Source organism: Saccopteryx bilineata, chromosome 7, assembly GCF_036850765.1.
Source record: "Saccopteryx bilineata isolate mSacBil1 chromosome 7, mSacBil1_pri_phased_curated, whole genome shotgun sequence".
In the NCBI taxonomy this organism is placed as follows: Eukaryota; Metazoa; Chordata; class Mammalia; order Chiroptera; family Emballonuridae; genus Saccopteryx; species Saccopteryx bilineata.
In genome coordinates this window covers 83,132,957-83,205,045 of record NC_089496.1, presented here as the reverse complement: position 1 = coordinate 83,205,045, position 72,089 = coordinate 83,132,957, and the positions used below count along the sequence as shown (strand labels likewise).

Here is a 72,089-nt window from a genome sequence, read left to right as displayed (position 1 = left end):
TTTGAATATATTTGAACTAAAATGTTCTTCACAACCTTTGATACAGTGTTCAAAACATTTTGACCTTTTGATATTTTTATAAACGGTCTTTGTTCGTGGTTGGTTTCAAGGCTAAAAGAAGACTGTAAAACGTGGGGGTTTATAACTGATAGGGATGCCACAGGCATTTAAAGCATAGTGCTTCAAGAATCATGGGGTAAAATGTTATAAACTACTTGACAAATCTAATTCCTGGAATTCATAGATTTTTTTTTTGTTCCCACCAGCAACAGGCCCATGCCCCATCTTCATAAACCAAGATACCAAGTCTGTACTCTTTAGTATTGGTGTGTGAATACTCAACAAACAAAACTTCCAGCACATTTTGAAAATCATATCTAATTTCTTGGTGCTGTCTGACATTGTGCTTTGACAATCTGTCAGCACTCCCCACACATCTTATCAAAAGAGAAACACGGATTAAATTAACTCAGCTGAATTTGTACTTCTCTACCAGCAATAATAATCTCTGCTTGCTTACAGTTGTCCAGAGATGATAAGAACCCATGCAAGGGGTAGGAAATAGTGATGGGGTGAATCTGAAAGTGCTCTGAGAGTATTTAGAATGCAAATTGGTTCAGAAAATACCCTTTTCTTCTTTTAGGAGAAAAGTAAGAGAGACACTGTCTCTCAGAGCAAAACCACAGTTCTCCGGCTGGACATTATCACTTGGGATACTTAAAATATGTTACTGCCCATCACCACCTTTAGAGACTGGGATTTAATTTGGTCTAGGGTAGGCTCAGGCAAGATTTGTTTGTTTGTTTAAAGAAACCAAATGATTTTAATGTACTATCAGGACTTTAGAGTTAAGTATATCTAGGTTCAAATCTTTACTGTGTGATCTTAGGCAAGTTTGTGATTCTCTAAATCTCAGTTTATTTATCTGTAAAATAAAGAATAAATTTCACAGAATCATTGTAAGGGGTGGGGAGAGTGAATATGTGAGAACTGTCAATCGATGGTCATTGATGTCAATTCAATGCCAATAGGAATCTTTATTTGGGGGTACAGTAAAGAAGGACACTTCATTCAGTGCAAACAGCTCAGCTGAGACACGGCATGGCTGCAAAAGCAGCATGGCCATAAGGTGCCCAGGTCCCTCTGCAGTTAGACTGCTCTGCTCTGTGCCATTCTGCTCTGGCCTGCACCAGTCTTCTCTGCTCCCACAAGATACCTTCCGTGTTTCAGTGGCAGCTGGGAAAACGAGTCTCTAGTAGAAAGGGAACCGGCACTCCCAGAGCCAGAAGCGAGCTGACTTATGTAGACAGAAGTCCCTGCCCCTGGTACCTGATTGGTCTGTCCTCATTCAAAGTGAGGACTCCAACTCGTCACAATTTGATTGATCCAAAAAGTACTGTCCTGATTGGTCCAAATGGAGCTGCTCTGATTGGTCAGTGAAGAAGCTGATGAGGATATAACTGCACAGCTCGGATCGGATGGGGAAAGTCTTAGTCCTATTGGGTAAAATAGGATTCCAGGAACTCCTTTAATAAGGGCTGACTCAGATGGCAGAACCATAGTGCAGGTAGGCACATCAGTGCAGGCTTCTCCTTGAAGTGAAGTATGAGAGGCGCCTGTGTGGAAATGGTTGCTAGGCTCTGTTTTTCAGAAAAATTTGAACCCAGTTAGCCATCAGGAGTCCTTCTTAGTTGATACCCCATAGCTGGTACTCAACAAGTGTGAGCTCCTTTCCTCTTCACATATACAGGGTAAGGAAAAAGTAGGTGTATGACTGTTCTTATGGAAAATAACACAATAATTAATAAATAATAAAACAAGAATAAACTCTGTTTGCATACTCACAACTGTAAACCTACTTTTGCCCACTCTGCATGCTAGATCTGTGTTCAGATTAAACAATATAGAGGGTCCTTGTGTTACAACACAGTTCCGTTTCTATGACAGTGATATAACCTGAATTTTGGTGTAAGTCGAAACACACCCTAGCCTAAGTCATTTATTTGTTCTAACACAGTTGTAAAATCATAATCTAGAACATAGAACAGGGGTAGTCAACCTTTTTATACCTACCGCCCACTTTTGTGTCTCTGTTAGTAGTAACATTTTCTAACCGCCCACCAGTTCCACAGTAATGGTGATTTATAAAGTAGGGAAGTAACTTTACTTTATAAAATTTATAAAGCAGAGTTACAGCAAGTTAAAGCATATAATAATAATTACTTACCAAGTACTTTATGTTGGATTTTCGCTAAGTTTGGCAGAATAAATCTTTATAAAACAACTTACTATAGTTAAATCTATCTTTTTATTTATACTTTGGTTGTTCCACTACTGCCCACCATAAAAGCCAGAATGCCCACTAGTGGGCGGTAGGGACCAGGTTGACTACCACTGATCTAGAACATAAAAAACACAACTAAGGCCCTGGCCGGTTGGCTCAGTGGTAGAGCGTCGGCCTGGCGTGCAGAAGTCCTGGGTTCGATTCTCGGCCAGGGCACACAGGAGAAACGCTCATCTGCTTCTCCACCCCTCCCCCTCTCCTTCCTCTCTGTCTCTCTCTTCCCCTCCCGCAGTCGAGGCTCCATTGGAGCAAAGATGGCCCGGGCGCTGGGGATGGCTCCTTGGCCTCCGCCCCAGGCGCTAGAGTGCTGGTCGCAACAGAGCGACGCCCTGGAGGGGCAGAGCATCGCCTCCTGGTGGGCAGAGCGTTGCCCCCTGGTGGGCGTGCCGGGTGGATCCCTGTCGGGCGCATGCAGGAGTCTGTCTGACTGTCTCTCCCCATTTCCAGCTTCAGAGGGGTACAAAAAAAAAAACACAGACCCGGGTTCGATTCCCGGCCAGGGCACACAGGAGAAGCGCTCATTTGCTTCTCCACCCCTCCGCCGCGCTTTCCTCTCTGTCTCTCTCTTCCCCTCCCGCAGCCAAGGCTCCATTGGAGCAGAGATGGCCCGGGCGCTGGGCATGGCTCTGTGGCCTCTGCCTCAGGCGCTAGAGTGGCTCTGGTCGCAATATGGCGACGCCCAGGATGGGCAGAGCATCGCCCCCTGGGGGGCAGAGCACCGCCCCTGGTGGGCGGGCCGGGTGGATCCCGGTCGGGCGCATGCGGGAGTCTGTCTGACTGTCTCTCCCTGTTTCCAGCTTCAGAAAAATGAAAAAAAAAAAAAAACACACAACTAAGCCACAGAAAAAGGAAAAGGACATAAATATATTGTACTGTACACTGTACTGTAGTTACAGAAAAAAATGACAAAAAAATGAGTGTAAAAAAATTCCTTGCCTTTATTTCTGTGGTTGGCTCCCACACTGGAAGGGGCATTGCAAGGTAGAAGAGAGTGACCTATTGGGAGGAGGAAGCTGGGGAGGCAGGAGAACCTGCAGAAGGTGCTGGAGACACTGGGTCAGGTGAATCAGGATTGCCTAAGGAACATGCAGGAGACACTGGAGACGATTCTGCCTGTACTACAGGTGTTTCAGCTTGAGAAGCAGCTGATGTAGAGGGTACAGGATCTGTTGCAGGTCTCTCCACCTTCTTAAAGAATTGTTCCAGGCTAGTCTGGAAGGTTGATGACTTCTTCTCTTCCAAAATCTGCCTATAGCATTGCAAGGCATCCAGAAGAGCTCTGTAGACCTTACTGAACCTGTCATTGCTGGGGTCCTCAGCCTGAAATTTTGCCAAGCCATCCTCACCATAGAAAAACCTTCTGCCAAACCCCTGGTAGTAAATCTCTTGGGTTCTGGGGTTTCCGTCTCTTCCTCTTCAATCAGCTGCTTCTTCAGCTGAATGAGGTGCTCAGCAGACAGCTCCTCTAAGGGATGCCAGTAGTTCTGTGACGTCCATCATGATGGCTTTTCTCTTCTTCGAAGCACTACCATCTGAAGACTCTGACTTTCATTTAGGAGCTGTGATAAGGGCCAAAAAGACACCAAACAAAGCAACACAATAACGGAACACTTGCGCTTTTAACAGTCCAAAATGGCGTAGGTAAGAGCACTGAAGGGAAGACAACTCCCTCACTCGGATCCCGCGTTACTGCATATTCTCCCGCTGCATGCAACCAGAGTCGTTTGCCCTCGTGGTCCATAAGTACAACACTAACAGCATAAGCCGAAGCACTCACATCTCAACTTTTAAAGTTTTTATAAGAGTGAGCGTTATACTCCTCCCAAGAGGACGTACAATGGCCAGCATATATATGAAAAGATGCTCATCTTCACTAGCTATTCAAGAAATGCAAATCAAAACTACAATCAGATACCACCTCACTCCTGTTAGATTAGCTATTATCAACAAGTAATAACAAGTGTTGGAGAGGCTGTGGAGAAAAAGAAACCCTCATTCACTGCTGGTAGGAATGTAAATTGGTACAGCCATTATGGAAGAAGTATGGTAGTACCTCAAAAATTAAGAATAGAACTACCATATGACCCAGCAATCCCTTTACTGGGGAGCTACCCAAAAAACTCAAAAAACATTGGTACATAAAGACACATGCACCCTCATATTCATCGTAGCATCATTCTCAGTGGCCAAGACGTGGAAACCACCAAAGTATCCCGCAATAAAGGATCGGCTAAAGAAGATGTGGTGCATATATACAATGGAATACTACTCAGCCATAAGAAATGATGACATAGTGACATTTATGACAACATGGATGGACCTTGAGAACATTATACTAAGTGAAGTAAGTAAGTCAGAAAAAGCTAAGAACAGTATGATTTCACACAGAGGCGAAATGTAAACCTGAGATTCATGGACATAGATAAAAGTGAAGTGGTGATGGAGGGGGGGGATCTCAAGAAGGGGGAAGGGGAACATGGGTGGGGGGAAGGGTGTAAAGAGGGACAAATATCAGGTGATGGAAAATGATTTGACTTTAGGTGATGGGTATACAATATAATCAAAAGTTCAAATGCTATAAAAATGTTTACCTGAAACCTATGTACTCTTATTGATCAATGTCACCCTGTTACATTTAATTTTCTAAATAAAATTTAAACAAGAAGAGAGAGAGTGAGCGTCATAAACTTGAGACATCATATGTCAAGACTGCCATAACCTGAGGACGCCTGTACTTTGTCTTCTCTACTGTGTCTCTCTCTCTTTTTTTTTTTTTTTTCTCCCTCCAATATCTTTCATTTATTTTTCGGAAGTAACCCAGGGCACCAGAGGGAAATGAAAGCAGAAGTCCCTTCCCTCCTACAGCATAAGGACCTCTCCACCCCCTTCCCCAAATTTAAAGTGCTCTTATATTTTATATTAAAACAACAACTGCAGGACTGGAGCCGTGTTGAGAGAGGGGAAATGGGGAACAAAGAATGACTGGATCACCCATGTCTTTGTCTTTCCAGGATAAGTGAGTAGCCTTGGTAGTCAGAGAGGAATGGCCTGAACTCTGAGCCAGGGGAAGCCCTTAAATGTTGCAGAATGGCCCCCTCTTCCATGGGAGAATTATGTGACCAAACAGTGGCACAAGAAGAACGAAGGCCTAGAACAGGGGTCCCCAAACTTTTTACACAGGGGGCCAGTTCACTGTCCCTCAGACCATTGGAGGGCCGGTCTGCGCTCTGCACATATCTTATTTTAAAGTAAAAAAACAAAACGGGAACAAATACAATATTTAAAATAAAAAACAAGTAAATTTAAATCAACAAACTGACCAGTATTTCAATGGGAACTATGGGCCTGCTTTTGGCTAATGAGATGGTCAATGTGCTCCTTTCATTGACCACCAATGAAAGAAGTGCCCCTTCCAGAAGTGCAGCTGGGGCCGGATAAATGGCCTCAGGGGGCCGTATGTGGCCCGCGGGCCGTAGTTTGGGGACCCCTGGCCTAGAACATGTAGCTCAACAACTTTGAGGAATGCTGACACTTATAAAGAGTTTGCAGAATTGAAATAAAGGTCCTAAACTACAGGTAAATGTCTAACCTGATCCCAGTACTTAGTGAAGTCTCTGTTGTATATGTGTTATCTTAGTTTACATCAAGTATTTCACAATTTATACATAACCGCTATTATGTGAGGTATAACTACTCTCTCTCTCTTTCCCTGTGTGAGCTGAAAACATCCTCTTTACCTTCTCCATCCTACTACCCCTCCCTAAGTGCTCTAATTCCTCTAAGTGTCTCAAGGTCTGCAGGGATAATGAGTGAAATATCACTTGTATAAAGATGATAAAATTGTATTGTTACTTCTAGAGGTATGGTGCAAATCCATGAGTTACAGGTATGATAATTAACAACAGTTGTAATGTTTTTTATTATTATTATTATTGATTGAGATAGAGGAATGGAATGGGGGCAGGAGGGAGGGAAGCATTCATGTGTTGTTCCACTCAGTCATGCATTCGTTAGGTGTTTCCCATGCGTGCCCTGATCGGGGATCGAACCGATCCTGCAACCTTGTCATTTCGGACAACGCTCTTCACCAACTGAGCTAACTAGCTAGGGTGCTATAACTTCTTTAAAGTCAAAGACGTTCATTTCCAAAGAAACTACTCACCATCTATAAAAGCCCAATCGATTTAGGCCCTGGCCGGTTGGCTCAGCAGTAGAGCGTCGGCCTGGCGTGCGGGGGACCCGGGATCGATTCCCGGCCAGGGCACATAGGAGAAGCACCCATCTGCTTCTCCACCCCTCCCCCTCTCCTTTCTCTCTGTCTCTCTCTTCCCCTCCCGCAGCCAAGGCTCCATTGGAGCAAAGATGGCCCGGGCGCTGGGGATGGCTCCTTGGCCTCTGCCCCAGGCGCGAGAGTGGCTCTGGTCAGGGCAGAGCCACTCCCCGGAGGGGCAGAGCACCCCCCCCCCCCCGTGGGCAGAGGTCGCCCCTGGTGGGCGTGCCGGGTGGATCCCGGTCGGGCGCATGCGGGAGTCTGTCTGTCTCTCCCCGTTTCCAGCTTCAGAAAAAATAAAAAAATTAAATAAAAAAAAAGCCCAATCGATTTATAAAAGCTCCAAAAATTTTTAAATATCTTTTAATTTAAAAAAATTTTAAGCTAAATTTAAATAGAGACAGAAAACAAATCAGTGATTGCCAAAGATTCATCAGGGCAGACAAAGGGTTGAATAGGGGAAGCACAAAGGATTTTTAGGGTGGGACACTATTCAATGTGATACTGAATGGTGGATGCAAACTACATTTTTCAAATCTATAGAACTCTAGAGGACAAAGAATAAACTTGAATGAATACAGAATTTCAAAAAATCATTCAGGAGGTTAAGGGATCCCAGAATGGAATGAAGATTGTGCCAAAAAATCTAACTGTACTACAGATTTTTGAAACAACCACACTGAAGCTGGTAGGGGTTAAGTGCTGCACTACACAAAGTATGTAAGACTAAAGGCAAAAGGAATTGCATAAAACCACATTAGTCTACTTGGTAAAATAGTTTCACATAGGGGTACAGGGTCATAATTCTGAGAACACTATATATGTACACTGGAATCAAACAATTAAGTAAGTGGCTGACAATAGAAGTCAGGGTTCTCCCTATTGGAATAAAAGGTTTCAGAGAACTAAGGGGAGGTGGCTAGAATGATCCACGTGGTGATGGATTAGAGTTGTAGGCATCAGTGTGAACTCTAGTTTACTATGCGGATGGATAAATATGGCAATATTTAAAGTTGTGTCTATACAAGATTTAGAACATTTGTTTGTTTCCTTGCTCTAAGCATTAGAAACAATGATACTGAAGTAGCAATGAGCATACCTAGCCACCAGATCTTTGTGTTTTAAAGTCATTCTCCAATAAAAAGAATCAGATCTCCCTGGAGAAATGGTTGATCCTAGGACTGGGGCAGGAAATATACAGGGTGAACCTGGAGCATCTTGTAGTGCCAGAAAATGAGGAAGTAATCTCAAACTGCCACAGTGATGAGATAGTATATAAATAAACACAAGAGCCAACTGTACGAGCTCCCAAGAGCCAAATCTAGAACACTTTGAACAACAAGATAGTATTCAATTATAACCCAAAGTATAAAATAAATATCCTTGAACCTATGCTGATGTAAATTATTGACTAAATAAATAAATGAGAGAATAACTAAAGCTCCTGTTCAGAAGAATTGCAAATACATTATGTAGATAGGGTCTTCAAACTTTTTATAAAAACCGCCCACTTTTGCAATGCTGGTCAACCTGGTCCCTACCGCGCAACCAAACAGCACTGCGATTGGCCCACCATGAAAGCTGGACCGCCCACTAGTGGGCGGTAGGGACCAGGTTGACCAGCACTGCAAACGTGGGCGGTTTTTATAAAAAGTTTGACGACCCTTGCTGGGCTGCACATAATGGCTACCTTCCAAAGAGTATGGGGAGGGAGGAAAAGAGTGATTTCACAATGGAGAAACCCAACAAACACTATCTCAGCCAGGTAATCAAGAGCAGCATCAACAGTAATATCAATAAGTCCTGTTGACAGAACATATCCGTGGTATGATATAATGAAAACGGTATTTCACTTCTGTGGTCCTCCTCCAAAAAGATATGTAACTTCATTATAATCATGAGAAAAACATCAGCCAAATGCCAACTGAGGACCATTCTACAAATTCCTGACCGGCATTTCTCAAAACTATCCAAGTCATCAAAACCAAGGAAAGTCTGAGAAAATGTCACAGCCAAAAAGACATGAAGATTAAATATAATGCGGAATCCTAGATAGTATTCTGGAACAAAAAAAGGGACATTGGGTAAAAATTAGGGAAGTTAGAGTACGGTATGGACTTCAGTTAATAATGTATCAATATTGGTTCATTGATTAGAATAAATGTACCACTCTAAGTTGCTAATAATAAGGGAAAGGGGTATGGAGTATATGGGAACTTTCTGTACTACTTCACCACTTTTCTGTAAATCAAAATCTATTCTAAAATAAAAGGTTTATTTTAAAAAATGTGAAGTTAAACATTGTGTAGGTATTTAAACGCAGCTGCTGTACCAAAACCCGTAGCTGAAACATATCTATATTGAAGTCACCGCTAAATGGACATAGTTTTACAAAAGCGTTTGTTACACATGATTGCTTGTTCAAACAGAATTCATTGTATCTACATCCAGCAAAGCAAAGTTAGCTCAGGCTGTGTGCCAGGACACGGAAACAGCCTTGTTATATAGACTCAGTGTGATAATGGTAGTATTCAAATCTTTCCATCCATGACACATAATATTCCCGTTGGTCTAAAAGAAAAGAAAAGTCTCTCATTGGACTCTCCACTGGCTCAAAAAGTTTCCAAATAACTGTCTCTGGGGAGAAGTCAGAAACTCTGGGGCCAGGGTTGGACAGGAAGGAGTTAGCGACTGCTGGTTCCAAAACTTGAAAAAAAAAATAATAATAAAAGGAAGGAAAATGCCTATGCTTCTCCAGAGGGCCACCCTTACATGGGAACATTGCCAGAGAATTGAAGTAGCTCTGAGAAGTAGAAAAGTTGGAGTTAAGAAACATTTACCACACTTAACCAATCCTCAGTGTCCAGGATTATATATATATATTTGCTAAGCAATCGAAACTCCAAAGGGCATAAATGTCTGTCTTCCAATTCCAGACACTGCTGGTCCTTGGAAGCAGGGGGAAATGTTAAAGAACACATGGCCTCCAGAATCTTATGTTCAAAACCTTAACAGCATGACAGCACACAGCCAGTTTTTGAAGGTGATAATAGCGCACAATACCAGGTCAGTCTATAGCAGAAAGCTAGCACATTGCTGTTAATGCCTCTGCCTTGGCAGAGATCAACAAGAGTGACAAACCCTGGAGGTAATGCTAAAGTCAGGCACCCTGCTCTCCTTAACATAAGACCCTTCATCCACTGGGGTCAGCAGAGCCTGAAGAAATAGGAGACCAGGAGAAGATAAGAATGATTTTCAGACTTCTGAGATCATTACTTAGCCTAGGTGATTCTCCCAGCTCACCCTTCAAGGCCTATTTAAACCTTAAATTTTTAGTCTTCCCACTGACCCTCCCTCCTCCAATTCTTTTTTTTGTTGTTTTTTTGTTTTGTTTTTGTTTTTGTTTTGTATTTTTCTGAAACTGGAAACGGGGAGAGACAGACAGACTCGCGCATGCGCCCGACCGGAATCCACCCGGCACGCCCACCAGGGGCGACGCTCTGCCCACCAGGGGGCGATGCTCTGCCCCTCGGGGGCGTTGCTCTGCCGCAACCAGAGCCACTCTAGCGCCTGGGGCAGAGGCCAAGGAGCCATCCCCAGTGCCCAGGCCATCTTTGCTCCAATGGAGCCTTGGCTGCGGGAGGGGAAGAGAGAGACAGAGAGGAAGGAGGGGGTGGGGGTGGAGAAGCAAATGGGCGCTTCTCCTATGTGCTCTGGCCGGGAATCGAACCCGGGTCCCCCCGCACACCAGGCCGATGCTCTACCACTGAGCCAACCGGCCAGGGCCTACAATGTTTTCTAATACTATCCTGTGCCTGCCTGGATCTCTCAATTCTAAGGGCTCAGGTAAGAATACATACCATCCTTTCTTAAGGTGGAAAAAGTGTCAGATATGAACAATGTAGGAGTGTAGGCAAAGCCAAGGCAAGGGCAGGGGTGAGGGCTGGGGCTATGCATCCAGGGCTGGGTTCGCTTTGCTTGACCAGACCTCTAGACAGAATCACTGTCCAGAGGCTTAAGCACCATCACTTTCCTGTGCCCAAACTGGATGATGTGGTTAGTCAGCTAGGGACCAAGAAGTCCCGTATGACTAGTGTCATAAAAGGCAAATTTGGTCAGGGAAATGTATAACTCTGTTGGGGACAGGGAGAAAACCTATTCTCACCTCAAACCAACTCTTACCATAAGTAGACTGGACAATTATGATGGTCTCCTAGCTATGTTGAATGGCTAGCTAGAAGGGTAAAAGGTGAAAAGGAACTGATTTATATTTCATTTTTCTTATAAAAATTTGAGATTAGAATACCTAATCAAGATCAGCTATTTATTAAACACTTATGCAAAACACTGGCCTAGGTGCTCTGGGATATGAGAAGATGTGGACAGAAAGGAGGGACAAAGAATTTCTGGTCAGACTCAAGAATATGAAGTCAGGCCCTGGTTGGTAGCTCAGTGGATAGTGTTGGCCTGGCCTATGGACATCCCAGGTTCAATTCTTGGTCAAGGCACATGAGAGAAGCGTCCATCTGCTTCTCTCCTCCTTCCTTTCCCCATTGTCTCTCTCTTCCCCTCCTGCAGCCAGTGGCTTGGTTGGTCCCAGCGTTGATCTTAGGTGCTAAAAATAGCTTGATACTCAAGCATTGGCCCCAGACAGGGTTGTCAGGTAGATCCCGGTTGGGGCACATGCAGGAGTCTGTCTCACTATCTCCTCTCCTCTCACTTAAAATATGTATATACCTATATATACATATATGCATATATTTTTTAAAAAATATAAAGACAGACTGTAGACAGTATATATAAAATATTATATATACATAAAAAGAAGCAATGCATGGAATTAAGCAAGTGCCAAATTATTTGGCACTTATATGAGGAGAATCATTGCTTTTAGAATTGGAGGAGGGGCCCTGGCCGGTTGGCTCAGCGGTAGAGCGTCGCCCCTGGTGGGCGTGCCGGGTGGATCCCGGTCGGGCGCATGCGGGAGTCTGTCTGACTGTCTCTCCCCGTTTCCAGCTTCAGAAAAATACAAAAATATATATATATATAAAAAAAAGAAAAGAAAAGAAAACATTGTCATCATTAAACTGTCATGTTCACAAGAAGAGTCCAAGGTGTGATGCAAAATAATGCCTTGCTTTTTCTCATGAGGCTGCTGAAAAGTCTGTATACAATCAACCCCTGATGGGCATCATCCATAGATTCATTTACGCAAATATTTATTGAACACTTACCATGTGTCAGAGACTGTTCTGGGCATCAGGGTTCATCTGGTCTCTCTGTTCTTCTGAATTTTCACTCCCTCCCCTTTGACCCTATCCTGGAGGAAGTCCCAGTTGGGGTTTCTTCTCACAGAGTAGTAACAGTAGTAAGATTCAGACCCTCCAGATACCTCAGCAGGATACATTTATAAGACACACATTTTTTCCTGCTAATATGGCCGTCTCTCCTACTTATAGATCTCCTGGTGTTCTCTTACAAGGTCTTCGTCACTTTTCACCACCTCATTAAAGACTTCCTTCTAGCATCTTAACCTGATATGAGCCAGGAAAGAGGTGGAGCTGGAAAGTCAGCAAATGCCACTTTGCAAACATTATCACAATTTTTAAAAAGAGGTTGGAAAGGTTAAAATAGAGAAAGGGGTGTCTGAGGCAGTTAACAAAAAAAAAAATGCAGTCATTGCTACTTGGAGCAAAACTCAATTTCAAGTCTATTCAATTTTAATAAATACAAAATAAAATAAGGTATTTTAGCATGAATTTTAGGACTGTGTAAATTATTTAAATATTGGACATTTTTAAATTTTTTGTTTTCTAGTAACTGTCACTTCCCCAGAGAGGTTGTTCCTGATCTGCCATTCTAACTTAGCCCCCCAGTTATATTCTCGCAGATCACACTGAGTTTGTTTTTTTGTAGCACTTACCCAATTTGCAAATATTTACTTGTAAGATTATAGCATAGTCTTTCCTCCTCACTTGACAAGCTCTAGGAGGACAGGACCCATTCTGATTTGTTCTCTACTGAATATGTAGACCCTACACAGGACCTGCGCATAATAAGAGATCAATAAATATTTGTTTAAAAAAAGAAACAAAATTCTTTTGCCTAGTTCCCTCCCTTAGACTACTCTTAAGACTTCTAGAACTACCATTTTATTTCAATATCATAATGAGTAGCTTAGTTCAATCTCAGTAGACTCAAGTAGAGGATGCCTTTTACCCAGAACTCTGCTTCAGGTAAATACGTAGGATATTTATACAGATGCTCCTCAATTTACTATGCGACTACATCCTGATAAACCTATCATAAATCAATTGTATTGTAAGTCAAAATGCATTTAATATACCTAATCTACCAATAGCTTACTTAGCCTAGACTACCTTAAATGTGCTCAGAACACTTATATTAGCCTACAGTTGGGCAAAATTTTATTATTGCCATCTAGCTTGATGGAGAGAGTGTCCTATTGCATATTGCTAGCCCAGGAAAAGATCAAACTTCAAAATTTGAAGTACAGCCCTGGCCGGTTGGCTCAGTGGTAGAGCGTCGGCCTGGCGTGCAGGAGTCCGGGTTCGATTCCCAGCCAGGGCACACAAGAGAAGCGTCCATCTGCTTCTCCACCCCTCCCCCTCTCCTTCCTCTCTGTCTGTCTCTTCCCCTCCCGCAGCCAAGGCTCCATTGGAGCAAAGTTTGCCCAGGCGCTGAGGATGGCTCTATGGCCTCTGCCTCAGGCGCTAGAATGGCCCTGGTCGCAACAGAGCGATGCCCCAGATGGACAGAGTATCACCCCCTGGTGGGCATGCCGGGTGGATCCCGGTCGGGTGCATGTGGGAGTCTGTCTGACTGCCTCCCCGTTTCCAGCTTCAGAAAAATACAAAAAAAAAAAAATTAAAGTACATTTTTTATAATTTGTGTATTGCTTTTGCATCGTAAGTATGGGATCGTCTGTACAAAGCCATATATTATAGCATTGTTTTTAGTGTAAAAAACAAAACAAAGTCAAGAAGTTACCTGGAATGACTAAATTATATTGATGAAGGGGGCAAGAGAGCTACAATTTAGACTTTGCATTCATCAGTCACTGGCCCAGGATTGGAGGGTGGGGCAGAAATGCTCAGGTGTCTCTAGGCCCCCTTGAGCACCCACAACGCCTGTTGCAGCAACCCAGGGGCGGCTCACAGAGTTACAGGGACAGGATGCGGGAAGGGTAGCTATCCAGGGGCTGATGTGCACAGAAATACTGAAGAATTCTGCAGGCATGTGAGGGCAGCACTGACAAACCTGCTCTAGAAGGTCTCAGAAGGAACATAAATTATGGCAATGTTTAAACAAAAATCCACTTTATGCACCTCATTGCATAAGCATGAAAAAGACATGGAAAGACCCTCCTTTGCGTGAGGAACGAACGGAGGGTGGAATCGGATAGAGGGGAGGCAAAGGTGTTGATTGATTTTTTCTTTATACATTTTTATATTATTTCTACAAAATATTAAACATTTTCATAGAAATTTTAGGCAGAAAGCTTAGCTAGATAGAATCTTTTAATTAAATGGACCATTCCCAAGTAAAATTCTTTCTCAGAATGTGAATTGGTCACACAAATCTCTCCCAACTGAGATTTTCCTGACCTAGTTCAAAGTGTGTGATAACCCTTATTGTTTTGAAATTAATTGCTCTTCCTATAACCCACAACCTTGTAAAAAAAGAAAAGTTTAAGTTTGCTGAATTATAATATTTAAAAGGTTTTAAAAGCCAACTAAGACTCTAGAATTAAATTAAAATTCACCTGCATCAAGAACCCTTACAAATAATGACTCATCTGAGTTGGCCATCAGATAAAAAGATAATCTCCCACGCAACACTAAGCATGCTCGTGCACAATGACAAACGCAGCATAACTTACAGCTCTGCTTGGAAACAGACAGATTTCTTTTGACATTGACTGCAAGACACATTCTGAATTTCAAAACCTTAAAAATCTGTGTTTACCAAGTGTTGCAGAATGAAGGATATACAGACTATATATAGAAAACGTCTCTAAGCCTACCCACTCGCCTGTTCGCCATAATTTCTTCCAGGAAAAAAGAAATTGCACAGAGGTCTGTGCTCTGAAGCCTCTGGAGTGACAAAGAGAAGCTGACGGTGGAGACGGGGACTGCGGGAGGGAGAGCTGGGGAGCAGAGGGATCCGCACTGCGTGCCACCGTGCTTTGCAGACTACACATTGTTTTCTCTGCCTCCATCGCCCGGAGGATGAGCAACACGGACTTGACAGGGTGTGCTCAAGCGTGCCCTCCGACTAGGGGAAAGTAGAAGGAATTATCAGAAAATACTTCATAAATATTCGATTAATATATGTATTTACCACATGTACAATGATTTGTTACTGTGCTTTGTGTTATGAAATAGGAGCAAGCTGGAAGAGACTCAATGAGGAAGATAATTCTTTCCCCCTTTGCTCTTTAGCTGCCCTCTAGTCCCTTCCTCTGCTAAGATAGAAAAGGCTTTGTAGAAATAGAAATGGCAGTGCTCCCAAACAGCAAATAATATGCCATGATTTATTATAGATATGCTATATTACTTCACCTCTCAGTCATACCCTGCCTTTTTTTTTTCTAAAGTGAGAAGCGAGAAGGCAGAGACAGACTCTTGCATACCCCCGACCAGGATCCACCCTGCATGCCCACCAGGGGGAGATGCTCTGCCCATCTGAGGCGTTGCTCTGTTGCAACCAGAGCCATTCTAGTGCCTAAGGCAGAAGCCATGAAGCCATCCTCAGTGCCCAGGCCAACTTTGCTCCAGTGGAGCCGTGGCTGTGGGAGGTTAAGAGAGAGATAGAGAGGAAGGAGAGGGGGAGGAGTGGAGAAGCAAATGGACACTTCTCCTGTGTGCCCTGGCCAGGAATCTAACCCGGGACTTCCACACGCAGGGCTGACTGACGCTCTACCACTGAGCTAGCCAGCCAGGGCTATACTCTGCTTTTTGTCTCAGATATTTATGCGCAGAGCAGATTCATTTTTAAACCACTCTATTTAGGTGTTTAACTTTTGTTATCTTTATTTTCCTTAAATCAACTCAACTCTATCTCAACTCCTCTGAGACGGCAAGAAAGGCCATCACAATCATAACTGGAGTCCCCTTACCCCCTGGGTTACACCAGAATCTGGGAGAAGTGTGAGGGTCAGAAAATAGGGAGAGGACTTCCAAGCTCTCATCTACCTTGATCCCTTATGATGTTCTCACTGCCCAACCTTGCCAAGTAGAGATGGGCTAAGTACGATGCCAGGAGTGGAGCCTCCCTCCCTAAGGCACTACACCACCATCCTTTGTTGAGACATTCTCAACCAGGACAGGACCACAGAACAAGAGAAGGTCCCCACTGCCCATGGCCACCAACTCCCATTCCCTCCTCAGTGCTCCAGAATTTCCACTCTTTCTCCCTGCCCTTAAAGGTACCCCCTTTATTTCTTCCTTATTTCTGTATTGCTTTAGGGTGCCTCCTTTAATTTCAACAATAAACCGGGGAAGGATTGGGAACTCATAATAATTAACATCTTAACAAAGTATCCAGCCAATTACCCTGGTGTTATTCCTTCCCACCCAAATTTTCCTTCAATCCTTACCCCACCCTCCATCACTTCTAGATTTGAAGTTCTAAAAGGAAAAGACTGTTTATTACTCATTTTATAACCTCTAAAATACCTAATATGGGCCCTGGCCAGTTGGCTCCGTGGTAGAGCGTCGGCCTGGTATGCAGAAGTCCCGGGTTCGATTCCCGGCCAGGGCACACAGGAGAAGCGCCCATCTGTTTCTCCACCCCTCCCCCTCTCCTTCCTCTCTGTCTCTCTCTTCCCCTCCCACAGCCAAGGCTCCATTGCAGCAAAGATGGCCCGGGCGCTGGGAATGGCTCCATGGCCTCTGCCTCAGGCGCTAGACTGGCTCTGGTCACAACGGAGCGACGCTCCGGATGGGCAGAGTATCGCCCCCTGGTGGGCGTGTGGGGTGGATCCCGGTCGGGCGCATGCAGGAGTCTGTCTGATTGCCTCCCCGTTTCCAGCTTCAGAAAAATACAAAAAAAAAACAAACCCTAATATGGGGATTCTCAACCACTGCACTCATGAGATAAAATCCCTCCCAGCAGTCCCTCCAAATTTTTATTGACGTGTATAAAGAAAATTTACTTTTGCTACAAATGAGTATAAATACTGTCACAGAAATGCCTGAGATGTAAAACGAGGCACAGTGGACACTGGGTGTGGAGCAGCTTTGCTGTAACTAAGAAGTGTGAGGTTAGCGCGTCATCGGGTTGGCACTACAGAGGAACTGCAAGAACTCTGCCTCCAAGAGCACAGCTGGGCCAGAACCAGCTTTTCTCAAACAGCAGCCGTCCTGAAGAGCAACCAGATATGTAACCCTGAGGCTTTTATTGACATGATGGTGGCAATTGCCTTGTAATCAACTCTGGCCTGTTTATTGTTGCCTTCAGTCACTCAGTTATCTCACAGTATCTCTCCAAAAATTTCTAGAAAGTATCCCTCTGTGGCAGAGACTGTTAGATGTTCACTCTTATTCTCATTTTCTTCCTCACTAAAAGGATATCCATTGTTTAGCCACCCAGCATAAAAACTACATGACCGGATGGTGAATCACTCTGGGACCAACAACACCGGGTATCCAGGAATACACCCACCCTGAAGGGGCAACGGGAAGAAGGAAGTGGTTCCTGGGAACCACAGAGGAAGCCATGGCTCTGGGAGACAGCGCCTGACGAGGACTGTGGCTTCTATATTGGGTTGGGGTCCATCAGAAACAGACCTTAAAGCTAAGATTTCAGCACAAGTAGTTTATTTAAGGAAGCAATCCCAGGAGGCATTGGAAGAGGGTTGGTGAAAGAGACAGGGCAGGGAAGGAGGCCAGACCAGAGTGCATAGCAGATCATCACTGAGTGAAATCGGGCTCTGTCTTGATAGGGACCTCTGGGAGATGGTAAAGAACACAGCTCAGAATTGACCCAACCTAGGGGAGAAGAAGTGGGTTTGTTTATCCACCATTTTCCATATATCATTGGTGAAGGGCTACTCTCTGAGGATATCAACTATCCAGCATTTCTGGCCTGCCCTGTGCATGGGCTGGGAATGCTTTCATGACCAGAAAAATGTCTCAGGCAGAGAGTGGCAGGAGTTTACACAGGAAGCAACCACCACCATTTATGAAGAGCGGCGACCACTGAAGGTACATGGTGGGAGCCACAGAGTTCGTTACACCTCCAATTAAGGTGTATAGCTGCTGCAACCTCGCTCTTCGCCCACTCTCCAGTCTCCTGTTGAACCTAACCAGAAGCCCATTAATGCAGTTCACTCTGAACGACCTCCCAGGACACAGACCCGGGTGGAGGAGATAGACAGTGGATCTGGGACTAAACAAGCATGCCCAGAACATCTGCCTTCCACTGTTTCCAAATTTTTTTATTCAAAATCTCAGACAGCACTGTTTGACTATAAAATGTATTGTGGTAAATTCATATATTCACTGAAACCAAAAGGAAGACCTTGGAAAACTTATTGAGTCCAGCAGTAGAAAGAACACTACCTAAGTAAGAGGAGACTTAAGTTCTAGTTCTAAAAATTAAGAATGATGCCATTTCGGGCAAGTCACTTAGCAGTTCATGCTGTTTCTTCATGCTTATGATAGGACAAAGTCCTCCTCGCTTAACAAAACTTTTGTGAAAATGATCTGTAATTACCAAAATTTTTATCATTTCAAATGTGGGTGTTAGTATACCTTCACTGTTGCAGGCAGGTGAGAAGTAATACCACATTTAACCACATTAAGGAAAGAAATGTCACTATTTAGTTTCATTGTGTTTTTTCACTTAAGAAGACATTTACGTAAATATCTACCACCACAAGTTGTTTATTAAATGAGACCGAGTGTAAGTAAATAATATATATTTAAATACAATTATTTTCTTACCACTAATCGCATACCCAAAAAAGTCTACATTCAATTAATTATACATCAGTTTCCAATAAACATTCATTGTCTATTTTTTCTCTAGTGTCAACTGAGCACAAAGAGTCAGGAAGCTTGGAATAGAAATAAATGGCAAAGATTTATTCAGGGGTCTTAGGGTTTGCAAACCATAAACACAACTAGACAATACCCAGAGTGTTCTGAAAAGGAAAGAAAAACTAAGTTCTTCCAGTAAAAATACATTCTTGAGAAGATTCAGTCTTGCATTCTTAGCCTCTGGACTGGTCTGAGATAGTGATCTTCCAGATTTCCAGTGGTCTAGATGGATGTCAGATGGTCTGGACATGTGAACAGTCTTTCCTAAATTCTTCAGAGGGTTATCTTTACACATATATCTCTAGGCACTGATGCACAACCAGAAAGTTCAAAAGTTTAAGTCCCTGGGCTAGTTAAAATAAAATAAAATCTATTCCCCATGCTTCAGCAAATTTGTTCTGAACAGTTTTGTTAGCCTGACTATTCAGATTCCAATTAAATCAGCTTAGTGGTATTGACTCCGTCTGGTTTTCTTCACTCATTCGTCACTAGTTATTCCTTTTATTTTTGACAACGTGCTTTACTTTTTTAACCACTTCCTCTTTTATACTTACGTACAACAACATTTTTGATGATCCAGTAATTATGCCCAAGATCATAATTCGTTCTCTTTTGACTTTCCTTTTAATGTTGAAAATAAGCATGGGGGCACCATTAGATTATACTAAGATATACTGAGCAGAACATCTGTGTGCATTCACCAAATCCAAGAAAATAATACAATTATAATTGTTGTTCCTAAGTAGAGATTTTAGAGTTTCTGCCTTCTTATAAATCAGGACTAAGGATATCACTAACACAGAGAAATTTATGAAATAAAGGCAATACTTCTTTTAGGGCTATCAAACTGTGACTGCCTTAAGATCCCAACCAATTTACTCGTTCATTTGGCTGGTTAAAATTTTCAAAAGTAACTTTTGAGGAAGGGAGATTGTTTGGTTTTAAAGGCTAGGAAAACAAGCCTTTGTCATTTCTTACCCATACACAACAAGATAGAGGAAAATGAGACAAAGTCATTAAGGATACAAAATAAGGCATTTTGTAAGAGTAAATAAATATAAAGATGTCATTCTGATTGCTGACTCTATTGTTTCAAGTCTTCGGGGTGGGTGGGAGCAGGAAGATTCATAAGTGTAAGGAAGGAAAAGACTTTGCCCTTTTCCTTAAAGCAAATCTACTTTAATTAGCTTTTTGGCTGACATCAGGAAAGCAGCAACACTCCATTATCACACCATCTTGAGGAAACAGATATTGCCCTTCTGAACTTTGGTAAGAAGCATAAGAGATACAGCAGCTCAGGACTCACTACTCCAGGAAAGGAAATTTAGCATAGACTCTCCTCCCAATAAAGCTAAAGGGAACTACACTGCTCACAAAAATTAGGGGATATTACAAAATGAATAGGAAGCATTGAAATACCCCTTAATTTTTATGAGCAGTATATTTTTAAGAAAACCTCTGTGCAATGATGTCATTTTCCATGTAGGTTATTTTCGTTGTCTCTATTTGTTGTTTCTTTGATATTGGTGGAAATGCCATTTAAAATGCTAGAATATCTGATATGTATTGAGAGAGATTGAATAAATATTGGAGAAGAACTGAGAATTCAAGTAAAATAAAATATATTCAGTGGTTTGATTGCATTTATTTGTTTGTTTGTTTATTTATTTATTTATTTTTGTATTTTTCTGAAGCTAGAAACGGGGAGAGACAGTCAGACAGACTCCCGCATGTGCCCGACCAGGATCCACCCGGCACGCCCACCAGGGGACGAAGCTCTGCCCACCAGGGGGCAATGCTCTGCCCCTCCGGGGTGTTGCTCTGCCGTGACCAGAGCCACTCTAGCGCCTGGAGCAGAGGCCAAGGAGCCATCCCCAGCACCCGGGCCATCTTTGCTCCAATGGAGCCTCGGCTGCGGGAGGGGAAGAGAGAGACAGAAAGAAAGGAGAGGGGGAGGGGTGGAGAAGCAGATGGGCACTTCTCCTGTGTGCCCTGGCCGGGAATTGAACCCGGAACTTCTGCACGCCAAGCCGATGCTCTACCACTGAGCCAACCGGCCAGGGCCTGATTGCTTTTATTTTTATATTCCTAAACTTGCCAATGATTGTTTGAATTTGTAATACCTACATCCATAATAAACATATTAGGAATTTTAAAATGTTATTTAAATGATTTTTTGTTTTTTGATTGCAGTTGATATACAATATTATATTAGTTTCAAGTGTACACCCCAATGATTTGACATTATGTAAGTTACTAAGTAATCACCCTGATAAATCTCATACCCATCTGATACCATACATTAGAATATTATTGACTATATTCTTATGTCCCCATGACTGTTCTGTAACAACAAATTTGTACTTTCTAAATCCCTTCACCTTTTCACCCTCCTCCTAACCCCACCTGGCAACTGAAAATGTTCTATCTATGAATCTGTTTCTGTTCTGCTTGTTTATTTTTTTATATTTAATTGTTGATGGATATGTATTTATTGCCATTTTATGGTTCATATTTTTACATCTTTTTTTCTTCTTAAAGAAGACCCTTTAACATTTCATGTAATACTGGTTTAGTGGTGATGAACTCCTTCAGCTTTTTCTTGTCTGGGAAGTTCTTTATATATTCTTCGATTCTAAGTGATAGTTTTGCCAGATAGAGTAATCTGGGTTGTAGGTCCTTGCTTTTCATCATATTGAATATTTCTTGCCAATCCCTGTGGCATGCAAAGTTTCTGTTGAGAAATCTGCTGACAGTATTACAGGAGCTGCCTTGTAGGTAACTAACAGCTTTCCTCTTGTTACTTTTAAGTTCTCTCTTTGTTTTTAAACTTTCGCATGTTAATTATGATGGTCTTGGTGTGGGCCTCTTTGGATTCATCTTGTTAGGGATTTTCTGTGCTTCCTGGACTTGTATGTCTATTTCCTTCATCAGGTTAGGGAAATTTCCTGTCATTTTTTCAAATAGGTTTTCAATTTCTTTTTTTTTATTTAATTTCCCATTGATTTGAAAGAGAGAGAGAAAGAGATATGAAGGAAGACACTCAGAGAGAAAAGCATTAACTCATTGTTCCACTTAGTTGTTCCATCTAGTTGTGCACTCAGTTGCTTCTCATATGTGACAACCCTCAACTTCAGCATGCTGAGATGGTGCTCTTTCCACTGAGCAACCCAGCCATGGCAAGTTTTTAATTTCTTGCTCTCTCTCTTTCCTCCTTCTAGTACTCCCATGATGCTAATGTTGGTATACTTGAAGTTGTCCCAGAGGTTCCTAATACTATCCTCATTTTTTTTGGATTCCTTTTTCTTTTTCTGTTTCTTTTTTTTTTTTTAAGCGAGAGAAGGGGAAATAGAGAGACAGACTCCCGTATATGCCTCAGCCAGAATCTACCCATCAATCCCCATCTGGGGCTGGAGCTCGAATCAATCTAGCTATCCTCAGCATCTGAGGCTGACACTTGGACCAACCCAGCTATCCTCAGCACCTGGGGCTGATGCTCCAACCAATCAAGCCACTGGCCATGGGAGGGATAAAGAAAGAAAAGGGGGAGAGGGAAGGGAAGAGAATCAAATGGTCACTTCTCATGTGTGCCTTGACCTGGGATGGAACCCGAGATGTCTGCTACCCGAGAGGACACTATTCACTGAGCCAACCAGCCAGGACCCTGTTTTTGCTGTTTTGATTGGGTGTTTATTGCTTCTTTATATTCCAAATCACTGATTTGTTATCAGCTTCATTTACTCTACTGTTAATTCCTTGTAAATTATTCTTTTCTTTAACATTTAACAAATGTCATTTTTTCCAATTTTTTTAAAATTTTTATTTAGACAATTAATTGTAACAGGGTGACATTGATTAATTAAGAAAACATCTCCAGGTCATTTTGACATTTGATTATGTTGTATACCCACCCAAAGTCAAATTGTCTTCCATTACTTTCTATTTGGTTTTCTTCGTGGCCTTCCCCTTCCCCTATCCCCTCCCTCCCCTCCTTTCCCCTCCTCCTGGTAACTACCACACTCTTGTCCATGTCCACGAGTCTCATTTTTGTGTCCCACCTATGTATGGAATCATACAGTTCTTAGTTTTTTCTGATTTACTTATTTCACTAAGTATAATGTTTTCAAATTCCATCTATGTTGTCGTAAATGATCTTATGTCATCATTTCTTATGGCTGAGTAGTATTCCATAGTATATATGTACCACATCTTCTTTATCCAATCATCTATTGAAGGGCTTTTTGGTTGTTTTCATGTCTTGGCCACTGTGAACAATGCTGCAATGAACACGGGGCTGCATGTGTCTTTACGTACCAATGTTTTTGAGTTTGGGGGGTATATACCCAGTAGAGAGATTGCTGGGTCATAAGGTAGTTCTATTCTTAATTTTTTGAGGAAGCACCATACTTTCTTCCATAGTGGTTGTACTACTTTACATTCTTACCAACAGTGAAGTAGAGTTCCTTTTTCTCCACAGCCTCTCCAACACTTGTTATTACTTGTCTTGTTGATACAAGCTAATCTAACAGGTGTGAGGTGGTATCTCATTGTAGTTTTGATTTGTATTTTTCTAATAGCTAATGAAGATGAGCATCTTTTCATATATCTGTTGGCCATTTGTATTTCTTCCTGGGAGAAGTGAATGTTCATGTCCTCTTCCCATTTTTTTATTGGATTGTTTGCTTGTCATTGAGTTTTATGAATTCTTTGTATATTTTGGATATTAGGCCCTTATCTGTGCTGTTGTTTGAAAATATCATCTCCCATTTAGTTAGCTGTTTGTTTTGTTGTCATTTTCTTTTGCTGTGCAAGAGCTTCTTAGTCTGATGTAGTCCCATTCGTTTATCTTTGCCTTCACTTCCCTTGTCTTTGGAGTCAAATTCATAAAGTGCTCTTTATGGCCATGGTCCATGAGTTTAGTACCTATGTTTTCTTCTATGAAATTTATTGTTTTAGGTCTTATATTTAGGTCTTTGATCCATTTTGAATTAATTTTAGTACAAGGGGACAAGCTGTAGTCGAGTTTCATTCTTTTGCATGTGGCTTTCCAGTTTTCCCAGCACCATTTGTTGAAGAGGCTTTCTTTTCTCCTTGTGTGTTGTTGGCCCCTTTATCAAAGATTATTTGACCATATACATGTGGTTTTATTTCTGGGCTCTCTATTCTGTTCCATTGGTCTATTTTTCTGCCAATACCATGCTGTTTTCATTATTGTGGCTCTATGATATAATTTGAAGTCAAGTATTGTAATGCCCCCAGCTTTGTACTTTTTACTTAGGATTACTTTGGCTATTTGGGGTTTTTTTATAGTTCCATATAAACCTGATGATTTTTTGTTCCATTTCTTTAAAAAATAACATTGGAATTTTGATGGAAATTGCATTAAATTTGTATATTGCTTTGGGTAATATGGTCATTTTGACTATATTTATTCTTCCTATCCAAGAACAAGGAATATTTTTCCATTTCATTGTATCTTTTTTGATTTCCCTTAACAATGCTTGGTAGTTTTCATTATATAGGTCCTTTACATTCTTTGTTATGTTTATTCCTAGGGTTTTTTTGTTTGTTTTTTTTTGTATTTTTCTGAAGCTGGAAACGGAGAGAGACAGTCAGACAGACTCCCGCATGCGCCCGACCGGGATCCACCCGGCACGCCCACCAGGGGCGACGCTCTGCCCACCAGGGGGCTATGCTCTGCCCCTCCAGGCGTCGCTCTGCTGTGACCAGAGCCACTCTAGCACCTGGGGCAGAGGCCAAGGAGCCATCCCCAGCACCCGGGCCATCTTTGCTCCAATGGAGCCTTGGCTGCGGGAGGGGAAGAGAGAGACAGAGAGGAAAGGGGGGGGGTGGAGAAGCAAATGGGCGCTTCTCCTATATGCCCTGGCTGGGAATCGAACCCGGGTCCCCCGCACGCCAGGCTGACGCTCTACCGCTGAACCAACCGCCCAGGGCGGTATTTTATTTTTTTGTTGCAATCATGAAGGGGATTATTTTTTGAGTTCGTTTTCTGATGTTTCATTGTTGGCATATAGAAAGGCAATAGACTTCTGTATATTAATTTTGTATCCTGCAAACTTACTGTATTGGTTTATTGTTTCTACTAGTCTTTTTGTGGAGTCTTTGGGGGTTTTGAATTATAGGATCATATCATCTGCAAAAAGTGAAACCTTTTCGCCCTGGCCGGTTGGCTCAGCGGTAGAGCGTCGGCCTAGCGTGCGGAGGACCCGGGTTCGATTCCCGGCCAGGGCACACAGGAGAAGTGCCCATTTGCTTCTCCACCCCTCCGCCGCGCTTTCCTCTCTGTCTCTCTCTTCCCCTCCTGCAGCCAAGGCTCCATTGGAGCAAAGATGGCCCGGGCGCTGGGGATGGCTCTGTGGCCTCTGCCCCAGGCACTAGAGTGGCTCTGGTCGCAACATGGCGACGCCCAGGATGGGCAGAGCATCGCCCCCTGGTGGGCAGAGTGTCGCCCCTGGTGGGCGTGCCGGGTGGATCCCGGTCGGGCGCATGCGGGAGTCTGTCTGACTGTCTCTCCCTGTTTCCAGCTTCAGAAAAATGAAAAAGAAAAAAAAAATTTAAAAAAAAAAAAAAAAGTGAAACCTTTTCTTCTTCTTTCCCAATATAAATGCCTTTTATTTCTTTCTCTTGTCTGATTACTCTGGCTAGAACTTCCAGCACTACAGTAAATTATTCTTTATTTCAGTTAGTGTATCATTTATTTCTAACTGGTTCTTTTTTATGGCTTCCATGTCCTTTTTTATGCTGTTGAAGTTCTAAGTTCATTGAATATCCTTATAACCAGTATTTTGAACTCTGCAGCTAATAGATTGTCTCCATTTTGTTTAGTTCTTTCTCTGGAGTTTTGTTCTGTTGTTTTATTTAGGATATTTTTTTGTCTCCTTATTTTGATTGCCGCCCTGTGTTTGTTTCTATGTATTAGGTAGAGCTGCTAGTCTCCCAGACTTGGTAAAGTGGCCTTATATAGTAGGTGTTCTTTTAGGGTCCAGTGGCACAGCCTCCCTGATCACCAAGCTGGGCATTTCAGGAGCATCCTCTGACTCCTGTGTGGGCTGTGTACACCCTCTTGTTATAGTTGAACTTTTTTTACAGTTGGCAAGTCAATGGAAGGGATTTACCTACCCCCAGGCCAATCAGCTGCAAAAACTGCCGGTGACCACCATGGAGGATCAGCTGTGCAGGGGCTCATACCACAGAGCAGAGCTTACTTCAGTGGGGCTCTGATGTGTCCACCCTTTGAGTGTGTCGCTTGTGGAGGTGGTTGGGTGGTGCTTTGATGTGGTCTGAAGCTGCCCACCAGGTGCACTGGCTTTGGGACCTCCCGGGAGTTGCAGGCCAAGGTCAGCCACCATGTGTTCTTACAGGACCATCTAGCGTAAGCTACAAAGCAGTCTGCAGGTAGCTGCTACTAGTGTTGGGTTTGGAAGTGCCCAGGAGGGGTCAGGCTGTAAACCAAGGATGCCAGACCTGGGGCCACTTAGCTAAGAGGCATAGTGCAAGCTGAGGCCAGATGCTGCTTGATTGAGAGATTTTAGTAAAGTATGAAGCATGAGCCAAGACAGGCCATTTGTCTAGAAAAGCGACCGGAAATAGCTGTGTGAGCTTGCAAGTAGGGTGGGGCAGGTCTCAATTACCAGGGCGGAGCAAATGGTGTGAGCCAGGTTGATGAAGACTCAGATATGGCACCCATTTCCAGGCTCTGTGGGGTAGGGTCTCCAAAAAGAAACAATGGCTTCTGTCGGTACTGTTGTCTGGCACAAAGCTGCCCTCCCCCCAGTTCTCATCCTATGTCAGACAATTCAGTTCCTCTCTATATGTCCCTGGTGCCTTTCAAGCTGCTGCTCTAGCACTGGAGCTCAGAGGAAGTGAGTCCAAGTAAGTCAGTGTGCTGGCCCTTTAAGAGGAACTTCCTGGGACTTCTGCAGCCTTTTGTCTCACTCAACCACAATCTCTGTTGGTTTTTACAGCTAGAAGTTATGGGGACTTCTCTTCCTGGCACTGGAAGCCTACCTGGTGGGGGGTCTAATATGGGGTTGGGACCTCTTGCTTCTCGCTCCTGGGGAAAAACCTCTCTGCAGCTGAGATATCCCTCCCAAATATTATCTGCCACATGTGGGTGTGGGACCAGACCATTCTGCATATCTGCCCTTTCTACCAATTTCATTGTGGCTTCTTCATTAAATCCCCAGTTGTAGGACTTCGCACATTTACCTATACCAGCATCTGGACCAGAAGCCTAAAAAAATTTTTTTAATGAAAAGTATACGCAATTTAATTTTTACAGAATGCTTATGTGAACACTCTGATGTCTACACAACTGCCACTACAAATGCAAAAATTCTGGATTGGATTGGGATTTTGCTTCAGCTGGCTAGGAGTAATCAAATAGATAGATAATATTATTTTGGGTTATTTTTAAGGTGCTCAGAGAGCCACAATCAAAATTAAAATTCCTCTACCGGTCCTGGCCGGTTGGCTCAGTGGTAGAGCGTCGGCCTGGTGTGCAGAAGTCCTGGGTTCGATTCCCGGCCAGGGCACACAGGAGAAGCGCCCATCTACTTCTCCACCCCTCCCCCTCTCCTTCCTCTCTGTCTCTCTCTTCCCTTCCCGCAGCCAAGGCTCCATTGGAGCAAAGATGGCCTGGGCGCTGAGGATGGCTCCTTGGCCTCTGCTCCAGGCGCTAGAGTGGCTCTGGTCGCAACAGAGCAACTCCCCGGAGGGGCAGAGCATCGCCCCCTGGTGGGCAGAGCGTCGCCCCTGGTGGGCGTGCCGGGTGGATCCCAGTCGGGCGCATGCAGGAGTCTGTCTTGACTGTCTCTCCCCATTTCCAGCTTCAGAAAAATACAAAAAAATTTTTAATAAATAAATAAATAAAATTCCTCTACCACCTGCCTACTAATATCTTAAACTTCTTTAACTGTGGACTAATTATTTTATTTCACAATTAGGTGTAAATAGCCATGAGAAAATAAATATAATGGATAGCATTTCTAAGTTTAAAAAAGAAGAAAATGTCTGCACTTAAATGAATGATAAATATTGTTATAATTATAAATGTATTGATCTGATAATATATAGTGAAAAGTGGAGGGTAGAGAGATTGTTCTACTACAACCTATTTTGAGTTCTTATGGCTGATTGACTAGTGAGAGAACCTTTCCACAAAGAAATGAGTATTCATTAAAATAAACCTGTATGATTATGAAGTAGGAACTGCATACAAGTTATCTGGAGGAAATTCTTAGACAACTTGAAACAGGAGGTAGAGACATTGAGGACATCTTTAGACTGAATTCTGATCACCATTCTCAGATATGGAGAAGAGATTTCTAGAGAATAAACAAAAAATGAAGGCCTAATGTTTTGGATGTTGTCTAGGCTTGTTGATGCAAGAGTTTCTCTTAACTAAATGAGTCTGTTTTCCCCCTCAAACAAATTAAAATTTTCAGTGTACCAAAACCATGACTCAAATCTAAAGGTCAGGAAATATTGTGAGTACCAAGTGTGATCACATCTCCAGATGTTAGAACTCCATGTTTTGCACTAATAAACCCCCCCTACCACTTGACTGGACTCCTTGGACTAAGCTCTATATGGGACAATTGCCAGCCTATCAACTTCTGAACCTGAATTAGGGCATAATTTACTGTGGAACCACTGTTGAAGGAACTTCATGTTCTTGGAAGTGCCCTGGTTTATAAATTCTGAACCAGAGTTAGCAGTGAGTGTGACCAGACAGACAAAATTTGAAAGTTCATGCTCTCAAAGAAGTGGCACCACCTTCAAACCCATGCAAGGGGCCCCTGCCCTTGTCCTAGAGGGACCCATAAACCAGAAAACCATAAATGATGAATTCAATAACTATCACATGGCCGCTTCTGTCACTCAGGACCCAATGCTCAGCTACTGCACCGAGCAACCACATGTCTGCTATTGTGGTTCACACCTTCACACCATTCAAGCCCTAGAGAAATGCTCTGCCACATCTCTTGCCGTGTCTGTAACAGAAAAGATGACTGAGTCCAAATAAAGAATTGAGGACTGTGGCACTGCTGATAGCAGAAATGGACATTGCTTTAGAGTATGAGAAGGATTTGAGTTGGAGGAATAATTAGATAAGAAAAAAAAAAAAGCTCATCATACCTTTTCTCTCAAATACCATGACTGGAACAGATTTTGGAAGAGTGGAATATTTGCCAATAGAACACAGTGTTCACTTTCTTGAACTCTTTATATCCACTATTCATGATTTAGCACAGTTTTTACAATGCTGCACGTAGCAGCTAAGGGACAACTTGCAATATTAAACAATGCTATCCTAAATTTGCATGTGTGTAAGACTCAATAGAACATATATGAAATACAACACTTATTCTTCACATTGGCAACTACAATTATGCATAGTTTTAGGTGAATAGAAATATTTAATAAGACTGCATTAATTAAAAAAACAGAACTAGCCTGACCAGGCGGTGGCGCAGTGGATAGAGCATCGAACTGGGATGCAGAAGGACCCAGGTTCAAGACCCCAGGGTTGCCAGCTTGAGTGCGGGCTCATCTGGCTTGAGTAAAAAGCTTACTAGCATGGATCCAAGGTCACTGGCTCAAGCGGTGGGGTTACTCAGTCTGCTGAAGGCCCGTGGTCATGGCACATATGAGAAAGCAATCAATGAACAACTACGGTGTCGCAACGAAAAACTGATGATTGATGCTTCTCATCTCTCTCCGTTCCTGTCTGTCTGTCCCTATCTATCCCTCTATCTGACTCTCTCTCTCTGTCCCTGTAAAAAAAATTTTAAAGAAAGAAAAAAATTAAAATAAAACAGAACTAAAAGTTTCAACTATATTTAAATAGATTTAATTTACATTTTGATATTTGTTAATTATTTGTTTTATCTTTGAATTTAGCAGAGAATTTTATTATATTAGAAGAAAAATAATTTCTTGAAGACATTTACTTTTTTACACTTTCACTTTCACTGTAATTGATATATTTTGTATAAGATATTCAAATTCTGCATACCCTTGGGAAAGTTTAAACATTGACCGCAAATTTTTTGACATAGCTTTCATAGAGAGATGGGGGTTTCCATATACTCTCTTGGTGGGTTTATAATTGCTTCAACCAATAGAGTACAGTGGAGATGAAGCTATATAGCTTTTAAGGTTAGATTTTAAAAAGGCCATAAAGCTTCTTCCTTGTTCACTAGAACACTTATTCCTGAACCCCTGAGCCATCATTTAAAAAGTCCAACTATCCTGAGGCTGCTATACTGTGAGAAAGCCTAACACAGGAGGAGACCACATATAGACATTCCAGTTAATAGTCTCAACTAAGCCTAGCCTTCAAGTACTCCTAGCCCAGGTCCCAGACATACAACTGAAGAAACCTACAGATGAGTTGGACCAGTACAATGTCCTCCAGCTATCCAAGTCTTGCCAGATGAGACCCTGTACATCATGAGCCAGGGTTAATTCATCTTTGCTGTATCCTGTCCAGATTCCTAACCCAGAGAATCCATAATACAGGTTACAGCAAAGTTGTCATTTTATGCCATGAATTTTGGGGATGGTTTGTTACGTACCAGCAGATAACTAGAATGTTTTAAATAAAGTTACATTTTATTTTTTAACTCAGACCATGGAAAATGATTATTAGTTAAATTGGTGATAGAAAATATAAAAGCAGAGATAAAGGGAAAAAAATTAAGAGGCAAAAATGGAAAGAGACTTCTGGTTACAGTAGCATGAGGGAGTTGGTAATTGTGCTGTGTAGCAAAATGAGTATATAATATACTTCCACTTTAAGGAAGATGAGGTAGATATATTTTCCATATTCTTATCACTAGGTATAATTAAAAACCTTGGACATTATATAAATATGTTAAAAATAAGAGGAAAATAAAAAGTTGAGAGGAGGCAGACTGTCTAGTGACCTTGGGACCCTAGAAATGACACAGCAGTGTGTTCCCTGGGTTTTCTTTTTGCCTCATATACCCCAGACTTGGAGAAAGCTGGCTGCCACTACCTCCACCAGCAGCAACAAGCAGTGTCACTCCCTCTGGTGTTAATAAAAGCCAAGTAAGGAAATGGACTTCTATTGTCACCTGGAAGTGATGGGGCAGTGTCCCCCTTCCACTGCCAGAGCAGTATCTTTAATAAGATAGTCTCATAATACGAATAACACTCAAAACATACAGGGTTATGCCAATAACCAAGCAGATCACAAACTGAATGAAATAAATGACAGTAGATGCCAATACAGATTCTAGTTTAATTTCTAGAAAAGAAATTCCAGATTAAATATGTAAATATATTTAAAGTAATCATGTGAATTGGCTTTGAGAGTTCTAGTTATTAGGTAAGTATGGGTAAGCCACTAAAATATATTATGATTTAAATAGCTGGTGTCTGTTCTTTTTAATTAAGTGAGAACAGTGGGGGCAGGGAGACAGACTCCTGCATATGGCCTTGACAACCGGTATCCACCCAGCAAGCCCCCTATGGGGCTATATTACGCCCATCTGGAGGATTGCTCTGTTGCTTAGAAACAAAGCTAATTTTAATGCCTGAGGTGAAGCATGGGAGCCATCTTCAATGCCTGGGGGCAACTCACTGGAATCAATTGAGCCATGGCTGTGGGATGGGGAGGGAGAGAGAAAAGGAAATGAGAGAGAAGGGGGAAGGGGAGGAGTAGAGAAGCAGATGGTCACTTCTCCTGTGTTCCCTGACTGGGAATCAAACCAGGATATCCACACACTGTTCTACCACTAAGCCAATGGGCCATGGCCAGCTGATGTCTTTTATAAAATAATTTCTTTTCAATTATATGAAAGAAGTTGAAAGGTAGGAAGTCCTGGGCAGGCTTGAAGTTTCCATGGTTGTGAGGGATCCAGGTTTCTTCCATTTTGCTGCTTATCTTTGCTTAGTATGTCTTTTCCTGTTCAAAAATGACTTTTAAGGCTCCAGTCATTTCACTCAAAATTTAAGCAGCTGGATTGAGACTGAAGAAAGGAAGGGAACAGACTTAATTTCTCAAGAGCTTTCTCCAAAGCCCCATTAATTTTTTTTTAATTTTTAAATTTATTTCCTTTTTTATTTAATTTATTTGGGTGACACTGGTTAACAAAATTATGTATACAGGTTTCAGGTGCACAATTCTACAACTCATCAACTCTACACCGTATTGTGTGTTCACCACCCAAAGCCAAGTATCTGTCCATCACCCTTTATCGCCCCATACCCTCCTCAACCTCCCCTGCACCCTCTCCCAGCAATCACCACGCTGTGTACCCCATCAAGTCTTAATGTATATCTCATTGGTCAAAACTACATCGATAGGCTCTGGCCGGTTGGCTCAGCGGTAGAGCGTCGGCCTGGAGTGCGGGGGACCCGGGTTTGATTCCCGGCCAGGGCACACAGGAGAAGCGCCCATTTGCTTCTCCACTCCCACCCCCTCCTTCCTCTCTGTCTCCAAGGCTCCATTGGAGCAAAGATGGCCTGGGCGCTGGGGATGGCTCCTTGGCCTCTGCCCCAGGTGCTAGAGTGGCTCTGGTCGTGGCAGAGCGACGCCCCGGAGGGGCAAAGCATCGCCCCCTGGTGGGCAGAGCATCGCCCCTGGTGGGCGTGCCGGGTGGATCCCGGTCAGGCGCATGCGGGAGTCTGTCTGACTGTCTCTCCCAGTTTCCAGCTTCAGAAAAATACAAAAAAAAAAAACAAACAAAAAACAAAAAACAACTACATCAATAGCCCCAACGAGCTGCAAAGGAGGCTGGACAATGTCTTCCTTTGGCTGTATTGTGCTCAGTAAAAAATGGGGTTCTGTTTATTTGAGAGAGAAGGGAGGATGGGTATGTGGTCAGTAACAAGCAGTCTCTGCCAAAGAGTAAAATTGACACAGATTCTGACTGGAGATAAGTTGGAACTATAAACAGTTTTCAAAGGATGAAATGAAGAAAAGAAAAAAAAGTAGATACCCCCTCTTACATTGTGGAAAAAAACTAACATTATAAATGAGTTTCAATTCAAAAATGGTAAATGGTATTGTTAGTATGGTACTTGCTATTAATACAAATGGCTAAAAAAAACAAAACTAACGGTTAAAGAAAAAATTTTAAACAGATTTCTAAATGAAAGCATATTTTCCCTCTATAATGTATTATTAATCTCTTGATAGGCAAGGAAATTAATTCTTTCAGAGCTACTAGACTTTCATTTTCTGTTAAACATGTAGACACTATTTATTTGATTTACTTGAATAATTGCTTGTGACCCACTGTTGAAATTACATAGTTATTTTAATCATGATTATTACAAAAATTAATGATGGTTGAAAAATGCATCTTGGAGAGGGAGTAGGAGGAGGGAAGTGGAAATGGTTATGAAAAAACAGAGTGATCTTTGTGGTAATGGAACTTCTCTGCTTCTTTACTGGGGGGCGGATATATGAAACTACACGTGGTAAAATTGCACAGAACTAACCACACACACACACACACACACACGCATGCATGCATGCATGAATATTTAAGATTAAAACTAGGAAAATCAGAAGAAGATGGGTGGATTGTATCAATGCCAATATTCTACTTGTGTGTACCACAGTTTTTCAAAGTGTTACTTTTAAACTATATATAGGATCTCTTTGTAATATTTCCTACCATTTCATGTGAATCTATACTTATCACAAAATTTAAAATTTTATTTAAAAAGTTTTGGCCTTGGCTGGTTGGCTCAGCAGTAGAACGTAGACCTGTTGTGTGGACGTCCCGAGTTCAATTCCCAGTCAGGGAACACAAGAGAGGCAACCATCTGCTTTTTTCCTTTTCCCTTTCCTCTTCCCCTTCTCTTTCTCTTTTTCCCCTCTCTCTCTCCCTCTCTCTTCCCCTCCTGCAGCTGTGGCTCAACTGATTCGAGCACAGGGGTTGCTGAGTGGATCCTGGTCACAGTGCATGTGGGAGTCTGTCTCTGTATCTCCCTATTCTCACTTAAAAAAGTTTCAATTGATGAAAATGATTTGACATATATACATAGCATATTTTTAAAAAGTAAAAATAATATTGATAAGTTTGCCTTTTTTAGTTTCTTGATGGTGTCTTTCTTTTAAGAGAAGTTCTGGCCCTGGCCAGTTGGCTCAGCAGTAGAGCATCAGCCAGCGTGTGGCAGTGCTAGGTTCGATTCCCGGCCAGGGCACACAGGAGAAGTGCCCATCTGCTTCTCCACCCCTCCCCCTCTCCTTCCTTGCTATCTCTCTCTTCACCTTCCACAGCCAAGGCTCCATTGGAGCAAAGTTGGCCTGGGCACTGAGGATGGCTCTGTGGCCTCTGCCTCAGGTGCTAGAATGGCTCCAGCCTGCAAAGGAGCAACACCCTAGATGGGCAGAACATCGCCCCCTGGTGGGCATGCAGGGTGGATCCCAGTCGGGTGCATGCAGGAGTCTGACTACCTCCCCGCTTCTAACTTCGAAAAAATATTTAAAAAGAGAGAGAGAGAGAGAGAGAGAGAGAGAAGTTTTGAATTTTAACGATATAATTTATCAGTCTTTTTTTGTTATGATTAATGATTTTTCTTCCCAGTTTAAGAAATATTTGCTAACCCCAAGATCATGAGGATATTCTCTCATACTATTTTCCAGTAGCTTTCTTGTTTTACCCAAATCAAAAATCTATATGAAATTGATGTTTGGGTATATGTAGCTAGGAGTCAAGACACACTGCTGTCTGTGTGAATATCCAATTGACCCTGCACAATATATTGATGAGCTCATGCTTTCCTCACTGCAGGGCAATATCACTTCTGTCATATATCAAGAGAGTAAATATGTGTAAGTCTGTTTCTGGACTAGATTCTTTTCTATTGGTCTGTTTGTGTATCTTGAAGACAAACCCATCTCATCTTATCCTATTAATATAATTATTTTATCTTAATAATAAGAGGTGATAGGCCCTGGCTGGTTGGCTCAGCGGTAGAGCGTGGGCCTGGCGTGCAGGGGACCCGGGTTCGATTCCCGGCCAGGGCACATAGGAGAAGCGCCCATTTGCTTCTCCACCCCCACCCCTCCTTCCTCTCTGTCTCTCTATTCCCCTCCCGCAGCCAAGGCTCCATTGGAGCAAAGATGGCCCGGGAGCTGGGGATGGCTCCTTGGCCTCTGCCCCAGGCGCTAGAGTGGCTCTGGTCGCGGCACAGCGACGCCCCGGAGGGGCAGAGCATCGCCCCCTGGTGGGCAGAGCGTCGCCCCTGGTGGGCGTGCCGGGTGGGTCCTGGTCGAGCGCATGCAGGAGTCTGTCTGACTGTCTCTCCTTGTTTCCAGCTTCAGAAAAATACAAAAATTAAAATAAAAAAAAAAGAGGTGATAGCCTGACTGGTGGTTGCACAGTGGGTAGAGCATTGACCCGGGACCCTGAGGTGCCAGGTTCAAAACCCTGAGGTCGCAGGCTTGAGCGTAGGTTCACCAGCTTGAGCATGGGGTCATCAGCTTGAGTGTCGGATAATCAACATGATCCCATGGTTGCTGGCTTGAGCCCAAAGTCGCTAGCCTGAAGCCCAATGTTGCTGGCTTGCAGCCCAAGGTCACTGGCTTGAGCAAGGGGTCACTGGCTCAGCTGGAGCCCCCTGGTCAGGGCACATGTGAGAAGTAATCAATGAACAACTAAAGTGACACAAGTACAAATTGATGCTTCTCATCTCTCTCCCTTCCTGTCTCTCTTTCTCTCTAAAAAAAGAAATAGCAAGAGGTGATATATAGTAGATATAACCCTTCTAACTCTGTTCTTCTTCAAGATTCTGTTGGCTATTCTTGGCATTTTGCAATTACGTATAAATTTGAAAACAGCTTGTCAAGTTTTACCAAAAATTCTAGGCCTTTTTCTGGGACTGCACTGAATCTATATATCAATTTGGGAAGAACTGGCATGCTTTCATTAAGAAGTCTTCCTAGCCATGAATTTGGTGTAGCTGTCCATTTATTTAGGTTTCCTTTAATTCCTCATAAATAGTACATTATTTGATATGTAGAGAACTTGCACTATTTTAGACTTATTCCTAGGTACTTAATTTTTTATGTTATTTTAAATTTTATCACCTAAGAATTTTATTTTCTAACTTGTTATTGCTATAATATAGGGCTACAATTGAGTTCTACATATTGACACTGTATTTATCCTTTTCATTGCTCTTTACTTATTCCTGTATTTCTGTCCTTCCTTTGAGATCATTTTTCCTTTAGCCTGAATAACTTCCTTTAGCAATTTTTTGTGCGAATCTGTTGGTAGTGATTTTTTTCTCAGTTTTTATTTTCTATACATATCTTCATCTTCATTTTTGAAGAATATTTTTCTGGATATAGAATTCTAGGTTAGCTTCTTTTAAGACATTATTCCAGCCTGACCAGTGGTGGCTCAATGGATAGAGTATCAATCTGGGACACTGAGGTCACAGGCTTGAGCACAAGCTCATCTGGCTTGAGTGCAGGCTCACCAGCTTGAGCCTAGGGTTGCCAACTTGAGCATGGGATCATCCCCATGATTCCATGGTCACTGGCTTGAATCCAGAGGTTGCTGGCTTGAAGCCCAAGGTCACTAGCCTGAGCCCAAGGTTGCTGACTTGAGCAAGGGGTCACTAGCTCATCTGGATCCTCTTCCCACCCCCATCAAGGCACATATGAGAAGCAATCAATGAATAACTAAAGTACCACTTTTTACGGTTTTCCTTATTTCTCTTAAAAAGTTAGGAGTGAGGCCTGACCAGGCGGTGGCGCAGTGGATAGAGCGTCGGACTGGGATGCGGAAGGACCCAGGTTCGAGACCCCGAGGTCGCCAGCTTGAGTGCGGGCTCATCTGGCTTGAGCAAAGAGCTCACCAGCTTAGACCCAAGGTCCCTGGCTCCAGCAGGGGGTTACTCGGTCTGCTGAAGGCCCGCGGTCAAGGCACATGTGAGAAAGCAATCAATGAACAACTAAGAAGTCGCAATGCGCAACGAGAAACTGATGATTGATGCTTCTCATCTCTCTCCATTCCTGTCTGTCTGTCCCTGTCTATCTCTGCCTCTGTAAAAAAAAAAAAAAAAAAAAAAGTTAGGAGTGAGTTTTATTGTTGATCTTCTGAAAGCAGTGTCTTTTTTTAATAACTTTTTTGAAATTTAAAAATTATTTTTAATTGATTTGAGAGAGAGAGAGAGAGAGAGAGAGAGAGAGAGGAACATCAATTTGTACCTGTATGTGCCCTCCCCAGGATCAAACCAGCACCCATGCACTTTCAGATGATGTTCTAACCAACTGAGCTATCCAGTCAGGGTGAAAGCAATGTTTTTTTAACTTATATTTTGTGTAGCTTTTCTCTTTGCAGAATTTGTGGAGGAGGGAATGTTGGTTGTGTAGCTTGACAAGGTGAGCTAATAATACTCCTCAAGATGTGGAGACTCTCTTTTCCTCCCGATGTCAAAAGTCATCCTGGGCACTGTCATATCTTTCCATCAAAAATGCCTACATGTAAAGAACTAAAATCCCTTAAAAATCACATTTTTATTATCTGAACAACTACTTTCTAATTGCATCATTAAAATATATTTTATTAAATTAAATTGTTTTATGCTCCTTGGATAAAGACCCATATAACACATTCCTTTTGAAGCTTAATTCTAAAGAAATTGTCTCTAGAATAATTTCCTTCTGTAATCTACTAAGTGTTCCTTTTTCTTTGGCAATTAAGAAAGTCAGTGTTACATTTTAATTATGCTTACAGTAACTGTGATAGGCTATGTAGTAGGTGTTTTTACTATTGAACTTTCAATGATTTTAATTTCTGTTATAATTTAAACTTTTTTGTATGTGTCTCTTGTATTATAAACTGGTATTGTATCCTTCATGGAAACTTTTCTAATTTATATCTTACCTATTCTTGAACAACTGGTAAATATTTTAATACCTGACATGTCTCATGGATTTATTAAAACTTTTTTATACACTTGAAAAAATAAATGCCTACATGGACTGTCCCTGCTCCCTTTAGGAACAAATTATTTTGCTACCCACTGCATGCCCAAGTGGGAGTAAGGTTGAGAGGCTGGGCTATCTCTTCATATAGTGATACTTCAACCAATAAGTCATACAATTGTCCAAGGGCCCTACTGATACCAATAGCTTCTTACTGTGTGCTTAGAACATTACCAAGAACCACTTCCATATTTTTATTAAGCCTCTGTTATGCAACTTTCATTTGTCTACCTTCAATACAATCCCATCTGCCTTCTATATTTCAAGGAGTCTCATAATGTCTTGTCCACTGAGAGTACCCCTTCATGTTTTTCAATATCAAGGTATGTACATTGATATACATGAGTATGTGTATTCATCTAAATTTTTTGTAATTTTTAGAGATTTTGCAAAGAGGGGAGGTGTCAGGAGAGGATAGAACTTGTCCATCTGCCATGTTGGTCAACCTCTTGGCTAAATTTCTAAGCACACATTGAACTTTTCAATACCAAACACAAACAGCTGCTAGTGTCTTATGATCTAATTTGGAAACCTCTGCTTCTGAGTTGATGTCATATTAAGCTATTTCTATTGAAGATTTGGTCCCCCTGTTAAAACTGGCATCTGCATGACACATGTGAATAAATTTAATTCTTCTTCCTCAAAGTTACATTAGATCTCAAAAGAATGGTGAGTTCTGTATTACAAAGATTCCAACAAGCATACAATACAAATAATATTTTTGTTCAACTATAACAAAAAGAGAAAAAAGTAACTATTCTTAAATAAAATGCTAAAATTCAAAATCAGATCCTGATTTTGAACTCAGATCCTGAAATGTGATTTCCCTACACTCAACCTTGAAATTACTTCAATCAACAGATTTTTTGCTATGCTAATTAATTCAGGAATAATTTGTCATTGATTTACCATTGATTGAGAATTACAGTTTAAATTCCAAACTCTAAAATCTAAAATGGTCTCTGATTGGCCCTGGCTGGATAGCTCAGTTGGTTAGAGCACTGTCCCAATATTCCCAGGTTGTGAGCATATACAAGAATCAACCAATTAACGCATAAATAAGTGAAACAACAAACAGATGTTCTTTCTCTCTTTCTCTTCCTCCCTCACTCCCCTCTCTCTCTAAGATCAATACAAAAAATTAAATCGTCTCCAACTGATTGTACAATAGAAATTTTATATAAAGAAGTGCAGTTCTAAAGTAATATAAACTATAAATATCTGAGTTAAATCTGAAGAGTTCAACAAAATCTTTTTAAAAATATTTCTTTGTATTATACATCTTTGAGGCTAATTAACCCCATTTTTCTTGTCAGTATCACACATCCTTTCTTGCCCATACGTGCCCACCATCTGAATGGCCAGAGAGGAGAGAATGCAGGGCAGTGAGCCGAGCTTTAGAAAATGACTTCATCTTCCACTTACCCACTTCTTCTAAAGCAAGGAAGCAGCCAGATGGTCATCAATAACTGAGACAGCCAGTGCCTCCCTTAACAGACCTAATGTGTATTAGTTGAATCAGGAGGAAATTTCCCTCATAGCCCAACTGTACATTTTTATTTATTTACTTATTTTTATTTTTGTGGAACATACTAGCTTTAGCATTTTTAAGAATCCTACTGGTGGCCCTGGCCGGTTGGCTCAGCGGTAGAGCGTCGGCCTGGCGTGCGGGGGACCCGGGTTCGATTCCCAGCCAGGGCACATAGGAGAAGCGCCCATTTGCTTCTCCACCCCCCCCTCCTTCCTCTCTGTCTCTCTCTTCCCCTCCCGCAGCCAAGGCTCCATTGGAGCAAAGATGGCCCAGGCGCTGGAGATGGCTCCTTGGCCTCTGCCCCAGGCGCTAGAGTGGCTCTGGTCGCGGCAGAGCGACGCCCCGGAGGGGCAGAGCATCGCCCTCTGGTGGGCAGAGCGTCCCCCCTGGTGGGCGTGCCGGGTGGATCCCGGTCGGGCGCATGCAGGAGTCTGTCTGACTGTCTCTCCCAGTTTCCAGCTTCAGAAAAAACAAACAAACAAAAAAGAATCCTACTGGTTGGCTGGTCACACAAAGAAGAAAAAAGAGAGAAAATAAAAAAGAAAATAAAAGAAGAAAAAAAGGAGGGGAAGGAAATAAGAGAGAAAAGAAGAAAAAAAAGAAAAAAATTTAATGTACATATAACATGCCCTAGGCACTGTTTTAGGCATGTGATAACAACAGTGAACAAAATAGACAAAACCCTGTTCCGTGGAGCTCATATTCTAGTAAACATATATAATTCTAATAATCTGAACTTGGCCTTTTCCTACAGAAATCACTAGCAAGGTAGACAAATGTTTTATTCCCAAACACAAATACAGGTATCTCCTTAGCATCACACAATCATATGAAAATATGTTTGAGAATATTTATAACACAGATACTTTAGCTACTGACTTCAAAATATTGGAATATCAATATCTTGTCAGAGAATGTGAACAGGTCAGGTGTCCTAAAATCTATCTCCCTAAAGTGATTCACTTGGAAAAGGAGGTATTTGGCTAGATATTAGGTAAGTGTACTAGATTTAAGATAACTCTTACCAGATCTTAATCTATATCCCCAAACCAATGAAAATAATCTAGATGTAAGAACTGGACAAACTGAGGAAAATACTGGGTTTAGCTGGAGCAAACTTTTGATCCTAGTTGTACTGTCCAATATGACAGTTTGTCCAATGTGACTTCACTTCAGATTTTAAATTCAGCTCCTCAATCACCTTAGCCACATTTCCAGTGCACAGAACACACATATTCAAAGTGCAGATGGAGAACATTTTCAACAGTGCAGAAGGTTCTAGAGGACAGTACTGCTCTAGAGAATCAGAAGAGGCATGCCGCTCCTGGTAAAACCCAAAATTTTCTAAAGAGGGCTACAAAAAATGATGGTTTATAACAGCAAAAAATAAGTTTTCTTCTCCATTCGTTGCTTATTTCCGTTCCTGAATCTTACTGTCTTTTCATCTTAGAAAATATCTCTCCTTTCCAGTAACTCATCCTCTATGTCTCACATTTTCCCCTACTCCATTTTTTCAATCTCCTTCTCTATTTTTTGTAATAACAAATATGCGGTCCTCATTTATTTAATGATTTCATATATTTATTGAGGTTAAAATATTTTTGTAATTTCTTAATGATAAAATTTAAGGAGCTGAATCTTTCTAATATGTTTCTGCCCCCAAAGTACAATATTTAGATGAGATTTCTCTTAAGGTATATAAAATCTTTGGTGTATTTTCTTTCCTGGGGTTAACCTTGTTTCGAATACGGATAGAAAAAATATGCAATTCTGGTTCCAGATTCTAGGGCTCCCCCCACCCCCCATCAAAGGAAGGGCTCAGTCCTCGGGGCTCCGAATTCTGCCCGGTCTCTTAAGTACTGGTCCTTCCGCTGAACTTCTACTGTCGCCTAGCGGAGAGAAGGGGCAACGGCTCCTTCGCCAGTTTGGCGTTGCCAAGCGACGGAGGCAGTGCCCGGTCTGGTCTAAGTAGAAGGGCGCACACTAAATGATGCTGAAAGGGCTGTAACAACGCCGCTTTCTATTGGCTGAAGAGCTCTCAGCCATCGCCCTGAACCAATGAGCAGATGCAAATGGTGACGTCACATGCCATGCGCCTGCTCCCTGTGGCCCCTTTATTCTCTAGGGACGTGTCTGAACGACCGCCGAAACTCACTTTAAATTCTTGGGGGTCTCAACTGCCCCATGTGCACCTCGTCGCTCGTGTTACTGCAGATGTTCTTCCTGATGGTCCCCGAGGGCGTCCGTCCTCAGCCCTCTTCCTCCCCGTCAATAGCAGTGCCCACCTCTTCGGACTCGCGGGCAGGGTCGCAGGGCGGGACCCTTCAATCCTCTAACGAGGGCACTGAAACTCCCTGGACCGTGCCTGGAACGTCTAGGTTGGGCCCTACTGTCGTAACCCCTTCAGCGCCTGGAAATAGGACATTGGACCTCTTCCCAGGTGAGGGGAGGAGATGTGGAGCTGGAGACTACAGACTTAGATCAAAAAACCTGTGAACAAAGTAAATTGCTACAAAGTGAGGGTTGGGGCTGTCAGAGGGAATTCGCACTTAGAGGATTTAGGGATCCTTATCCCTTTGGCTCTGCTTTATGTTGTACCTTCACAGTCTTACCGATCTGTGTCTGTGACTTGACTCCTGGTACCTGCGATATAAATTGCTGCTGCGACAGAGACTGCTACCTTCTCCATCCAAGAACAGTGTTCTCCTTCTGCCTGCCAGGCAGCGTGAGGTGAGCTGTGTTCCGCAGGATAAGTCCAAAAGGGGATTAGGGCCCTAAAATAGGTAACGTTGGGAAGTTGGAAGATTACCCCTCCTGCCTACCTCCCCCATTTCTATAAAGTGGAATTGCCTTGGTTTTTCCCAGGAGTGATATTCCTCTTTGGATTCTTTAGAGCAGGGCTGTCCAATAGACTAGGGACCTTTGTGTTGTCCTGTAGCTGCCCAAGGAGTCCTCTCTTTGGCATTTCACTGACATCCATGGGGCAGTCTTCTTTGGACCTACCCTGTTTTTCTAAATATATCCATTCTTCATCCTGTTTCCTCCTAGGTCTTCAAGTTGGGTGTGTGTGGACAACTCCCTTATCTTCAAGAGTAATTCTCCATTTCCTTCAAGGGTTTTCATGGATTTAAATGGAATTAGGCAGTTTTGTGTCCATGTGAACAACTGTGAGTAGAAACATATTGGCTGTTCTTATTGTCCTAACAGTTATTGAAAGCTGGCTTTGTCTCTGTCCTTTTTTTTTTAATCCTTTGAATTTCTATCATCCTGCCCCCGCCCCCTCCCCTACTCTCTTTCTCTTATTAGTTAGCATTTGCAGTTTCTTATCCCCTATTGACTATGAGTCAGAAAACCCATACAGAACTTTAATTTCTATCATCCCTCATAGCCCAGATAATTACAGATAGATTCTGTTTCCCCCACTTGATACAATCTCCATGAAGACACTCATTGAATCTCCAGTAAGTGATATACAGAAGGCACCAAATAATACCTTAATGAATGTCTTTGAAAAATTAGTATAGGCCTGACCTGTGGCAGCACAGTGGATAAAGCATCGATCTGAAACACTGAGGTCGCTGGTTCAAAACCCCAGGCTTGCCTGGTCAAAGCACATATGGGAGTTGATGCTTCCTGCTCCTCCCCCCTTCTCTCTCTCTCTCTCTCTCTCTCTCTCCTCTCTAAAAATGAATAAAATCTTTAAAAAAAGAAAAAGAAAAATTAGTATATACCAACCTTTTTTTTATGAAGCAACAGTGTAAGGGAAAGAGCATTAAAGTAAGATCTCAGCCTTGCCATTTACTTACCAGCTGCACAGAGTTGGCAAATCTCTTAGCATTTCCAGTCTCATTCCTTCAACTGCAAAATGAGAAATAATGCTAGCCCGAGAAGTGAAAGTGCTCTATAACTTTAGATGCAATAGCAATGAGAGGTGGTTGTTATTATTAAGGTTTAAAATAAACTTAGAAACTTGCTAGTGATAGCTATAACATTTCTAAAGATAAGAAGCTATATGCCTCTTTTTTAATGTCTAAGAAGCAAAATAATCTTCTCATACAAAACAGGCTTAAGTGTCCCTTACACCCTGGAAGTTAACTAATCCTGATTTCAATTTGGAAAGAAATAGAAAAACTAGGTTTGTTTTAGAAAACAATCGATTTTTGGTTTGGGGAAACTTATAATAAAGTCTGCTGGCCTGACCTATGGTGGCGCAGTGGATAAAGCATTGACCTGGAAATGCTGAGGTCACCGGTTCAAAACCCTGGGCTTGCCTGGTTAAGGCACATATGGGAGTTGATGCTTCCACCTCCTCCCTCCTCTCTCTCTGTCTCTCCTCTCTCTCTCTCTCTCTCTCTCTGTCGCTTTCTCTCCCTCTCTCATCTCTAAAAATGAATAAATAAATAAATAATAATAAATAAATAAAAAGTCTGCTGTTGCCTCTCCAAATCTCCCACCGCCGCCTAGTTCCGGCCTGATGATTATGCTCCAGAGCTACTGCGGTAGCATCCAACTGGTCCTCCCTGCTTTTCATCTCCCCTCTTGCCTCCTGTCACTGTTTTGAGACCAGTACTTATGAACTTTTTTCCCCACAATCCCTGAGAGTCATTCCTTTGGAAACTAGGCTGCTTTGAATTGTTCACTTTATGTAAACATTGTGTCTGGCCCTGGCTCGGTTGCTTAGTGGATAAAGTGTCAGCCTGGTGCACCAGAGGTCATGGGTTCGACCCCCAGTCAGGGCACATACTAGAAGCAATCAATGAGTGCACAACTAAAAGGAACAATTAAGTGAAATGAGTTGATGCTTCTCTATCTCTTTCTCTCTCCTTTCTCCCTCCCTTTCCACCCTTCCCTTAATCTCACTCGCTAAAATCAAACAAACAAACATGGTGTCTCCCAAGGTAAATTATCAGCACCCAGAAAGGATGAACTAGATCTCTGTCCACTCAGAGGGCTTAGTTGCTGATAATGGTTGTCAGTAACATGTTCTTAGTCAAAGTCTGTACAGCATGGTGGAGTAGGAAAAAGGAGACCAGGAATCGGGAGATCTGTGATTCATTCCTACCTCTGCCAGATTCTTTGGCCTTTTGCAACTCATTTACCTCTTAGGATCCAAATTTCCTCATGGGATTGGGCCAGATGGCTTGTTTCTAGGCTTTCTTTCACAAGCGAAATTCAGTCTAAGTCTAAATACCTTTAAGGCCTGTTAGGTGGAATACATACCATGTATGATAGTAGAATTTTTTAGGCAGGAGTTTTAGACAAAAACTTTATTATCCTTAGCCTGTGTTCCTTATCTACATTGTCCCTGCTTAATGTGAGAGACAAAATGTTCACTTTTCCTTATTCGTTTAAGCCATAAAAAATAGCTAGATGGACATTTACCATCTCAGCTTATCTTCTTTCTTAGCTTAACTTTAACTTTTCTTTCATTTATAAGGGTAGAGATAACTTTTTTGTGTGTGTTTTTCTGAAGCTGGAAACCAGGAGGCAGTCAGACAGACTCCCGCATGCGCCCGACCAGGGGGCGATGCTCTGCCCATCTGGGGCATCGCTCTGTTGCAACCAGAGCCATTCTAGCGCCTGAGGCAGAAGCCATAGAGCCATCCTCAGCGCCAGGGCCAACCTTGCGCCAATGGAACCTTGGCTGCGGGAGGGGAAGAGAGAGACAGAGAGGAAGGAGAGGGGGAGGGGTGGAGAAGCAGATGGGCACTTCGCCTGTGTGCCCTGGCCGGGAATCGAACCCGGGACTCTACCACTGAGCCAACTGGCCAGGGCCGAGATAACTATTTTATATGAGGTATTTCTGGCATGTGGTTTTCAGGGTACAAGTTCTGAAGGAAATGTTATGTAGCTCCTGGAAATTTTAAGGTTTGAAGATTCAGATCAGAGGCAGAAGGAGGTGGCCTGGCAATCAGCAGCAGCAGCATCACCTATTACAGGGCAATGCTTTTAAAATTCTAAAATAAATAAATTAAAAAGTAAAACTCTAAAATCCTGCACATCACCTGGAGAGCTTGTTAATGTGCACATTCCGACTCACTATGTTTGGGTTAAGATTCTGCATTTCTACAAACTCTCAGGTCATGCTGGGGCTGCTAGTCTGTGCACCACTTTGAGTAGCAAGGATATAGGAGACAGGGAGGGAGTTGTCTGGAAGTCCCCACAATTAGGAATTGTATTCATTTAATGCTCTATCAGAAAGCTGAAAAGTCAGATAAAGAAGGCTGTGTTTGTAGAGAGTAAAGGTCAAGTTTTTGTTATGTGGAATTCTCATTAGCTTTCAGTGATGAAAATCTATTTTTTAGGTGAGAGGAGGGGAGACAGAGAGACTCCCACATGCATCCCCACCAGTGTCCACCTGGCAATCTGATCTAGGGCTGATGCTCGAGTAGTGAGCTATTTTTAGTGCCCAAAGCTGTCACATTTCGACAAACCTATCCTCAGCTCCTGGGGCCACACTGGAACTAACTGAGCCACTGGCTGTGGGGCACGGGGGAAGCAGATGGTGCTTCTTCTGTGTACCCTGACTGGGAATCAAACCCAGGATGTCCATATACTGGGCCTACACTATACACTGAACCACCAAGAATATCTCTTGATACCTTTTTAAATCTGTCCAATGACCATAATTATATGAATAATTAAAGGCATTAGTGTGGGGCATGTTTCTATTATCCTTTTTTTTTAAGTGGGAGGAAAGGAAATAGTGAGACAGAGTTCTGCATGTGCCCTGACCAGGATCCACCTAGCAACTCCCATCTAGGGCCAATGTTCAAATCAAATGAACTATTTTTAGTGTCTGAGGCTGACACATTCAGACCAACTAAGCTATCTTCAGCGTCCAGGCCAATGCTCAAACTGATTGAGCCACTGGCTGTGAGAGGGAAGTAGGGAGAAAGGAGAGAGAGAAAGGGAGAGAAGCACGTGGTCGCTTCTCTTGTGTGCCCTGACTGGGACTCTAACCTGGGATGTCCACATGCTGTTTTGTCCACTGAGCCAGCCAACCAGGGCCTATCCTGTTTTTTCAGGTTAGCAGAAGACCTGGGTAGTGAAGCAGAGTATTGTCCATCACTGACCACCAGCTGGGCAGGGGACAATGAGCCTTTTCCTACATCTCTTTCCTGGTTCTGGAGTGCCATAAGGAGATGGCTTCAGGAGCTGGGATAGATTTATACATTGCTGTATCATAAATTATAGAGTTGTTACAGGAAATATCCCTTTAGAGCAGGGGTCTCAAACTCGGGCCTGCGGGCCACATGCGGCCCGGCCCGCCCACCAATTTTGTGCGGCCCGCAGATTGGCCCGCAGACTAATCCACGAAGTTTGATTAGTCTGCGGGCTGCACAAAATTGGTGGGCGGGCCGCAAGTTTGAGACCCCTGCTTTAGAGTGTCTGAAGTTGTGAAAGTAGAAATCAGGTGAAAGGAATAAAACATGACAAACCCATATACTTGAGAGATGGAAATATTTGTATCACAAATTGCTGATCATACACATTCCTGTCATCAGAGACTTGGAACTGGAATTCATTGGCCATGTTCTTTTTTTTTTCTATTCTCAAATGTTTTAATTATGCAGATATGACATCTAGGTTATATATAATATTTACATCATTTAAATTTTTCATTTTTTTAATATTTATTGAGGTGTTACTGGTTAATAAAATTATATAGGTTTCAAGTGTTCAACTGGGTAATACATCATCTGTATATTGCATTGTATGCTTACCATCCAAAGTGTCAGTTTCCCTCTGTCACCGTATATTTGACCCCCTTTACCCTTTATTACCCCTCCGCCCCCATAGTGTTGTTTATGTTTATGAGTTTTTGGTTTTTTCTTTTTTTTTTTTTTTTTTTTTTGTATTTTTCTGAAGCTGGAAACGGGGAGGCAATCAGACAGACTCCCACATGCGCCCAACTGGGATGCACCCAGCACGCCCACCAGGGGGCAACGCTCTGCCCACCAGGGAGCGATGCTCTGCCCATCCAGGGCATTGCTCTTTTGCGACCAGAGCCACTCGAGCGCCTGAGGCAGAGGCCACGGACACCCCAGCGCCCGGGCCATTTCCGCTCCAATGGAGCCTTGGCTGCGGGAGGGGAAGAGAGAGACAGAGGAAGGAGAGGGGGAGGGGTGGAGAAGCAGATGGGCGCCTCTCCTGTGTGCCCTGGCTGGGAATCGAACCCGGGACTCCTGCACGCCAGGCCGACGCTCTACCACTGAGCCAACTGGCCAGGGCCTATGAGTTTTTGTTTTTTTGTCTTGTTTGTTCACTTCTTGCTTTCAGTTTTATATTCCACTAGTGAGTGAAATCATGTGCTTATGGATTTTTTCCATCTGACTTATTTTGCTTAGCATGATATTCTCAAGATTCATCTATGTTGTCACAAATGGCAATATTTCTTCTTTGCTTATGGCTGAGTAGTATTCCATTGTATATATGTTCATCTACCCAGTCATCTAAGGACACTTTGATTGTTTCCATATCTTGGCCACCATAAATAATTATGCAGTGAACATAGGTGTGTGTGTGTGTGTGTGTGTGTGTGTGTGTGTGTGTGTGTATCTTTACAACTAAATGTTTTCAATTTTTTTAGCTAGATACTCAGAAGAGGGGTTGCTGGGTCATGTGGTAACTCTATTCTAACTTTTCTGAAGAACCTCCATACAGTACTGGCCGTATTCTTATCTCAAATCTTAATACTAAAACAATATAGTTCATTTAACGGATTACAAATAGAAGGTGATAAAAATCAGAATTACTATCATCTCTGAAGATGGAATATTAATCTGGAACCTTCTGGGGAAATGTTCTATAACTTAATCTGAGCAGTAGTAATAAAAGTACATAAATTTGTAAAAATTCTTTTGACTTTATGCTTAAGATTAGTGCATTTGTATGCTTAATCTTACTGTGTATGAATGTATTGTGCTTCAGTAAAAATGTTTTTACAAATTAGTTACTTGGCATGCAAGATATTTAAAAATAAACGTTTTCCTTTTATCTAAACTTCTTTTTAAAAACATTTTAGCAAAATTAAACTATTTCGAGGAGCTCCAAAAGGTCAATGCATCCAACTTCCAGGCCCTGGCTGCAGAGTTTGGAGGCACATCATTCTTCTCCACATCCCACGCCCAGTCGCCGCCACCTTTTTACAGGGTGAGCCGGGGAAGAGGATGGGATTGTTGGCTGTGACTTTTCCTTCATAACCGACAATCGGCGGGGTGTGTTCGGGGTACCCTGCTGCAGTTAGGTAAATCATGGTCAGTTCTTTTGGAAGGTGGTGTTGTCCACACTGACAAGCTGTTCAGTTAATTTTTTTTTTTTTTTTTGTATTTTTCTGAAGCTGGAAACGGGGAGAGACAGTCAGACAGACTCCCGCATGCGCCCGACCGGGATCCACCTGGCACGCCCACGCTCTGCCCACCAGGGGGCGACGCTCTGCCCACCAGGGGGCGATGCTCTGCCCCTCCGGGGCGTCGCTCTGCCCCGACCAGAGCCACTCTAGCGCCTGGAGCAGAGGCCAAGGAGCCATCCCCAGTGCCCGGGCCATCTTTGCTCCAATGGAGCCTTGGCTGCGGGAGGGGAAGAGAGAGACAGAGAGGAAAGAGGGGAGGGGGTGGAGAAGCAAATGGGCGCTTCTCCTATGTGCCCTGGCCGGGAATCGAACCCGGGTCCCCCACACGCCAGGCCGACGCTCTACCACTGAGCCAACTGGCCAGGGCACAGTTAATTTTTGTTTCTACTTTTTGTTTTTTCTGGTAGACTTCAATCTCATGAATAAATTTCTGCTATACTTTGTTCAGGCTGGGGACCCCATTTTGACTTACTTCTCCGAGTGGTCTGTAATAAGCTTGCTGAGACAGCCTGCAGGAGTTGGAGCTGGGGGGCTCTGTACCGAGAGCAATCCTGCAGGTGAGCTCAGAGCAGAAGTGCCAGCCTTTTTGTTCAAGTTAAAATAGGTGTTCTCATTTAGCACCTCTTCATTCTCTGTGTCCTAAGGTTTCCTGGAGAGCAGAAGGACAACCTGTGCTCGTTTCTTCAAGAACCTGGCAGAAAGCTGTACCTTGGATCCAACCCTCAATGCTGCCTCTTACCACAACTTCACAGTCCTGAAGGTTGCTCTCCCTTCTCTTCCTACTGTCAGCGCTGTGGAGTTAAAGTGAACATGTACCCTCTGTTGGGTGGTGGGAAAAGCACTAACCCATAAGTCGGAATGCCCGAGTGCTACATAAAAGTCAGAGGAAAGCCTGTTAGCTGAAGAAAGGTGAAAGAGGTAGAGGTAGATAGCCATCATAAGAGATTTCAACCTCCTAGCTAAAGGGATTGGCTTGGGAGGGTGGGAGGGGTAACATCTCACTATTTCACCAGAACTACTTGCTTCTGCCATTCAGTAGGGCTCTCAGAGTAGGTAGGCATCGCAGACCATCCACCCCCCTCAGCTTTATTCCTCCTTTCATCTTAGTGTAAAGAGTCAGGTAGCAGAGAGGAAGCAAATGATTCTGACATGTTCATTTGCACCTCCCACCCCCAAATGAGAAACCGTATGCTCCTAGAGACTTTCTGTAAGGTATACGTGTACTTATTTTCTTGCTTTTCTCTCATTCTAGGTTCCAAAAGGTATGACTGATCCGCAGAATATGAAGGTACGATGCTGCTCATCATGAAAAAGAGAATATTTGGTCCCTTTGCATCTAAGGCAATTTTAGTCTAGGTTGTAATGGTGAAAGGAAATGTATTTGTGACATATCAAAATGTTAAGTGTGAATCTAAACCCGTTTTCCATGTGTGTTCGATATGATTAATAAGCATCATGAATTAAGAACTCAAAAGGTGTTAGATGAGTGTGGGAAACATTGGTTTCAGTAAAGGTAAACACTATAATTAGGGTGAACTTGGAGTTTTTAATGTGCTCAAGGGCCTTGTTAATGTGTAAGAGGCAGGTATCGAATAAGTATTTCTAAAACTTATTTGACCGTGGATCCTTTATTTTATATCTACTAGAATTAACATTCTGAGAAATATGTTTTGAGATGAGCTGACTTAGAATGACTTGAATTGAAGTTGTAGGCTGGCATGGAAAGAGAAAGAAAGTTGGTCAAAATGAAAAATAGTAATACTTGCGCATGATACATAGCTAGAAGAGAAAATGCTGCTTTCAATTTGAGTTGATTTGCTTCTTCCCTTGTTAGTTCCAGGTTCCTGTAACGCCTGTCTCACGGGCTGGCTCTCCTCTGTGGGCTGGAAACACCTGTCACAATGTTGTTTCTCAGGTAGGGGAGCTGACGGCAGGTTCTGGATTGATGTGTGTTGACCACCATTCCCAGAGGCGCCTCATCTTCTATTAAGTACCACACCAGCCCCACATGAATTTCTGTGTAATACCTGAACATTAATGTGTCAAGAGTTCAGCCCGCCCCTTCCTCCCGGCCATGTTTCAGTCGTCTCCATTGCTACCGTCCTCCAGGGTTGCCTGTTGAGGGTTTCGGACTCCTTTCTCTTTGTTCCTGTGCAGTCTGTTATGGTTCTTACTGACCACATTTTCTTCTGTTGACAAAGTCAGTATCATCTGAAAATCTGAAATAGACTAATCAACTTTTCCTCTATTCTCTCTCTTCTAAACAACTTACAGAAGTAAGAATTATCTTAAAGTATAATTAAAGACTGTCCTCAGAAATCTGAGGATACCTTCAGTTGATTATAGCTTCCATCTCCAGCTCCTCTCTTTACTCATCTTCAGACATGGAGAGAGCCAAGTAACCAGGTTCATTTCCATGCTCACCTGCCTGTGCTTCTCACCCTCGTCTGCACCCAGTCAGAACTTACTTTCCTTCCCTCTCAAGTCTTACTACAAACTCACCTCTCCCGTGAATCTTTTCTTTTTTTTTTTTTTTTCATTTTTCTGAAGCTGGAAACAGGGAGAGACAGTCAGACAGACTCCCGCATGCGCCCGACCAGGATCCACCCGGCACGCCCACCAGGGGCGACGCTCTGCCCACCAGGGGGCGATGCTCTGCCCATCCTGGGCGTCGCCATGTTGCGACCAGAGCCACTCTAGTGCCTGGGGCAGAGGCCAAGGAGCCATCCCCAGCGCCCGGGCCATCTTTGCTCCAATGAAGCCTCAGCTGCGGGAGGGGAAGAGAGAGACAGAGAGGAAAGCGCGGCGGAGGGGTGGAGAAGCAAATGGGCGCTTCTCCTGTGCGCCCTAGCCGGGAATCGAAACCCGGTCCTCCGCACACTAGGCTGACGCTCTACCGCTGAGCCAACCAGCCAGGGCCCTGTGAATCTTTTCAAAAGCTTATTCAGGCTTCTTTTTTTATGTGTAGGTATAAGATGAGATCAACTTTATCTTTTCATGGCATTTGTGTTTTTTTTAAGACTTCCTATTTATTATTCTCCTTCACTTGGCTGTATTTTTAATTGAGACATAATTGATTATATAACATTGAATTAGTTTTAGATGTACAGTATGATTTGATATACAGTGTGTCCGTAAAGTCATGGTGCACTTTTTTTTTTTGTATTTTTTTGAAGTTGGAAACAGGGAGGCAGTCAGACAGACTCCCGCATGCGCCCAACCGGGATCCACCCGGCATGCTCTGCCCATCTGGGGCGTTGCTCTGTTGCAACCAGGGCCATTCTAGCGCCTGAGGCAGAGGCCATGGAGCCATCCTCAGTGCCTGGGCCAACTTTGCTCCAGTGGAGCCTTGGCTGTGGGAGGGGAAGAGAGAGAGAGGAAGGAGAGGGGAGGGGTGGAGAAGCAGATGGGTGCTTCTCCTGTTTGCCCTGGCCAGGAATCGAACCCGGGACTCCTGCACACCAGGCCGATGCTCTACCACTGAGCCAACCAGCCAAGGCCCATGGTGCACTTTTGACCTGTCACAGGAAAGCAACAAAAGATGATAGAAATGTGAAATCTGCACCAAATAAAAGGAAAACTCCCAGTTTCATACCTATGCGGTGCAGTTCCATGTGGGCTCACGCACAGATTTTTTAGGGCTCCTTAGGTAGCTATCCCGTATAGCCTCTACAGACTCATCACTGACTGATGGCCTACCAGAACGGGGTTTCTCCACCAAACCGCCAGTTTCCTTCAACTGCTTATCCCACCAACTAATGTTATTCCTATGTGGTGGCACTTTGTTATAAATGCGCCGATATTCATTTTGCACTTTGGTCACGGATTCAAATTTAGCGAGCCACAGAACACACTGAACTTTCCTCTGTACCGTCCACATCTCGACTGGCATGGCCGTTGGCTGCTCTGCTGTATACACGGTGTTACGTCATCATCTGCGCATGCGCACATGCTGCCACATCATCCTACAGAAACTGGGAGGGTTTCCTTTTATTTGGTGCAGATTTCACATTTCTGTCTTTTGTTGCTTTCCTGTGACCAGTCAAAAGTGCACCATGACTTTATGGACACACTGTATATGCAATAGTAGGCAAAAGTAGGTTTATAGTTGTAATACAAATAAATAATAGAATAGTTAATAATAATACAAGAGTAAACTTTTGCATACTCACAACTGTAAACCTGCTTTTGTCCACCCCTGTATATTTTGCAAAATTAATACCACAATAGTTAACAACCATCACCACACCATTACAGACTTTTTCTTGCAATGAGACTTTTCAAGGTCTACTCTTTCATCAACTTACAAATATAAAATATCGTTAACTGTAGTCACCCTTATCCATTTATAAAAAGCACTTAAAGATAGAACATTTAAATTAAACATAATTGGGCCCTGGCCAGTTGGCTCAGCGGTAGAACGTCGGCCTGGCGTGCGGGGGACCCGGGTTTGATTCCCAGCCAGGGCACATAGGAGAAGCGCCCATTTGCTTCTCCACCCCCCCCTCCTTCCTCTCTGTCTCTCTCTTCCCCTCCCGCAGCCAAGGCTCCATTGGAGCAAAGATGGCCCGGGCGCTGGGGATGGCTCCTTGGCCTCTGCCCCAGGCGCTAGAGTGGCTCTGGTCGCGGCAGAGCGACGCCCCGGAGGGGCAGAGCATCGCCCCTGGTGGGCGTGCCGGGTGGATCCCGGTCGGGCGCATGCGGGAGTCTGTCTGACTGTCTCCCTGTTTCCAGCTTCAGAAAAATACAAAAAAAAATAAATAAATAAACATAATTGACCCACTAAATACTTATTAATTGATTCTGCTTTTGTATTTCAGGTCATCTATGAGATAGAGACCAACGGGACTTTTGGAATCCAGAAAGTGTCTGTCGGTTTTAGACAAACCAACCTGACTGCTGAGGCGGGCGCTTCCTTACAACAACACTTCATCATTCACTTCCGGGTCAGGGCCCTTCTCCTATAGGGGACAGAGCAGGGGAGAAACAAGGGTTAGAAATAGTTCCTCTGCATCTGTAACACTCTCAAAATAGAAGGAGAATATGAAGTCCTAGCTCAGTCTGTCAGTTGAGGTATCAACATTTAATATTCCATAACTTAACTACAAATGATAGGGATTCAACAATGTTTATTCATTAACATTTTCTCTGATTTTCTATCTGGCCCCCAGCAAATCAGGACTTCAATCTCAAATCCAAACTCTTATTTTAATTTTATTTTTTTTTATGGAAAAAGAGAGATGAGAAACATCAACTCCTAGTTGTGTCACTTTAGTTATTCATTGATTGCTTCTCATACATTCCTTGACCAGGGGCTCAGCCAAGCCATTAACACCCTGCTCAAGCCAGCAACCTTGGGCTTCCAGATCATGTTGATCCTACACTTTAGCTGGCAACCCCGTGCTCAAGCCAAATGAGCTTACGCTGAAGCTAGCAACCTCAGGTTTTTGAACCTGGAACCTCAGCATCCCAGGTCAACGTTCTCTCCACTGCGCCACCACCTGTCATGCACCAAACTTTTTTCAAATAGTCACTTTGAATCATAAACTCAGCCTTCATCCCACAGAAGTTCTTCATCTAGCTTTTCTCATATGTGCTTATAATGAGAAAGAATTTTTGCCTGTGAGTATTTATGAATATTATAAAAAATACATGATAGCATTCAGTGTTTTATTCATTCCCCACTTAACCTAAGTTCCCAATCTTTTTTTTTCCTTTTTTAAATGAGAGGTGGGTATATAATGAGACAGACTCCCTCATGCACCCCGATCAGGATCCACTATGCTACACCTGTCTGGGGCCAGTGCTTAAATCAGCCTATTTTTAGCACCTGAGGCTGATGCACCCAGACCAACCCAACTATCCTCAGGGCCCGGGGCCAATGCTTGAACCAATCGAGCCATTGGCTGGGGGAGGGGAAATGGGAGAGAAGTAGATGGTCACTTTTCCTGTGTGCCCTGACCAGGAATGGAACCCAGGATGTCCATATACACCAGGCTGATGCTCTATGCACTGAGTCAGCTGGCCAGGGCCCTAAGTTTTTAGTCTTGTTCACCACCTTTGACTTTCTTTTACATTCTTCGTTTTGAACCTAGCCAAGTTTAGTTTCCTCTCAACTCTGCCTTTAGTGATCAGCCTAATCTCATGATTCTCAGAGTTCATCTCTGGAACATCTATAGTTAATTAAAATATATTTATAAATTAAAGTTTCTCTCATTTCAGCCTGGCTGAACATAGCCCTAAATTGATAGTAATTTGTGAGAAACAGGGTTGAAAGATCATTGTTTGTAACCCTTGGTAGAAGTAGCATATAGTAAATTTCAACATTCAGATCACTTAGGATTTACTTTGGGGGTGGGGGGAAGAAAGGAAAAGACATTGGAATGGAAATTTTGCCAGTTCCTACACTGTGGAAGGAAGCCAGATTGTCCAGTGCAGCTAACTGCATTGCCTTAAAGGGTGTGAGGCTAGGCAGCGGAAGGTGTAGAGCATGCTTTTCTCCGGAAGTGACTGTCTTTTACTCTTTCTGCAGGCTTTTCAACAGAGCACAGCTGCTTCTCTGCCTGGTCCTAGAAGTGGGAATCCTGGCTATATTGTTGGGAAGCCACTCTTGTCTCTAACTGGTGACCTAAGTCACTCAGTATCCTTTTTCGAGCTGAGTGGCCTGTTGCAGCCTAATGAGAAAAGCTGATCTTTTCTGGATTTTCCAATTCTGTAGTCCCTTGTTAGGTATCCAGGATTTCCTTTGCCTTATGTCCACAAATGTTGATGCGACCAGAGGCTTTAAAACTTCTGTTAGATAGGCAGAAGGTGATGGCTGTGACTGATTTTCATTTTAATGAGGTGTTTATATGCCGGTGGTGTGTGGTTAACCATTTTTGGAAAAACACTTTCTCTGTGTGTTTTTTAGTTACGTGAAGAAGAAAACAAATTATGACTTGAACAATACCGTGATATTAATAAAATATAGTGTGAAGGAAACAATAAGAGCATACGTTTTCCGATCTGCCTTCTTATTTTTCTGTTATAACCTCCTTGATCATCACTGCCCACCTCAGCTGACCCTCTTGAAGAGCCAGGGTGATGGAACTTGCTCTGCTCAGAGACACGAAGTACAATTCGGACTGAGTGCAATATCTGGGTGCAAGCTCAGGTAATCCAGTGCTTTCACGTCACTTCCCAAAACTTTGTCTCTATCCAACGATCATGCTGCTATGGCAACTTGTACATTTCGAATGAGAGTTCAGAGCTTGCTAGTTAGGAATAGTTTTTTTTTTGTTTTGTTTTGTTTTTTTCATTTTTTCATTTTTCTGAAGCTGGAAACGGGGAGAGACAGTCAGACAGACTTCCGCATGCGCCCGACCGGGATCCACCCGGCACGCCCACCAGGGGCGACGCTCTGCCCACCAGGGGGCGATGCTCTGCCCATCCTGGGCGTCGCCATATTGCGACCAGAGCCACTCTAGCGCCTGAGGCAGAGGCCACAGAGCCATCCCTAGCGCCCGGGCCATCTCTGCTCCAATGGAGCCCCGGCTGCGGGAGGGGAAGAGAGAGACAGAGAGGAAAGCGCGGCGGAGGGGTGGAGAAGCAAATGGGCGCTTCTCCTGTGTGCCCTGGCCGGAAATCGAACCCGGGTCCTCCGCACGCTAGGCCGACGCTCTACCGCTGAGCCAACCGGCCAGGGCCAGGAATAGTCTTATAATCTAAATAATACTAATATTGCTAAGAGCTTTCTGACAGTCCTCTATACCTACTGAGAATTTTTGCTCTCCAATTTATTTTATACTATTATTTCTAATGTTTAGATTAATATACTAATGTGGTTATATTATTATGTTAGCATTGGATTCCAGCCTCCATGATGTTTAATTTCAGGCTGAAAAAGGTGGACTGCAGCCGCTTGCAGCAAGAGATGTATCGGACTCTCCACGGAGGGCCCAGACCAGAGCACGTTGCCATCTTTGGTAACGCTGACCCAGCACAGAAGGGAGAGTGGACCCGGCTCCTCAGCAGAAACTGCAGTGTTTCAGTAAGGAGAGGAACACCGTTCTGACCCAGGCTCGCTTGCCCCTTTTGTTGTGAATATTGACATTAAAACCAGGCCTATTTCCATAGATAATGTGGTTATTACAGAAGGAAGGTACCATGTTTCCCCAGGTATAAGACGCTCCCATGTATAAGATGCACCTTAATTTTGGGGCCTGAAATTTGAAAAAATGTATTACATAAAGTTATTGAACTCAAGTTTTATTCCTCATAAAATTCATACAACTCATCACTGTCAAAACTCCTATTCATTAGCTTGTCCTCATCTGTGTCTGATGATGAATCACTGTCTTTTTTTTTTTTTTTTTTTTTTGACAGAGACAGAGACAGACAGATAGGGACAGACAGACCAGAAGGGAGAGATGAGAAGCATCAATTGTTGTGGGACTTTATTCATTGATTGCTTTCTCATATGTGCCTTGACTGGGGGGTTACAGCAGACCAAGTGACCCCTTGCTCAAGCCAGCAACCTTGGGCTCAAGCTGGTGAGCCTTGCTCAAACCAGCACTCAAGCTGGTGACTTCAGGGTCTCAAACCTTGGTCATCTGCGTCCTAGTCTGACACTCTATCCACTGCGCCACTGCCTGGTCAGATGACTAATCACTCTTCATATACAGTGTGTCCTTAAAGTCATGGTGCACTTTTGACCAGTCACAGGAAAGCAACAAAAGATGACAGAAATGTGAAATCTGCACCAAATAAAAGGAAACCCTCCCAGTTTCTGTAGGATGATGTGGCAGTATGTACGCATGCGCAGATGATGATGTAACATCGTGTATACAGCGGAGCAGCCCACGGTCACGCCAGTCAAGATGTGGGCGGTACAGAGGATCTGTGGCTCCCTAAATTTGAATCTGTGACCAAAGTGCAAGGTGAATATCGGCGCATTTTAAACGAAGCGCCACCACATAGGAATAACATTACTCGGTGGGATAAGCAGTTGAAGGAAACCGGCAGTTTGGTGGAGAAACCTCGTTCTGGTAGGCCATCAGTCAGTGACGAGTCTGTAGAGGCTATACGGGATAGCTACCTAAGGAGCCCTAAAAAATCTGTGCGTGAGCCCACATTGAACTGCACTGAATAGGTATGAAAACTGGGAGAGTTTTCCTTCTATTTGGTACAGATTTCACATTTCTATCGTCTTTTGTTGCTTTCCTGTGACTGGTCAAAAGTGCACCATGACTTTACGAACACACTATATTGCCTCATCCTCAGTTCCATCTATGGCAGGGGTAGTCAACCTTTTTATACCTACCGCCCACTTTTGTATCTCTGTTAGTAGTAAAAATTTCTAACCACCCACCGGTTCCACAGTAATGGTGATTTATAAAGTAGGGAAGTAACTTTACTTTAATAAAATATGTATTTCCAATGGCTTTAGGCGACCCCTGTGTTTTGATCGTTCGACCCCCGCCGGGGTCGCGACCCACAGGTTGAGAACCGCTGCTTTATAAAATTTATAAAGCAGGCCCTGGCCGGTTGGCTCAGCGGTAGAGCGTCAACCTGGCGTGCGGGGGACCCGGGTTCGATTCCCGGCCAGGGCACACAGGGGAAGCGCCCATTTGCTTCTCCACCCCCGCCCCCTCCTTCCTCTCTGTCTCTCTCTTCCCCTCCCGCAGCCAAGGCTCCATTGGAGCAAAGATGGCCCGGGCGCTGGGGATGGCTCCTTGGCCTCTGTCCCAGGCGCTAGAGTGGCTCTGGTCGCGGCAGAGCGACACCCCCTGGTGGGCAGAGCGTCACCCCGGTGGGCGTGCCGGGTGGATCCCGGTCGGGCGCATGCGGGAGTCTGTCTGACTGTCTCTCCCCGTTTCCAGCTTCCGAAAAATACAAAAAAATAAATAAATAAAATAAAATTTATAAAGCAGAGTTACAGCAAGTTAAAGCATATAATAATAATTATTTACCAAGTACTTTATGTCAGATTTTTGCTAAGTTTGGCAGAATAAATCTTTATAAAACAACTTACTGTAGTTAAATCTATCTTTTTATTTATACTTTGGTTGCTCCGCTATTGCCCACCATGAAAGCTGGAACGCCCACTAGTGGGCAGTAGGGACCAGGTTTACTACCACTGATCTATGACATTTGAAATGCCACAACCACTGTATAAGATGCACCCAGTTTTTAGAACCCAAATTTTTTCCAAAAAAGGTGCATCTTATACATGGGGAATATGGCAATTCATTTATTGAAAGAACATAAGAAATAATAGCCATTTGATGTCCTCATTTTAGGTCAGATTTATACCTAACATTTTCCTTATGAGAAGAAATATTTGAAGGTAGAAAAATCTAGAGCTCACTCTGGTTCAAAGCAACCTTATTCATTGTAAGAGAAAACTAAATATATTTCATATATATTTCATATATATTTTTTTGTTTTGAATATTTGGTCAGCACAGATTCTTTGATATTGATATTGTGTTCTTTCTGTTACAAAAATTTATATTTACATTTAATAAAAATATACTACCAGGTTTAAAATTCTAATCATGTAGAATGGTATTAAATCCTCAACACCCCCTGTCCCAGAAGTAACCTCATCCAGTTGTTGTTTGCATCTCCTGGTAGCCTTCTAGGTCAGTGCACAGCAGACGTGTCTCCTGACTCCAGCTTTACTAACATAGGAAATCTGCTGAGCTATTCTGTCTTCTTCCTCTTCTGCCTGCCTCCCACCTCCTCACTTTAAACAGCTGTACCTTTAATTTTATTTTTTTATTTAAAAATTTAAATTACTGATTTTTTTTTTATAAGTAACATAGCCTGACCAGGCAGTGGCACAGTAGATACAGCATTGGCCTGGGATGCAGAAGACCCAGGTTTGAAACCCTAAGGTCGTGGGCTTGAGTGCAGGCTCACCAACTTGAGCGTAGGGTCACTGGCTGAATTTAGCATGGGGTCACTGGGTTGGCTGTAGCCCCCCACCCCCTGGTCAAGGCACATACGAAAAAGCAGTCAATGAACAACTAAGGTGCCACAATGAAGAACTGATGCTTCTCATCTCTCTCCCTTCCTGTCTGTCTCTCTATTTGTCCCTCTCTCTGTCTCTCTAAAATAATAATAATAATAATAATAATAATAAATACAGTTGGCTTGAAATTCAGGAAGTGCAAATAAAAATATCTCTCCCAGGCAGCTCTTCCCTTCCACATGGGCAACCAAGTCACTAGTTTCTTTCCGTCCATAAATGAGGCATGCACACACAAGTGAATAAAATACTCTTAATTCTTTCTTTTTCCAAATGATACAATATCATACACACTGCTCTGCACCTCACTTTTTTCACAACATAAAATCTTAGTGTTTGTTCCTTGGCCGTACATAAGCCTCCACATTCTTTGCCTAGTATAGTTGCACAGCGTTCCATTATATGGATGAACCATAACTTTTTTTACCAGTTTTATTGGTGGACATTCAGCTTGTTTCCATCTTTTGGGTTGTACACAATGCTTCATTTTTTAACCTCATTTGTACCATTTCATACATGTGAGATAAACATATGATAAATCATAGAAATAGAGTTTCTAGATCAAAGGTATATGCGTTTAAAATTTTAATAAATATTGCCAATTCATTGTCTATACATGATGTACCAACTTGCAGTCCTACTGTCCATCTGTGCGATGGCTTGTTACCCTGGACTTTCATCCATGCTGTTTTCATACTTTTTCATCTTTATTCATCTCATAAGTGAGAAATAGCGTTCCAGTGTAGTTTTATTTTTCTCCTTGAATAAGGTCGAATATCTTGATATATGGTTGAACAATTTGTATTTTCTTCACTGTGATCTTTTTATATCCCTTGCCCATTTTTATTGAATTGCTAGTCTTGTGACTTATAGGGAATCTTTGTGTTTTTGAGAATCAGCTCGTTTCTGTTATGATTTGTAGATATTTTTTCCGGTTTGTCACTTGTCTTTTGACTTTGTTTATGGTGTTTGTTTGCCATACAGAAGTTGATTTCCATGTTGTAAAATTTATCATTTTTGTTTACTTTGGAGTTTTAGCTCAGACTTTGAAAGACGTTTCCCCTTAAGAGATTATTTTTTAAATGCCGTTTTTCCTTTCTCAGCACTATTATGACTGTATTCCTCATATACTTTTCTTTTAAGGAGATTTGGATGATAAGTAAACATGTATACTTGATTCAGCCTTTAGACAACTGAAGTCAAATTTATTTCTCTTGAACTTCAAAGCCATACAGAGGGAATGTTTTTTGTTTGCTACATAGCTGAATACAGGAAGGGGTTGGATTGAGATTATAGTGGAACTAGTCTTTATTATTCTTTTTTTTTTTAACTATTTTATTTTTATTTTTTTAAGCAAGAGAGGGACAGGGAGAGGAACAGATAGGGACAGACAGACAGAAAGGGAGAGAGATGAGAAGCATCAATTCTTAGTTGTTGCACCTTGGTTGCTCGTTGATTGCTTTCTCATATGGGCCTTGACAGTGGGGGGGGGAGGGCTACAGCCGAGTCAGTGACCCCTTAGGCTTCAAGCTAGCAACCTTTGAGCTCAAGCCAGTGACCATGGGGTCTTGTCTATGAGCCTACACTCAAGCTAGTGACCCCATGCTCAAGCCGAATGAGCCTGCGCTCAAGCCAGCAACCTCAGTGTTTCGAACCTGGGTCTTCTGCATCCCAGGCCAGCGCTCTATGCTCTGCTCCATCGCCTGGTCAGGCTAGTGTTTATTATTCTTAAATTTACATTTTAAATCACATTTTCAAAGAACATTTGGCACCATGGGAAAATGTTCCTAATGTAGAATAAATAAAAAGAAAAAGGTTTAAAACTATTTGGAACAAATTCATGAGAAGATGTTCAACATCATTTAGCCATTAAAGAATTACAAAACCACAACAAGGTACTGCTTCACACCCACTGGGATGGCAGTAATTAAAACAGTGGTAACAAGTGTTGGCAAGGATGTGGAGATATTGGAACCCTCAGACATTGTTGTTGGGACTGCACAATGGTGCAACCACTTGGAGAACAGTTTGATGGGTCCTTAATAAACATAAACTTGGTTTGTTGTCTCCTATTCCTAATTTATACATGTTATTGCCTGTATCTGAGCCTTATTATAAAAAAGTATGAAGCTAAAAAGAACAAAGCATATTGAGGATAGTTTATATCTGCTAGGTTATAGTAACCTTATTAAAGTCCTCACTTCCATCAGTCCTTTTCGCATCTTGAGATCAGTCCTCCTAGAGTCAGACTACTTGGTGGACTTCATAATCTAACACTAAAAAGTCTTCTTCCTTAAGCTTTCATTGCTCCTGTGTTCAGTCCTCTGCTTCAGTCAAGTGTCTGCTCAAGGCCAGCACCTCATAGATGCCAGGCACATAGGGAGACACTCACTACCTGTTATTCACATTAATCAATAAATGTCACTCCTTGGCACTGTGTGCTGCTCTAGTTGCATACCTTCTTATATGCCATCTCTACCTGAATTTTCCTTTAATCACCATTCTTCTGGTCTCATATTACTCATCCGAGTCCCATCCTCGACCAGAAATAGCTGTTTCTTTTTCTGGTGTTCCATAATACTGACTGTGTACCTCACAGGGCACTTCTTATAACCATTGTAGGTGGGTTCACATTTTATAATCTATATTAGTAATTTCCATTTTAGAATATTAATTTTCCTAAGACCAAGGACAAAAATATGGTCTATTGTGAACTTTTGTGTTCTGTGGACTACATTGCCTTCTCTGTTGTTGTACATGGTGTAAAAAACAATAGCTACTTAATGCGTGGTGAGTGATTATAGGCAACCATCAGCAATTTAAGTAGATGCTTCTTTACCCTTCTGCAGGCTATGCATTGTACTTCCTGCTGTGTCATACCAACTTCCCTGGAGATCCAGGTATTGTGGGCATATATAGGCCTCCAGTCCAACCCACAAGCTCATGTGTCAGGAGCACGATTCCTGTACCAGTGTCAGTCCATAAAGGTAAGTCATGGCTCATAAAGGACCACTAATCCTTGCAAAGCCTAGATTGTCAGCCATTTGATGACCATTTAATTTTTTACTTCTGAGAGCCAATTTATGCTACCAGTCAGTGTTTGGTAAGAGTGAGCTAACACAATTAACTTATATGTTGATCCTCCTGCCTGGTTACTGAAATTAGCATGTTGTCATAGTGAATACACCTATGTTCTTTTTCCCCAGGTTTTTTGTTTTATTTTTTTAATATTCTGAACCCAGACTATAGTATAAGTTAATTTCTTTTCAATTACCGTACCACTATTACTATACTGGTTGATTAAACTGCAGAAAACATTTTCTATAATTATATATTCACTGTGATAGTCACACACTTATCAGAGGCTCTGAGCCTGTTGATTGCTGTTAAAGTTATTGCTGCTCTAGCTGATTGGCTCAGTAGATAGAGTATTGGCCCAGCATGTGGACATCCCAGGTTTGATCCTGGTCAGGGCACACAAGAGAAGCAACCATCTGCTTCTCTTACCCTCCCTCTACTCCTTCTTTCTCTCTCCCTCTCTCACAACCAATGGTTCAATTGGTTCGAATGTCAGCTCTGGGCGCTGAGGATAGCTCGGTTGGTCTGAGCATCGGCCTCCAGTGCTGCACTGTTGATTTGAGCATCAGCCCCAGATGGGGGTTGCTGGGTGGATCCCAGTTGGGGCACATGTAGGAGTCTGTCTCTCTATCTCCCCTCCTCTCACTTTAAAAAAAGAGGTTATTGCTGTTGCAATTTTTTGGTCATCAATTCTTGGTTAATTGTGTCCCATTAAAATAAATAATTTTATTATGTAGTAAACATTTTTTAAATGATAGGCGATAATGGGTCAAATTTTGCAATTTGAAAAATAATTTTAGAGAAATCTACATTTCAAAAGTAACTATATGGTTTTTTTAGTTTTGTTTGTTTTGGCAGAGACAGCAAGTCAGAGAAAGGGACAGACAGGGACAGACAGACAGGAAGGAGAGAGATGAGAAGCCTCAATCATCAGTTTTTCTTTGAGACACCTTAGTTGTTCATTGATTGCTTTCTCATATGTGCCTTGACCGGGGGGCTACAGCTGACCGAGTAACTCCTTGCTCGAGCCAGCAACCTTGGGTCCAAGCTGGTGAGCTTTGCTCAAAGCAGATGAGCCTGCGCTCAAGCTGGCAACCTCGGGGTCTCGAACCTGGGTCCTCCGCATCCCCGTCCGATGCTCTATCCACTGCGCCACCGCCTGGTCAGGCCATTACCCCATTTCTAACCACAGCTCCCAAAGGGGCTGCTGTTGGCATTTTAAGATGTCCCTTCCCCCACAGGCTCTGAAATGAGTGATAGTGGCATGTTAATTAAATCAAATCCTAGACAATATTGAACCCAAGGCTAAAAATTCATTTTCTATTCTATTTCCCATCCCTAAGTATTTCTAGCCATCCCAGCCAATGTAGTTCATCAGGCATTCTGCAATGAGATTAAAAAATAATATTAACATGCTTTAATAATGTCAACTGCAAAGATTCGCTCCAAAAATTCAATATATAACCTCACCCCATTATAAAGTTCCTAGGAAAAAAAAGTCCTAACAGTAAATTCTTTCTTAAGTTAATGTCCAAAGAAAATTTATTACTTATTCTCCTTTGCCTGGTTAGTCTCAGCCAGTCTTTGCTGCCTGGCTAGAATCAGATTCCCTCCACAGCTTCGGCCTAAGCTAGCTAGCCTTGTCTCACAGCGCCCTCAACAGTACAGTAGTTCTTATGCCACACCCCCTTAAGAGCTGCAATGTTTACAAAGAACAAGCTAGAGTTACTATGACATGCAAGATCATCACAGCACTGGCTCCATGCCCATTTTTAAAAAAATTCCTAGAAGGGTTATTCTGAGCAAAATTATGTTCCCAGAGTCTGGTGTTTATTGTTGCCAAAGACCACAGTAGATAATACGTGGCATCAGAATAAAGGGAAGTGAATGGAGAAAATACTTATTTCTGGCTTAATAAGATAATTATTTATTGTCAAATTACTATATAATCAGAAGTTTGCTTATTGAGCACAGTAAGAAAAAAGGGAGTTCATTATAGATAAACATGATTCCAATTATCAGTCTGCAACCAAATCTATCAAAAGCTATCGCTGTTAGATCAGAAACCTGAGTCAGCTTGACAAGGTCTCTTCTCCTGGGAGCGTCTGTTTTGTTTGACTTGAATTGGTGGGTGGTTGAGAGGATCCTTGCTAACCCTGACATTCTGTGAATCTGATGGGTTTTTTAAATCTCCATTTCTGAGTTCTTTGCTTTTTCCATGAAGTCTCCAAACTCTTTCTACTGTTGAAGAAGGGATAGAATTGCAACTACTAGTAGTACATGTGTACTGTTTCAGAGCTTGGAGCCTCCTGGGACTGATAAGGTAGAGCTGCTAAGCAGGTCATAGCAGTCTTGCCATCTGGCCTCTCTGATAACAGATAGCTCACCAGTTGGGGGAGGCTAGAGTCAGTCCGTCTTTAGGTTGGTGTAACTGTTCACAGTTCTGGTGTCACGGACTGTTGCTAGGAAATTTCTTTGTTTTTTTGTTTTTGTTTTACAGGGACAGAGAGAGAGTCAGAGAGAGGGATAGGTAGGGACAGACAGACAGGAACTGAGAGAGGTGAGAAGCATCAATCATTAGTTTTTTTGTTGCGACAACTTAGTTGTTCGTTGATTGCTTTCTCATATGTGCCTTGACCGCAGGCCTTCAGCAGACCGAGTAGCCCTTTGCTCAAGCCAGCGACCTTGGGTCCAAGCTGGTGAGCTTTTTTGCTCAAGCCAGATGAGCCCGCACTCAAGCTGGTGACCTCCGGGTCTCAAACCTGGGTCCTCTGCATCCCAGTCCGATGCTCTATCCACTGCGCCACCGCCTGGTCAGGCGCTAGGAAATTTCATTTCCTGTTTCTCATAGAAAATACATAGAACCAGAATGAGAAAAAGGTTTATCTTGCTTAAAGCAATTTGGTTTTGTTTTTTCATCAGGAAAAATAAAATAAGCCACTTGGAGAGCTATTTGAATTGGTACCGAGTGCTGGCCTATAATGTACTTTCTTCCTGCAGGATTCCCAAGTAGCAGAAATGTCTTTGACAACTGTTGTAACCTTTGTGGACATTACCCAGAAGCCAGAGCCTCCACGGGGCCAACCCAGAATTGACTGGAGATTGCCATTTGACTTCTTCTTTCCTTTGAAAGTGGCATTCAGCAAAGGAGTCGACTTTCAGAAAGGCTCAGTCTCTCCCATTCTTATCCTGTGTCTCTTACTACTTGGATTTCTCAGCCTCGAGACTAAGTAAAAAAAGAAGAATCAGATTTTAACTTTCCCTATGGGAAGTCCTATGGCAGCCTACTTATGTTGGCGAATGACCAGAGAGCTATTAGTATAATTGGGGACTTAAGTAAAGGAATCTGTGTACATGAAAGAAGGGATTTTAGAAAAACAATAAAAATATCTTATTTATCCTAGCTCTTTGCTTAGACAGGGTTCCCCAAACTTTTTACACAGAGGGCCAGTTCACTGTCCCTCAGACCGTTGGAGGGCCGCCACATACAGTGCTCCTCTCACTGACCACCAATGAAAGAGGTGCCCCTTCCGGAAGTGCGGTGGGGGGCCGGATAAATGGCCTCAGGGGGCTGCATGCGGCCCGCGGGCCGTAATTTGGGGACGCCTGCTTAGAACATGCTTCAGTAATGTCAATTGCAAGTATCTGCTCCAAAACTTGAATATATAACCGACAAAACACCAGATACACATTAAGTTCTGTATTTCTCAAGCAGGAAAAAATGCAGAGTCCTGCCTCCAGCCCTTTGGGTTGGGCTATGCCTGACTAAAGGTTTGCAAAGTCTTCGTTCATCTGCTCACAGGCACAGTTGGGCCCAACATCAGAAGGAACATGTTTTTGTTGTCCCCCAGTGAGCTTGGGAATAGCCACCCTCTGGACTTGGAAGGAGCTGACTGTTCAGAACAGAGAATGGGCTATACATTTTCTCAGGCTCCTCCCCACTGCTTGGGCCACAGTCTTCCCAGGCATGAGTGAGGAAAACAGTTCTTTCTACTCAGTTTCTAAAATGGATGTGGAATCCCAGCCCTCTTTCCTACTAGTAAATGATCCTACCACTTGTTTTTGCCTCTTCCACGAGGGTCTGGAAATCAAAATGAGAACTCAGTTGTACCGATTCCACTAGCACACAGAACTTAACTGACATGTGCCTCATGATTATTTTTCTATATATAGGGGTTTAAAGAAAAAGGAAAAACTTTATAGCATAATAGCATTTCAAGGGACTTGGGTTCTTTTCCTGGGAGATGCACTCTCTAAAGACCCCAGTTGTATGGCCCTGACATTCTTAGTGAGTTCAGCATGAAATCTGTTTTTCTTTTTTTTCTTTTTCTTTTTTTTTTTTGTATTTTTTCTGAAGCTGGAAACGGGGAGAGATAGTCAGACAGACTCCCGCATGCGCCCGACCGGATCCACCCAGCACGCCCACCAGGGGGCAACGCTCTGCCCCTCCGGGGCGTCGCTCTGTTGCGACCAGAGCCACTCTAGCGCCTGGGGCAGAGGCCAAGGAGCCATCCCCAGCGCCCCGGCCATCCCCGCTCCAATGGAGCCTCAGCTGCAGGAGGGGAAGAGAGAGACAGAGAGGAAGGAGAGGGGGAGGGGTAGAGAAGCAGATGGGCGCTTCTCCTGTGTGCCCTGGCCGGGAATCGAACCCGGGACTTCTGCACGCCAGGCCGACGCTCTACCACTGAGCCTACCGGCCAGGGCTGAAATCTGTTTTTTAACATAAGGCCAGGGCAGCTACAAAGGGCGTGGCATGTGGCATTCTTGGGCCCCACCCACATGACCAACTCAGAGATTCTAGCTTGCTGGAAAACAACTTTAAAAGGTAGTGTATTTTCCTGTGTATAAGATGCACCTTAATTTTGGGTCCTGAAATTTGAAAAAAAGTGTATTACATAAAAATTGAACTCAAGTGTTTTATTGTTTGTTTTGGGGGGTTTTTTTTTGACGGGGACAGAGAAAGAGGGACAGATAGGGACAGACAGAAAGGAAGGGAGAGAGATAAGCATCAATTCTTTGTTGTGGCACTTTAGTTGTTCATTGATTGCTTTCTCATATGTGCCTTGACCGGGGGCTACAGCAGACCAAGTGACCCCTTGCTCAAGCCAGCGACCTTGGGCTCAAGCTGGTGAGCTTTGCTCAAACCTGATGAACCCACACTCAAGCTGGTGGTGACCTTGGGATTTCAAAGCTGGGTCCTCTGCATCCCAGTCTGACACTCTATCCACTGCGCCACTGCCTGGTCAGGCTGAACTCAAGTTTTCATCATGAAATTCATACAACTCCTCATCACTGGCAAAACTCCCATTCACTAGCTTGTCCTCATCTATGTCTGATGAGAATCACTGTCTTCATATATTGCCTCATCCTCAGTTCCCTCTAGCAGGGGTCTCCAAACTTTTTACACAGGGGGCCAGTTCACTGTCCCTCAGACCATTGGAGGGCTGCCAAATACAGTGGTCCTCTCACTGACCACCAATGAAAGAGGTGCCCCTTCCAGAAATGCAGTGGGGGCTGAATAAATGGCCTCAGGGGGCCGCATTGCGGCCCACGGGCCATAGTTTGGGGACGCCTGCGTCTATGGCATTTGAAATGCCACAACCACTGTATAAGACGCACCTAGTTTTTACACCCCAAATTTTTCAGAAAACAGTACATCTTGTACATGGAGAAATATGGTAATTTCCTATTTTCATTTCTGGGTGGAAAGGAATTGGTTGGGAATTATGACAGAAAACTTAGAAAGCAGGAAGCATTAAAAAGTTTGGGCCTAGCCTGACCTGTGGTGGTGCAGTGGATAAAGCATTGACCTGGAACGCTGAGGTCACCGGTTCAAAACCCTGGGCTTGCCTGGTCAAGGCACATATGGGAGTTGATACTTCTTGCTCCTCCCCCTTTCTCTCTCTCTCTCTCTCTCTCTCACTCTCACTCTCTCTCCTCTCTAAAATGAATAAATAAAAAATTTTTTAAAAGTTTGGCCTGACCAGGCGGTGGTGCAGTGGATAGAGCGTCAGACTGGGATGCGGAGGACCCAGTTTTGAGACCCCATGGTCACCAGCTTGAGCGTGGGCTCATCTGGCTTGAGCAAAAAGCTCACCAGCTTGGACCCAAGGTCTCTGGCTCGAGCAAGGGGTTACTCGGTCTGCTGAAGGCCCGCGGTCAAGGCACATTTGAGAAAGCAATCAGTGAACAACTAAGGTGTCGCAACGAAAAACTGATGATTGATCTTCTCATCTCTCTCTGTCCCTGTAAAAAAAAAAGGAAAAAAAGGAAAAAAAAAGTTTGGGCCTAGAACAAAATTATTTTATCCTGTAATTAAGGTGAAATTTTGATGGAAGATATGTCACTTTATCTACTTGTCTTAAACTTTTTAAATCCCTTTTATAAAAAATACAGTGTAAATAATAGGATGTGATAGTGAAAACAGTATTGAGCAACCCCTTTGAAACAATTGTAAGATACAGCCCCTTATAGGGAGCTGACAGTTTAGTGGGGAAACTGACAGGTGACACAGGAGACTGTTCAGAGAAACAGTCCATGTGGGCTAGACTAGTGAGGGTCAGTCAAGCTCTGAGGAGGTGGTGGGACTAGAGGTGAATATGGCAGATGGGTAGGACTGAGATGAGGAGGTGACCCCAGGAGCCAAGGACAACCTGAGTGAAGGCCAGGGGCTCATGTGGATCAGTGTTGGGAGACTGAAAAGATTTTCCAAATACGTACTAATGTGGTGAGTAAGGTAGGTACTCGTTATAAGGGCACTTGAAAGCCGAGCAGAAAAACAAGGAGATGGCATATTTTTTTCCACAGCGTGTTAATGATCTGACTAAAGTTGCCTTTCAATGAAGCATGTATTAGTTAAAATGAATCTGACATTGCCTGACCTGTGGTGGCGCAGTGGATAAAGTGTCAACCTGGAATGCTGAGGTCACTGGTTTGAAACCCTGGGCTTGCCTGGTCAAGGCACGTACAGGAAGCAACTACTACAAGTTGATGTTTCCCGCTTCTCCCCTCTCTCTTCCTCTCTCCCCTCTATCGAAAAATAAATCAGTAAGTTAAAAAAAAAACTTTTTTTTTAATCCTGCTTCATAAAATGCTAATTGTAAGCACCATTCCAAAGTACCTCGGAAGTAATTTACTTCCCTGGAGGAAGGTGGTTAAGTTCTGGGACAGTTATTACTAACCTAGGAGGAAGGGCTTCCGTGCCAGGGAGATTCCGCACAGGGAGCAGGGAAGCTGATGGCACGGTCCCCTCCAGAGTCCGTGACACGTAGGTGTTATTTAACTCAGCAACTCTGCCTCCCAGGAGACCTGACTAACCCGACCACAAAGCTGTTAGAGTATTTAGATTGTCCAGTTTGGGCTCCTTAAAGGGAAATAAACTTATGGGACAGCTCACCCTAGGTTGCAGGGTAGGAGATGGTGTATCTACTCCCAACAGCCTAGAGGCCCTTTCAGAAGCTGGTCCCTCTACTCCTTTATTTATTTGTTTTAATATTCTTTTTTTTTTTTTTTAGACGTATTATGTGAATTGGCAATGATAGGACAAACATTTAAATGAATCAGTTTTTGTTTTTGTTTTTGTTTTTTTACAGAGAGAGTCAGAGAGAGGGATAGATAGGGACAGAAGGAACAGAGAGATGAGAAGCATCAATCATCAGTTTTTCGTTGCGACACCTTAGTTGTTCATTGATTGCTTTCTCATATGTGCCTTGACCGTGGTCCTTCAGCAGACTGAGTAACCCCTTGCTCGAGCCAGAGACCTTGGGTCCAAGCTGGTGAGCTTTGCTCAAACCAGATGAGCCTGTGCTCAAGCTGGTGACCTCGGGGGTCTCAAACCTGGGTCCTCCGCATCCCAGTCCAACGCTCTATCCACTGCGCCACTGCCTGGTCAGGCGACAGTAAAATCTTGAACATTTCTCTTAATATTTTTTCTGATATGTTTCCTTAGCCAAGCAAAACAAAAACAAATGGGGCTACATCAAATTAAAAAGTTTTTGCATAGCAAAGAAAACATTCAACAAAATGAGAAGACAACTCACTGAATGAGAGAACATATTCACCAATGATACATCTGATAACTAGTTAATATCCAAAATTTATAAAGAGCTCAACACACACACACACACATCCAAATAAAAAATGCACAAAGCACCTGCACAGACACTTCTCTAAAGAGAACACACAGATGGCCAACAGACACATGAAAAGATGCTCAACATCACCAGTCATCAGAGAAATGCAAATTAAAACCACCATGAGCCTGACTAGGCGGTGGCGCAGTGCATAGAGCATCGGACTGGGATGCGGAAGACACCGATTCGAGACCCTGAGGTCACCAGCTTGAGCGCAGGCTCATCTGGTTTGAGCAGGAGCCCACCAGCTTGAACCCAAGGTTACTGGCTCCAGCAAGGGGTTACTCGGTCTGCTGTAGCCCCCCGGTCAAGGCACATATGAGAAAGCAATCAATGAACAACTAAGGTGTTGCAACACGCAATAAAAAACTAATGATTGATGCTTCTCATCTCTCTCCGTTCGTTCCTGTCTGTCCCTGTCTATCCCTCTCTCTGACTCTCTCTCTCTGTCTCTGTAAAAAATAAATAAATTAAAAAAAAAAAAAACCCATGAGATACCCCTTCTTACCTGTCACATGGCTATAATCAACAAATCAGCAAGTGCGGCTTGTCTCTTAAAGCAGAGGTTCTGAAGTGCTAGTCATAATCTTCCAGGGTGGTTTATAAAATGCTGATTCCTGGGCCCTGCCTCTGGAGATTCTAATTTCACTGGTGGGAAGTGGGGCCTCTAAGAATCTGTATTTTCAAAAGCTTTCCTGGTGCTTCTGGTGTATAACTTGGTTTGTGAAACTACAAAGTGACGTATAGTGTGTTTAAAACTGGTTCATTTAGCCTGACCAGGTGGTGGCTCAGTGGATAGAGCGTCAGACTGGGATGCGGAGGACCCAGGTTCTAGACCCCAAGGTCGCCAGCTTGAGCGCAGGCTCATCTGGTTTGAGCAAAGCTCACCAGCTTGAACCAAGGTTGCTGGCTCGAGCAAGGGGTTACTTGGTCTGCTGAAGGCCCACAGTCAGGGCACATATGAGAAAGTAATCAATGAACAACTAAGGTGTCTCAAAGAAAAACTGATGATTGATGCTTCTCATCTCTCTCCATTCCTGTCTGTCTGTCCCTATCTATCCCTCTCTCTGACTCTCTCTCTCTGTCTCTGTAAAAAAAAAACCCCAAAACAAACTGGTTCATTTAAATGTTTGTCCGATCATTGCCAATTCACATAATACATCTATCAACCTAGCCTACTTCCCTTTCTCTAAGAATTGCCATCACTCAGTGCCCTGCTAAATGGAGGGGCCCAGCCTCTGTGTTCACATAACCTGCGTGGCCCTTGCTCACCCTGCTACCACTGACTTAAC

General features: G+C 43.0%; 1 protein-coding gene across 1 annotated transcript; it reads left to right on the top strand.

The window, feature by feature from the left end:
• Positions 1-41,334: 41,334 nt before the first annotated feature.
• On the top strand, positions 41,335-66,068 carry TCTN3 (tectonic family member 3). Its single transcript, XM_066239917.1, has 14 exons — positions 41,335-41,659; positions 41,826-41,949; positions 42,268-42,386; positions 48,248-48,375; positions 49,023-49,131; positions 49,219-49,334; positions 49,827-49,862; positions 50,409-50,489; positions 53,395-53,520; positions 55,107-55,214; positions 55,633-55,727; positions 56,450-56,603; positions 62,437-62,574; positions 65,666-66,068. The coding sequence occupies exons 1-14, from the start codon at positions 41,404-41,406 to the stop codon at positions 65,897-65,899; spliced, it is 1,824 nt and encodes a 607-aa protein (XP_066096014.1). The 5' UTR covers positions 41,335-41,403; the 3' UTR covers positions 65,900-66,068.
• Positions 66,069-72,089: the final 6,021 nt, after the last annotated feature.

Bases quoted from the DNA above. Each gene is read 5' to 3' on its own strand.
- TCTN3 (XM_066239917.1), top strand. From the start codon at position 41,404: ATGTGCACCTCGTCGCTCGTGTTACTGCAGATGTTCTTCCTGATGGTC. The intron at 42,387-48,247 runs GTGAGTAGAAAC...AAAACATTTTAG, and splicing joins TTGTGTCCATGTGAACAACT to CAAAATTAAACTATTTCGAG. The intron at 56,604-62,436 runs GTAAGGAGAGGA...ACCCTTCTGCAG, and splicing joins GCAGAAACTGCAGTGTTTCA to GCTATGCATTGTACTTCCTG.